This window comes from Pongo abelii, chromosome 7, assembly GCF_028885655.2.
Source record: "Pongo abelii isolate AG06213 chromosome 7, NHGRI_mPonAbe1-v2.0_pri, whole genome shotgun sequence".
Classification (NCBI taxonomy): domain Eukaryota; kingdom Metazoa; phylum Chordata; class Mammalia; order Primates; family Hominidae; genus Pongo; species Pongo abelii.
In genome coordinates this window covers 10,088,831-10,159,229 of record NC_071992.2, presented here as the reverse complement: position 1 = coordinate 10,159,229, position 70,399 = coordinate 10,088,831, and the positions used below count along the sequence as shown (strand labels likewise).

Genomic DNA, 70,399 nt, shown 5'->3' with positions numbered 1-70,399 from the left:
GCTGGGATGTACTTTCAAGTGTGTGCTTTTGGCAGATACCATCATCCCTTCAGCGATTGAAGGACAAGAAGTCGGAAGTGCGCTTTCTGACTGGAGAATAGTCAATGAAGTACAGTAATTAGCACAGCGTATTTGTTTTTCCTCAATAAGAAAGGAGAGATCCGTGGAATCAAACAGACCTTCCAGCGATAACCTTTCCATGCTCAGCCTATTGATTGTGTATCCGAGTGAAATTGCCTGCCAGTGGGGAACAAGACAAGTCTTTGCCTGAAATGCTCTTGTGAAAGTTAGATTCCCATATAATAAAGCATCAAGTGGTAGAAACATGCACTGAAGTTTGAAGAGATACTCAGTGCACAAAGTAGAATGTGAAAGACTTTCGTGAAATCACGCAATCACCGAGAGACTAATTGATGACATTCCCCAAATTGAGGTTTACCAGAAAAGAGAAATAGTCATGACATGCTACAGTCAGCGGTTTCAGACGTCCGACGGCAGTTTAAGAAAACATGAAACAAAAGTCTTGAGATATCAGAAGGTATCCCAACTAAAACCTTTGGTTTATGAAAGAAATGATGAAAATAAAAGCAACATATCTCACAGTATGGGTGGTAATATTTTCATACGTATGTGATAATGGATCAACATTTGATAGAGATGAAATAAGAAGTTCCCAATTTGACAAAAGCAAACAAGGAAAATTATACCGTAGAAAAGCCCGGGTGACGGGAGTGAGGCCCTGTCTCAAGAAGAAAGCATCGCAGAGATTGAAAAGCAGGGAGTGAATCAGAGGATTGTATAACGTTGTTAATACTGGCCCTTGTTTCAGTGGCAAAAGGCCCAAATAAGCCGTGTGTCTCACGGATTCTCGCATCAATTGTTCAGGATCTGAGATGTTGCCTCCATTTCCAGTTAGGCATTGTATGGTGGAATTGCAGTTAGCACATCTGGTGCAAAAATTTTAATGCTGACGAAGGTGGACATGTTCCCTGAGCTAAGAGGGTCAGAATTTGGGTGTGTCTTCAGGCTCTCTGGCTTACCAGGAATGGAGATCCTGGCTCTAGGGATTTTCCCAAAATGTCTCAGACAGTAAGCAACAGGGCAGAATTGAGTCCCGGCGCCAAGGCCTCGAGGTGTAAAGAAACAGCCCTGGCCTCAGGGCCCATGAAATTAGGATGATTTAAAGAAGGATGGTGGAATGAGAGGACTGTGACCTTCGGCCCCGTTTCTTTCCCTTGTCTTTTCATGGGCCAGGTGTGCTCAATCAGAAGGCTTCCTGCGCCTGATGTCGAGTGTCCTGGGGGAAGAAAGGAGCACTGTTTTGAAAGATGCTCCACAGGGAGAAAGGAGCCACCATTCTCAGGAGAATGATCCCCAGAAGCCTGAGCAATCCAGATGCCGTGGCTTCACACTAGACCCTGGAGGGTCTTATTCCTGGAGCCGGGACCTGGGCATCGGTGTCCTTTCATGCTCATAACTGATTTTGAGGGGAGCCCAATGGATAAACTGTCTGCGAGTCATTCGCATCACACTGTAGTTTTCACACACGTCACACAGAAACCCTGTTCGTGTGCACATTTGGGTGCTTGAGCAGGGTTGCACCCAAGATTCTGCGGTTCTACCGAGCCCTGGGTTGTGCACTGGACAACCTTCCTCAGGGGTTGGTCAATTCTGATCACTGCACCTAACGAGACAGGGACCATGAAACCTAATCAGCAAATACAGAAAAGGAAGTGGTCATTTCCCACAATCATTTCCACTGAAACACCACGTCGGATAAATAAGTCTGATTGCAGGACAGGGACTGGGCTTCAGAGATGCACCTTTCGCAGCTGGACGAATGACCCGGAATCTCCCCAGATGCCGTCTGTAAACACACCAAATGAGATTGATTTCAGGGCTTTCTGAATTTAGTTTCGTTGAAGACACACACTCCTGTGTGTGATTTCCTTGACTACCAATACGACTTACTTCCTAATGACTTACATGCCAGTGGGAAAATTTTCCGTTTCTACTCATTGGAATTGGACACCGTGAAACAGGCAAGTCGGTCTGTCTGTTTCCGGCGTTCTGTGGGTTCCACCAAGTGCACAAGTCCTAGGGCGCCTGAGGTCCATTCAAAAACCAGTGTAAAAACGGCGAGTCAGGGTAAGAAAGAAGAGCACCGTTCCTATCTTCCAAATGCATTCCAGTTTCCACGACTCAAGGTGGCGAGAAGGATCCACGGATGTCCCACATTAACAAAATTTCACCTTCTCATGCCGACCAACAACTGACGAGTGAAACACACCCCAGGAGAAAATAGTCAACCCAGTCCCCTGCAATAACCTCACACGCAAACCTACACGTCAACAGGTCATATTCAGAAATACACACTGAATGTCATCTACCGTGAACACAAACACACAGACAGTCCCTCCAGAGGTTGTCTGCGTTGTCCGTGTTGTACAGACAGAAACTTGGGCTCCTCATTACTTTACTTAGGATTGGCAGTGTTCGTGTTTGTGTGGGTGTGTGTGTGTTTGCGTGCGTGCTTGTGGGTGTGTGTGTGTGTGTGTGTGTGTTTGCGCACCCCTATGTGTGGGTCGGCACATCCACTGAGCTCACTGGCACAGAAGCAGAGCCCTCTTGCTGTGTTTGTTCTTCCCTTTGGATCTCCTGGTCCTCCCTTGCAGAGAAGCGAGTGTGCCAGTGTTCATGGACTCGTGATCTGTCGGGTTCGTTGAGGAGAGGTTTAGCAGGGAGCTTTGCTGTTCAGGATGGTGGTTTTTCATCCCACACTTGTATTTCGATTGATGAATCACAAGTACGTTGGGAGGCAGGGTACCTTCGACTTTTCTGACGTTGAAGTCAGGCTTGGTTTTGTTTTGCTCTTGGAGGAATTTCCAGTGGTCTAAGGTGCTTTCCTGAGTGGCCGTTTCCACCAAGTGCTCGTCCAACTCGGGTACCTGGAGGCAGGGGTCTCTCTTGAGCTCTCCTTGCGTTGCTCGCCTGTCTGTGTCTTCAGCGCCAAGGGCTCTTGCTTCCCTGCCTCTTGACACGCTCTCACTGTGTCTTTCCCGTTCACTCTTCTGGATGTAAAAGAGGACATAGGCCTGTTGACTCAGGACAGAAGTGATGCCAGAGGCAGTGACCTCGGCATCATCCATTTTATACCACTGGCCTTCTTGAGCTTTGACATAAGAGAAGTAATGTCCGTTGTGACAGCTCCACCCGGCGTGGACCAGCACAGCATAGAGGACATAGACAAGAGGTCCTGCGTTCTGCTGAGACATGTATGGCTGCATGTCAAGGCACTCAGGATATTGCACACTCTTGGCAAGTTTGTTGCCTGTGACATGGGAGAATCTCTTCAATACAAGGATGAGGACCTTGGCAGAAGTGTGCAAAGTTAACGTCTTGGAGGCCGGCGCCTTCTGGAGACAAAGACCACAATGATAGGCATTCTCTCCATTGAGTTCTTCGGGCTTCACCAACTGTTCCAAAGCTTGCTTCACACTCTGAGCTGCCTGGATATCCAGGGCGATGTCCAGGTAAGGGTCAAAGGTGTCTGAAATGCCCTGGCAGTGGAGACACTTGATTTGAGATCTCCAGTACCCTCCAAATATTTGGTGCATGAGGGTGGTGTCCTTAGAGTGATGATCTACCAGCTTGTGCCCGGGAAGGCATGCCTTTTTCATGGCATCCACAGTGAACATCAGAAATTCATGGGCGTCTTCCTGCTTGCCTCTATGGAAGCCAGCAGCCAATGCCCGTGAGGGCTGGATGACATGGCCAGGACGGTGGAGGGCCCGTGTGATGTGAGCTTGCATAGTACAGAGCATGCAGCCCTTGTGACCATGACAAGTTTGAGAGTGCTCCCGGGACAGCATGTAGTTGGCAAGGGGCGGTGTGTATGTCAGGCACTGCAGGGAAGCATTCACGTAGCAGGTATTTCCCATATTCTGGAGCCCAGCCCCCACCGCAGCAGGTCTCCTGCTACTCAGAGGAAGCTGCTCCCTGGGAGCAAGCTGTCTTGCCACAGGAGCCAAATCATCACAGAGGTCGACACGGGTCTCAGATGAGAGTGGTGACTTCTCAGGGAGAGAAGTCCGCTGGATTTCAGCAAAAGCTGCACCTGGCCCAGAACATGTGAGTTTTGAAAAGCGGTTCAACTGCCACTCCCCTCCCAAGCAGAGTGAGTCGTCCTCCATGTCGCCTGGAACAAGGATCACAAGGTTTTACTGCTGGGACCGCGGGTTGCAGAAAGACGCTATCTCTGCCGAGAGGGTGTTCAAATGAGGAGCTGTCTGGCCGCATCAGCCCTTATATACCTCACCCCCACCAACCGCGAACACCCCACCCACCCATCAGGTGCGCGATAAACCAATCAAATATCAGCACTCAATTAAGGAAGGAGTCACAGGGTGTGTCCCCTTGCATTGCTGGGAATTCAACAGACACAGCCCACATCATGCTTTCCAGAACACCTGAATCCAATTACTCCTCAGGCTGATAGGCACGTAGAATACGAGTGTAACCGGGTTGGGACAGTGGCCACACACTTGCCTTATTTTAGGTAAAACAATGTCAGGGAAGAAATCTTTACCTATGAAGCCGTGTGTGTGTGCGCGCTTGTGTGTTTGTGTCCGTGTTTGTGTGTGTGTGTGTGTCTGTCTGTGTGTGTGTTTGTGCTGGGATGTACTTTCAAGTGTGTGCTTTTGGCAGATACCATCATCCCTTCAGCGATTGAAGGACAAGAAGTCGGAAGTGCGCTTTCTGACTGGAGAATAGTCAATGAAGTACAGTAATTAGCACAGCGTATTTGTTTTTCCTCAATAAGAAAGGAGAGATCCGTGGAATCAAACAGACCTTCCAGCGATAACCTTTCCATGCTCAGCCTGTTGATTGTGTATCCGAGTGAAATTGCCTGCCAGTGGGGAACAAGACAAGTCTTTGCCTGAAATGCTCTTGTGAAAGTTAGATTCCCATATAATAAAGCATCAAGTGGTAGAAACATGCACTGAAGTTTGATGAGATACTCAGTGCACAAAGTAGAATGTGAAAGACTTTCGTGAAATCACGCAATCACCGAGAGACAAATTGATGACATTCCCCAAATTGAGGTTTACCAGAAAAGAGAAATAGTCATGACATGGTACAGTGAGTGGTTTCAGACGTCCGACGTCAGTTTAAGAAAACATGAAACAAAAGTCTTGAGATATCAGAAGGTATCCCAACTAAAACCTTTGGTTTATGAAAGAAATGATGAAAATAAAAGCACATATCTCACAGTATGGGTGGTAATGTTTTCATACGTATGTGATAATGGATCAACATTTGATAGAGATGAAATAAAAAGTTCTCAATTTGACAAAAGCAAACAAGGAAAATTATACCGTAGAAAAGCATGGGTGACGGGAGTGGGGCCCTGTCTCGAGAAGAAAGCATCACAGAGGTTTAAAAGCAGGGAGTGAATCAGAGGATTGTATAACGTTGTTAATACTGGCCCTTGTTTCAGTGGCAAAAGGCCCAAATAAGCCGTGTGTCTCACGGATTCTCGCATCAATTGTTCAGGATCTGAGATGTTGCCTCCATTTCCAGTTAGGCATTGTATGGTGGAATTGCAGTTAGCACATCTGGTGCAAAAATTTTAATGCTGACGATGGTGGACATGTTCTCTGAGCTAAGAGGGCCAGAATTTGGGTGTGTCTTCAGGCTCTCTGGCTTACCAGGAATGGAGATCCTGGCTCTAGGGATTTTCCCAAAATGTCTCAGACAGTAAGCAACAGGGCAGAATTGAGTCCCGGCGCCAAGGCCTCGAGGTGTAAAGAAACAGCCCTGGCCTCAGGGCCCATGAAATTAGGATGATTTGAAGGAGGATGGTGGAATGAGAGGACTGTGACCTTCGGCCCCGTTTCTTTCCCTTGTCTTTTCATGGGCCAGGTGTGCTCAATCAGAAGGCTTCCTGCGCCTGATGTCGAGTGTCCTGGGGGAAGAAAGGAGCAGTGTTTTGAAAGATGCTCCACAGGGAGGAAGGAACCACCATTCTCAGGAGAATGATCCCCAGAAGCCTGAGCAATCCAGATGCCGTGGCTTCACACTAGACCCTGGAGGGTCTTATTCCTGGAGCCGGGACCTGGGCATCGGTGTCCTTTCATGCTCGTAACTGATTTTGAGGGGAGCCCAATGGATAACCCGTCTGCGAGCCATGCGCATCACACTGTAGTTTTCACACACGTCACACAGAGACCCTGTTCGTATGCACATTTGGGTGCTTGAGCAGGGTTGCACCCAAGATTCTGCGGTTCTACCGAGCCCTGGGTTTTGCACTGGACAACCTTCCTCAGTGGTTGGTCAACTTTGATCACTGCACCTAACGAGAGAGGGACCATGAAATCTAATCAGGAAATACTGAAAATGTAGGGGCCATTTCCCACAATCATTTCCACTGAAACACCACGTCGGATAAATAAGTCTGATTGCAGGACAGGGACTGGGCTTCAGAGATGCACCTTTCGCAGCTGGACGACTGACCCGGAATCTCCCCAGATGCCATCTGTAAACACAACAAATGAGATTGATTTCAGGGCTTTCTGAATTTATTTTCGTTGAAGACACACACTCGTGTGTGTGATTTCCTTGACTATCAATACGACTTACTTCCAAATGACTTACATGCCAGTGGGAAAATTTTCCGTTTCAACTCATTGGAAGTGGACACCGTGAAACAGGCAAGTCGGTCTGTCTGTTTCCGGCGTTCTGTGGGTTCCACCAAGAGCACATGTCCTAGGGCGCCTGAGGTCCATTCAAAAACCAATGTAAAAACGGCGAGCCAGGGTAAGAAAGAATAGCACCGTTCCTATCTTCCAAATGCATTCCAGTTTCCACGACTCAAGGTGGCGAGAAGGATCCACGGATATCCCACATTAGCAAAATTTCACCTTCTCATGCCGACCAACAACTGACGAGTGAAACACACCCCAGGAGAAAATAGTCCACCCAGTCCCCTGCAATAACCTCACACGCAAACCTACACTTCAACAGGTCATATTCAGAAATACACACTGAATGTCATCTACCGTGAACACAAACACACAGACAGTCCCTCCAGAGGTTGTCTGTGTTGTCCGTGTTGTACAGACAGAAACTTGGGCTCCTCATTACTTTACTTAGGATTGGCGGTGTTCGTGTTTGTGTTGTGTAGGAAGGCAAGCTGGAGATGCCAAGCTCACAAGCAAACTGAGGCACCTCCACTGGCCCCTTTGTGAGGCACGCTTGACCTGGGTTTTATGGAAAGAATGTGCCCTCACCAAAGGCTGCTAAACAAGGCCCCAGGCTCCACACCTGATCCTAATTGCCCCCCTGTGCCCTGCCTTAGACTCACCTAAATCTGTGCTGCCCAGAGTCGTGGTCTCAGGCCAAATGTGGCTACTGAGTACTTGAGATGTGGCCATCTCAATTGAGGTATGGTGTTAGTGTAAAATATACACTAGATTTCCAAGCCTTCTAAAGGAAAAAAAAAAAGAACATAAAATATCCGTTAAGAATTTTTAAGTATTCTTTAATGTTGAAATAATAATATTTTGAATATATTGGTTAAAGTTTACTAGGAGAATTCATTTCACCCCTTTTACTTTTTCTATTGTGGTGACTAAATTATTTAATATTACACATGTAGATTACATTATATTTCTATTGGACAACTCTGTTCTAAACTTTGCACATTGTGCTTTTGTGGCTTATTTCTTTGATAATTTTATTAAAATTAAATTGAAGAGCCAGGTGCAGTGACTCACACCTGTAATCTCAGCAGTTTGGGAGGCCGAGGCGGGTGGATCAGCTGAGGTCAGGGGTTCGATACCAGCCCGGCCAACATGGTGAAACCCTGTCTCTACTTAAAAGTACAAAAATTAGCCAGGCTTAGGGTTGCGTGACGATAATCCCAGCTTCGTGGGAGGCTGAGGTAGGAGAATCGCTTGAATCCTGGAGGCAGAAGTAGCAGTGAGCCGAGATCACACCACTGCACTCCAGCCTGGGGGAAAAGAGTGAAAATCCATCTCTAAATAAATAAATAATAAATAAATAAAAAATAAAATTGAGTGTCGGGCACAATGGCTCATGCCTGTAATCCCAGCATTTTGGGAGGTCGACGCAGGAGGATTACCTGAGGTCAGGAGTTCGAGACCAGCCTGGCCAACATGGTGAAATCCCATCTCTACTAAAAATACAAAAATTAGCTGGGGTTTGCGGTGGATGCCTGAAACCCCAGCTACTCTGGAGTCTGAGGCAGGAGAATCACTTAAACCCGGGAGGCAAGGTTGCAGTGAGCTGAGATTGCACCAAGGCCCTCCAGCCTGGGTGACAGAGTGAGACCATGTCTCAAAAATAAATAAATAAATAAAAATAAATTGAGGAAAGATTGAGCATGCAAAATAGAATCAGTTTGGACCCTGAATACCCTGCAGTGAGAATTCCCCTGTGGTTCTCAGGCTTCTGTAATTCCATCAAATACACTCTTCCTTCAGGTTCACTAAAGTGCAGATATTGTGAGATAATGCTTATTTCTCACAGCTTGCTTGAATAATAATGATCATCATAGTAATTTACAACTTAATAGTCAACACTGTCTTTTTAACCGAGTCTATGAGTCTAAATCGTAAACGTGACATTCTTTGAAGTAAAGCTCTCAATTAATATACCAGACTGCATAAACTCTAATAACTTACCTTTCCATGGAAAGAGAATATGTGGGTATTCTCTTTGAAGAAAAATGGTGGAGAGTAGACTCTCATCAAAGTCTCTCTGGCAGTAATGAGTTACATTCCAGAAGGTTTCAGAAGGTTCTGTGGAAGGCTGCAGTATGGGATTGGTTCTGAGGTGTCTGTCTAATTGCTTTCTAAGGATGAAGACTCCTGGTTCGTGCTTTAGCTACACCCACAGGAGCCACAGACTAAGACATTCCTCCACACAATAAGAGACCCAGGCAGTGCAGAGTCATGTGGGTCTTATCTGTCCAGTTGTCCACAGTCTTGTTTTATCTTAGAACTAGCCTGGTGCAATCCATGTTGTGTATTGGCACTCCACTTAAGTTTCCTGTTTGTAAAAACCCCTTTCATTCGGTGATTCCTCAGGGCTTCAGGGGAACTTTATGGAAGAAGGAAATAAAGGTTGTTTTGCTGAGGATGGGTGACGTTGGGAGCGGGACCCAAATGAGTGGTTTGAGCAGAAAGTAGCCTCCACGCTGGAGTAATGCAATAGCCCTGCAATGATTTCATTGCAGGGCTGTGACCGTCTAAGACAGGCCGGCTTCTTTCTTTAAAGGGGCACCTCTGGACCTGCAGCACCGGCTCTTCATGAAGCTGGGCGGCACGCACTCTCCGTTCAGGGCCCGGTAGGCCTCCCATCCTCAGCTGCCTTCTCTCCTGCTCGCCACTGCCCTGGCCTCTCCCCTTCTCACTGCAGACCTGGGAACCCACTCATCCAGGGGTTGGCAAACTAAGGCTACAGGCCAGTCTCCTGCTTTGTAAATCAAGTTTCATTGGGACACAACACACTCATTAACTTCTGAGTTGTCTATAGCCGCCTTTGAGCTACAATAGCAGAATAGCGGTTTGCAACAGAGAACCTGTGGCCCGCAAAGCCTGAAGTATTTACTTTCTGGCCCTTTAAGAAATGTTTGAGGACCCCTGCACTGTCTTACTCTCCTGCCAAAGGGTTCCCAGGCCTGTGGCAGGATCTGTGGACCTGTGTGTCCCCTGGGGTGTCTCATGGGGCTAAGGAAGGGACTTTGCGCAGGTCCACATACCCTGAGGTGTGCCCCTGGGCAAGATGGGGTGGTGTGGGAGGGCGTCCTAGCACCCTCATCTTGAGTCCAGGGGATGATAAGACAGTAAGTCCCGTGGAGAAAAGGAATGAGTCAGTCTTGTTTGCTGTTGTAACCTTAGCACTCAGCAACAATATTAGAGAAAGCAAGCCCAGGCCTCGGATGGCAGGGGTGGCCTGGTTCTGCTGATGCGGCCGGGCACCCAAAACTTTGGGAGCCTGCAGGCCTCGCCATGACAGGAGATGCCCGTTCTGAGTCCTGGGCCTGCTCTGTGGCCTCTCACAGGGTTTTTTTCTGCTCATTCAGCCCAGAACCTGAGGAATCAGCCACGGAGCAGTCGGCCTTCACGGAGCGGGATGCTGGGAGCGGGCTGGTGACGCGTCTCCGCTAGCGGCCAGCCCTGCTGGTCAGCAGCACAAGCTGGACAGGTCTGCACGATCCCTGGGACACTTGGGGTTGCTGTGACGGGCACCTGGCCAACCTGTGTTCTCCTCACACCTGCCAGTCCTGCATGCCCCCACCCCGCCACGGTCTCAATGAGAAGGGGAGGGCGTGTGAGCTGGAAGAGTGGTGTCTAGAAACAGGCCCCTGACATTCAATTCTCTTCTCATAGAGGAGGAAGACTTCTCTATCCTGCTGACAGCTTTAGAAATTAGGTGTGTGGCTGCGGTGAGGAGCTCTGTTCTTATCGGGGCCACTGAGCTGTGAGCTGCTTGCCTGGCCTGCAGCATGTTCCTGTCCTGGGCTACTGGGTTGGGCAGCCTGGGGACAGTAGGGGTGGTGTAGGTGGGCCGCACTGAATCCCCAGTTGGATCATTGAGTGACCAGGCCATGAGGCTGAAATGCCTCCTCCAGGAGAGTATCTCACAGAGGCTGGTGGCCTCCCTGCCAGAGCAGTGCACTTTCTCCACCTGACCAGGTGACTCTGGCTATTGTTTATTTAAAAAATTTTTCTGAATCTGCATGGTGGCTCATACCTGTAATCCTAGAAATCTGGGAGGCCGAGGCAGACAGATCACCCGAGGTCAGGAGTTTGAGACCAACCTGGCCAACATGGCGAAACCTGTCTCTACCAAAAATACAAAAATTAGCTAGGTATGGTGGTGGGCGCCTGTAATCCCAGCTACTTGGGAGGCTGATGCACGAGAATTACTTGAACTCGGGAGGCAGAAGTTGCAGTGAGCTGAGATCATGCCATTGCATTCCAGCCTGGGTGGAAGAGCGAGAGTCTGTCAGAAAAACAAACAAACAAACAAACAAACAAACAAACAAAACTCTATGGGAAATTCCATGTAGAATTGTTTCTTTTTTTAATCACAGAGTTTGAACAACTGACTCTTGACGGACACAACTTTCCTTCTGTCGTCTGTGTGATAACAGGTACCGCCTGGGACCCTGGGTGTCTGTTTGGTTGGGGGATGGCAGAGGGTGAGGGGCACGCAGCCTTTACCCTGTGCTTCCCATGATCTTGTCTCCTTAATCCTCACTGCAGCTCTCTGCCATAGGGTCTTATACTGCTTGGCATGTGGGAAACTGAGGCTCAGGGGGTTTCACAGCAGGGCAGGGAGCCCAGATTTGAATCTGTAGATACCAAGCTTTCTACTTTTTCAGTAGTTTCCAGGCATCTTTTTTTGTTGTTTCGTCATTGGTGTCTTTATTTTTTTTCTTTTTTGAGACAAAGTCTCTGTCGCCCAGGCTGGGGTGCAGTGGTGCGATCTCAGCTCACTGCAACCTCTGCCTCTCACATCCAAGCAATTCTCATGCCTCAGCCTCCCGAGTAGCTGGGACTACAGGTGCCCACCACACCCAGCTTATTTTTGTATTTTTAGTGGATACAGGGTTTCACCATGTTGGCCAGGCTGGTCTTGAACTCCTGACCTCAAGTGATCCACCGGCTTTGGCCTCCCAATATGCTGGAATTATAGATAAGAACCACTGTGCCCGGCCATGTCATCGGTGCCTTAACCAAACCTCTTTTAATTTTTCAAACGGAAGAGCCCCTGTCCCACAGTTACTGCTGCTAAGCCCTTTCAAGGTGATTCAGTGAGGAGGGAGAAAAGCGGAAGCGGTTTGGGAAGAGGCGGGGTCTGGGTCAGCTGCTGGTCCTGCTCTCCTCCCTCCTCTGGCCTCTAGGCTCCCAGGAGTGGTTTGGAACCCGTGCCACGTGCTCTGGAGGCAGTGGCAGGGCAGGGGCATCTTGGAACCAGCCTCATGTGCTCTGGGGGCTGTGGCAGAGCAGGGCCGGCTTGGAACCTGGGCCATGTGCTCCGCGCCAGGGCAGTGGGAGTCCTCGTGTCCCCTGTGCACAACACAGACAGAAGGCTGGGTCCACCTAGTGGGCGGTCGGGTGCCAGGCCAGTGCTTACCCCGCCATGTTTGCAGCCTGAGGCCAGCTGGCTGCAGGTGCAGGGCTATGCGTCAGGGGTCAGGGTGCACACACCTCTGCAGGTCTTGGGGCTCCTGGGGTGCTTCTGGAAGGGCCTAGATGGGGCCTGACTGGAGCTGCCGAGGGGTGGAGCTTCTGGGAAAAGGATCCCTCCTAAGGGGGTGTGTCTTGGGCCTGGGGCCATGTGGCAGGGACAGAGATGGGTCCATGGCAGTGTCTGCTCTTCTCTGTGAAGGCAAAGGGCCTCTGAGGGAGTATTACAGCCGCCTCATCCACCAGAAGCATTTCCAGCACATCCAGGTCTGCACCCCCTGGCTAGAGGGCCGAGGACTACCCCCGCTTCTAGGTGAGAGGCCAGCAGGAGGCTCAGGGAGGAGGCAGGGCGTTAGGCAGGGCGTTAAGCAGGGGGAGCAGGGGTGGGCAGGATGTACTTTTTATGAGAAGGTGGCTCTGGAGGCCACTTGGGGACAGGAGCTGGGCTCTGGCTGAACTCCCGAGAGGAGGCTACTTCCTGGTGTGCCAGCCCCTCCCTGCCAGGTGGCCCCAGAGGCCCTTTACCAAGGGGTTTGAGGAGGCCACGTCCTTTCAGCCTGCCACACCCTCCGTTCAGTCCTCTTCCTTCCTACAGGAGGGCTGGGCCTGGGGTTGGGGCCACTGTTACCCAGGTGTGGGAGGGCAGTGGCTTTGGGAGGTACAGGGACGATATGTCAAACGGCGTCGCCTCTCCCAGTGAGATGGTTCTCCTTTGCCTCCGTCTCTTTCCGCGTTGATTTCTCCAAGTGGGGAGTCGTGGCTTGGTCCTGATGCATCTCTAGAGCTGCATCTTCCAGCTTCGAGTGAGCAGAGCAGTTGGAGGCTGAGGGCCTTTTCCTGGCAGGATTCTCCAACTAGTCTTTGTTTTAGACAGCCTTGCTCCGTTGCCTAGGCTGGAGTGCGTGATCTCAGTCATGCAACCTGCCCCTCCTGGGTTCAAGCGATTCTCCCACCTCAGCCTCCCGAGTAGATTACAGGATTACAGGAGCGCGCCACAACACCTGGCTTATTTTTGTATTTTTAGTAGAGACAGGGTTTCACCATGTTGGCCAGGCTGGTCTTGAACTCCTGACCTCAAGTGATCCTCTCGTCTTGGCCTCCATAAGTGCTGGGATTCCAGGCATGACCCATCATGCCTGGCCCCAGCTAGTCTTTAGAAATGTTAAGCTATTTGACTTTATTTTCACACTGACAGCTGGTTTGTGGTGGGTGTGCTGTGGTTTATTATTATTATTATTATTATTACTGTTATTATTATTATTGTTATTATTATTATTATTATTATTTTGAGACGGAGTTTCGCTCTTGTAGCCCAGGCTAGAGTGCAATGGCACGATCTTGGCTCACTGCAACCGCTGCCTTCCTGGGTTCAAGCGATTCTCCTGCCTCAGCTTCCTGAGTAGCTGGGATTACAGGCACCTGCCACGACGCTTCACTAATTTTGTATTTTTTTTTTAGTAGAGATGGGGTTTCACCATGTTGGCCAGGCTGGTCATAAACTCCTGACCTCAGGTGATCCGCCCGCCTTGGCGTCCCAAAATGCTGGGATTACAGGCGGGAGGTGAACCTGGGTGGTGGAGGTTGCAGTGAGCTGAGATTATGCCACTGCACTCCAGCCTGGGTGACAGAGTGAGACTCTGTCTCAAAAGAAAGCGAAACAAAACAAAACAAAACAACAGCAAAAAAAAACCAAATTGTGGTTACATAGAGAAAGTGTCAACTTACATTTTCAGATGTCCCAGCCAGGCCCTGTGGCTTCTTGGCCAGCTTAAGCCACTTGTGCTTGGGGCTGTCGGGGGCCTTATCCAATTTTCACTCCCCTCGGGGGATGTTGGCCTCACTGTGCTGGGAGGATTTGTGTTCCCAGGGCAGAGACCAGTGCTCTGACCCACCCCTCTTGCCTAGTGGGGTCGGTGGACCTGGGTGTCTGTTTGGACACGTCCTCCAGTGGCCTGGACCTGCCCATGAAGCTGGTGGACATGTTCGGGTGCTGTTTGCCTGCGTGTGCCGTGAACTTCAAGTGGTAGGAGCAGAACCCGAATCTTTCTGGGGATAGCTTCCCAGATCCACCGCTGAGGGGAAAGCAGTGCGGAGCGAGCTGCCCACAGTGAGGCCCTGCCCCTCGGTCAGTCCAGCACACACTGGAGGCCAGGAGGAGGAGCCATGCGGTTACTGTGGCTGGGCTGAGCCTCACTGAAGTAGTTGGTTCCATTTAGAGCTCATGTTATATTTAGGTTGGTACAAAAGTAATCACGGTTTCTGCCATTAAAAAATGGCAATTACTTTTGCACCAACCTAATATAAAAAAAAAGCACCTTAAATACTAGAACTCCACTCGGGGCTTTTGCTCCTGGAGTAGAATTGGCGGAAATTGCCTGCAGGCTTACATGCCTTTCTTTGTTTCTTTCTCTCCCACCATTGTCCCTTTTGGCCAAGCTCTCATGGTGGGTTTGAATCAGTTAAATGAGTGTCATGCTGTGGCTCACTCCACCCAGCATAGACGGGTGTTTGAAAGGGCGACATTAGAGGAGATTCTAGAAGCAGTAGCCCCAGCACAAGTTAAGCCCTTGGCACCTGCTCAGGAGCCGGCCCTTGGATGGGATTCACTGATGCGAGCCGCTTGTGTGAGCTGAACTCAGAGAATGTCAGGATCAAACCTGGTGCCCTAGAAAAGTCATCTTTGATGTGCTGAGCCCGTCCCCAGGGGCTTGCCTTCACTTGTTCCATGGCCATGGAACTAACAAAAACATGCAAAAATAATTCTTCAGTCCTTGAAGAGCATCCAGCACAGAATGTACAAACCCTCCTTAAGGCTCCCTCCTCAAATCAGTTTGGCCATTTTGATGTGCACCCCCCCAGGCCTTTAAACCCTTCAGATGCCAAATCTAAGAACCAGCACCCAGAAACCACACCCCCTGTTCCAACCCCCAGCCTGGCTTGAGCGTGGGGTGGATGGGAGCCCAGCTGGGCACTCCAGGGTTCCTGTGTCTTCTCCAGGCAGCTCTCAGGCTCCTTTGGTTGTTTTTGCAGTTTACATGAGCTGGTGAAACATGAAGAAAATGGCCTGGTCTTTGAGGACTCAGAGGAACTGGCAGCTCAGCTGCAGGTATCCATGTCTGCCACCACGCCAGGGTGGGCAGCGTTCTGGAGACTGGCACTGAGCCATGCTCCCTGATCCCTGCTTCCCACAGCCAGGGTGGGACCATGCGGGGTCTGGTGGAAAAGCTAGGGAGGGAGCAGAAGTCACAGAGGCTGGCCTACTCTGCTGTCCCATTTTGGTACAGTAGGCTTGGGAAAGTTAGGACACACCCCCACTTGCCCTCTGGATTTATGGAGCTGACACTGCACAAATGATGCTGGAGCCAGGTGAGCCAGGCTGCAGTTTAGGAAGTGATCAGGATCAGGTAGGTAGGCGGGCAAAGGGAGCTTCTGGGACCAGCCTTGAAAGATGGGTGGAATTCTGCAAAGGTTACTTGTTTCTTATTGCAAAACGTAATACATTCTTGTCAACAGAATGATTGGGAGGATTTTCAGTAAAGGTCCAGGTCGGAAGTCATTTAGACTAGGTCCCCCAGTCTCTATCAGAACCATGGTACTGTGTTGTGGTGTGAAAGTAGCCACAGATCATCTGTAGATTAAGGGGTGTGGCTTTGTTCCAATAAAACTATTTAGAAACACAGGCTGTGGGCTGGATTTGGCCTGCAGGCTGTAGTTTGTGATCCTTGATTCAGATAGTTTAGCAAGGCTGAAAGGAAGACCGACACCTCCTTGTTACCCACAGATGGGTGGGACTGTGTTGGCCAGAGGCCGAGAGGAGGGTGCTCATAGGGGAACGTACAGCATGTAGAGGTCGGAAGGTGCTCCAGGGCACCAAGTGTGGCAAAGTGGGACATACGGGGAAGTTTCCAGAAAGCATAATGTCAAGTTGGAGGCGGAGCGCTGCTGGGGTGTGAAGGGTTTCAAGTCCAAGTGAGGGAGTTAGGGACTTGGGAGGGGTTGTTGTTGGGTCGGGGACCTGGGGTCAGCCAGGTGGTGACCTGGCATGGGGTGGGGACAGGCAATGAGGTAAGCTCTGCTCTTTAGTATTTTGCAGATGCTTTTCTCAAACTTTCCTGATCCTGCAGGCAAGCTAAACCAGTTCCGGAAGAACCTGCGTGAGTCGCAGTAGCTCTGATGGGATGAGAGCTGGGTGCAGACTGTGCTCCCTTTGGTTATGGACACATAACTCCTGGGCCAGAGGCTAAAACCCCAGGACCCCTGCTGTCCTTCCCGCAGCTTCTTCTTGGAGTCTCAGGGCAAACCCTTTCGAGCAGCGCCTCCCAGTGGCCAGAAACTGAAATGACGGCAGTGGTGCCGCCTGGTGAATGAATTGGTTCTGTGACCCGGGAAGCTGTGGTTGGCCCTGATTTCTTCTTTGGAGGCTCAGAAACACTTCCTGTCTTCTTCTGTTCTTCACGCCTCATGCCCCTGCTAGCGTATTACTGTTCTGTGACTTGCCTGTGACCTCTGCAGTACTCCTCATCCTGTATTTGGTCTCCAGGTGTCACCTTTCTGCCATGTTCCTAACACTTTGATTCCTGTCTTCAAAAAAGCACCTGCTGCACCATAAGCCCAGGGATGTGGCAGCTGCAGCGGGCTTGGCTTTGTGAGGAACCGAGTGTGTCCAAGGATGTGGCAGCTGCAGCGGGCTTGGCTTTGTGAGGAACGGAGTGCGTCCAGGGATGTGGCAGCTGTGGCGGGCTTGGCTTTGTGAGGAACCGAGTATGTCCAGGGATGTGGCAGCTGTGGCGGGCTTGGCTTTGTGAGGAACCGAGTGTGTCCAGGGATGTGGCAGCTGTGGCGTGCTTGGCTTTCTGAGGAACTGAGTGTGTCCAGGGATGTGGCAGCTGCAGCGGGCTTGGCTTTCTGAGGAACCGAGTGTGTCCACGTTGGAGGAACGTCATACTTGATACACACGTTTTTAGTTGCACAAAGAAAATGCTGTTTTTGGAGCCAGAATTTTCATGTCTGATTTATGGTGATTTTCTTAAGAACCAGAACTGCTGGCAGAAACGGGGCACCCACATGCTTAGATAGCCGATGTCTTATTAGAGGGCAGTTTGTGGTTCCTGACTTGGAATTTAGCATTCTTCAAACATTCTAGTCCAATGAAACTTTTATCCGCTTTCCCATATAAAAATTCTTCCCATGAGAGTGACTTGATTCTCACAATCACATTGGAGTCGTGTGTGAGTCCTACGGTGTGAGGTTCAGCATTGCCATCTCCAAGTGCTCTCCGTAGGGAAACAGTTTCTGGTCATGATGAGCTTCTGCTTCCCATCTGATCCCGGCCTGGCCTGGCCTGGGAACAGAGCACGTGTTTGAGGATGGCGGTGTTTGGGGACAGGACATGAACGTATTGTGTGGGGCTGCTAAGACAGGCCTGGCAGGGTGGGGGGGTGTCCAAGTCAGTTTACTTGGTTCACAGGTTCCCAGGCCCACCCACGTACCTAGAATTGGCCTCCAGGATGGGACCAGAAATCTGGTTTTTCATAGAAATGGCTAGCAGCAGGCACCATGCCGCTGTCCACTCTCTGCCCACGTCTGCCCCAGCACTTGGCACAGCGAGACAGAAGCAGAGATCTGAACCCACATCTACCTGGCTGCTCAGTCAACCCCCTCTTCACAAAGCTTAGAAAGCGGCCGGGCACAGTGGCTCACGCCTGTAATCCCAACACTTTGGGAGGCCAACGCGGGCGGATCACTTGAGGTCAGGAGTTCGAGACCAGCCTGGCCAACATGGTGAAACCCCATCTCTATAAAAATACAAAAATTAGCCAGGCATGATGGCGGGTGCCTGTAATCCCAGCTACTTGGGAGGCTGAGGCGGGAGAATTGCTTGAACCCAGGAGGTGGAGGTCGCAGTGAGCCGAGATTGTGCCACTGTACTCCAGCCTGTGTGACAGAGTGAGACTCCATCTCAAAAAAAAAAAAAAAAAAAAGCCACACACACACACACACACACACACACACTCACAAAGCTTAGAAGGGGCTGGTGTTCTCATAAGCACAGATGTCTGAAGAGCCATTAGCCAGAATGATTCTTTTTTTTTTTTTTTTTTTTTTTTTTTGAGACAGGATCTTGTTCTGTCACACAGGCTGGAGTGCAGTGGCACGGTCATTCCTCACCACAGCCTCGACTCCTGGGCTCTAGCAATCCTCCCTCTTCCTGAGTAGCTGGGATGACAGGTGCGTGCCACCATGCCAGTAATTTTTTTATTTTGTAGAGATGGGGTCCTGAACACATGGCCTCAAGTGATGCTCCTGCCTCAGCTTCTTTTATTATTAATTTTTAGACGGAGTTTTACTCTGTTCCCCAGGCTGGAGTGCAGTGGTGCAATCTCAGCTCACTGCAACGCCTCCCAGGTTCAAGTGATTCTCCTGCCTCAGCCTCCCGAGTAGCTGGGATTATAGGTGTGCAGCACCATGCCTGGCTAATTTTTGTGTTTTTAGTACAGATGGGGTTTCACCGTGTTGGCCAGGCTGGTCTTGAACTCTTGACTTCAAGTGATATGCTCACCTCAGCCTCCCAAATCCTCAGCCTCTTACAGTGTTGGGATTACAGGCGTGAGACACTGTGACCTGGGATGATTTTCAATCACAGGTTTTTGTTAGGAGTGGAAAATGCGTATTTATATAAATGAAGTAGTGCAGACATGAACGTGTAGAAGTCTCTATAATCCTGCCATTGAAGGATGGCACCTGTTACCGTGTATATCAGGGATGTCCAGTCTTTTGGCCTCCCTGGGCCACACTGGAAGAAGAAGAATCGCCTTGGGCCACACATAAAATACACTAATGCTAGCAATAGCTGATGACCTAAAAGAAAAAAAATCACACAAACTCCTCGTACTGTTTTAAGAAAGTTTACAGATTTGTATTGGGCCGCAGGTTGGACAAGCCTGCTATGTACATATTCTAGGTTTTCCCCTATAGGTTTACTTATGTGAAAATGATTATTGTGATAATTTTTTTTGAGATGAAGTCTTGCTATGTTGCTCAAGGTGGCCACAAACTCCTGGGCTTAAGCCATCCTCCTGCCTCAGCCTCCTGAGCAGTCGGGAAAATAGGTACTCATAACCATATGTGGGTGATTATTATTAGTTTTTAAACAAAAATGGGGCTGGGCGCAGTAGCTCATGCCTGTAATCCTAACACTTTGGGAGGCTGAGGCAGCAGATCACTTGAGGACATGAGTTCAAGACCAGCCTGGCCAACATGGCGAAACCTCGACTCTACAAAAGATACAAAAATTAGCCAGGCGCGGTAGCACGCGCCTGTAGTCCCAGCTACTCAGGAGGCTGAGATGGGAGGATAGCTTGAACCTGGGAGGTGGGAGGCTGCAGTGGGCCGAGATGGCACCACTGCACTCCAGCCTGGGCAATACAAAGCCAGACTCTGTCTCAAAAAAAAAAAAAAAAAAAAAAGGTGGGTGGGGGCTTATACTATTTTTGCTGTTTGGCACTTTTTTCACTTAAAAGATATTGCAGGTATTTTTTCACGTAAGTATCTGAAGAAAGACTTCCTTTTTTTTTTTTTTTTTTTTTTTTTTGCCTTTTTGAGACAGGGTCTTGCTCTGTTGCCTAGGCTGGAGTGCAGTGGCGAGATCAGAGTTCCCTGCAGCCTCCACCTCCTGGGCTCAAGCCATCCTCCCACCTCAGCCTCCCGAGTAGCTGGGACTACAGGTGTGTGCAAACACGCCCGGCTAGTTTCTGTATGTTTTGTGGAGATGGGGTCCCACTATGTTGCCCAGGTTGGTCTTGAACTCCTGGCATCAAGAAGTCCTCCTGCCTTAGCCTCCTAAAGTGCTGGGATTACAGGTCTGAGCCCCGTGCCCAGCCAGCCTCCTGTGCGAGGTTGTATGGGACTCTGTCGTGGAACCCAGTATGCTTTCATTTGCTGGCTTGTTTGTTGGTTCTGTAGTTAACGGGCTGCCTCATGTGGACAGACATTGGGTCGTCCGTGTCTCTGTGTGCAGGCAGAGGCTGCTGCGAGTGCATCTGTGCACATGGCTGCCAGGAGGGGCTGTGCTCAGGGGGAGCTGGGGCAGAGGCTGGTGGCATTGGGGGGCTTGGGTGTGTCTTGTGGAGGCACGAGAGCCAGGTGGCCGGGCTGCAGTCTGCGGGAGCTCAGGGGTCGCTTGACCTCTGTGTGTCCTAGTGTCTTTGTCGGTGAGATGGGACAATGACAGCACACCCTCACAGGTGCTGGGGGCTGACAAATTTCAGGTCTGAGGACAGTGGTTGGCCCACTACGGGGCCAGTTCCCCTTCTCTACTGTCACCCTGCTCATCTTCCATCGACTGGGTGTTCAGGACAGTGGCCTGGTGGATCCGCCTGTACAGCCTGTGCTCCAGCGTCCTGCAGCCCACAGCTGTGTCCAGCTCTTACCCTGACTGCCTCTCCTGCCACCTCCATTTTATAGATGAGGAAACTGAGGCCCAAGGGCTTAGGGAACCCTGCTCTGAAGAACACAGTAGGGCTGCTGGGCTCAGACCCTCCCTCCCTGTGCTGAGCTGCCCTCCTCCTGCCGCAAGCCCCCCATGCCCCAAGCCCACCCTACTCACTGGCCTCTGCCCGAGTTCCCCGCATGGTATGGGAGTGTGGGGCATCCTAGCCTTTCCCCGGTGCCCAGTTCTTTCACTTCCACAGGAGGCCTGCAGGGACAGCTCCGGGACCATGCAGGCCCAGGTGGGCATGCGGGCTCACCTAGCTCCATGGTGAACAGCTGGCCCGTCTCTGGGTTGTGGACAGTGAAGACCACTTAGATGGCAGGAGCCTGCTGGTGCTCCCAGCAGGCAGCCAGCCTCTGCAGGACCCCGACCAGCGACACGATGGCTTCTGGGCAATACAGCACGTCTACGGTGAAAGCTTCAGGTTACTGAAAGGGAGCAGCAGACAGTTCCAGGTCATGCAGACCTCAGCAGCAGGGCGAGGCCAGAGAGGCAGCGCTCATATGAGACTATTAGATGCCATTTGACCATTTGCGCCATTAGATGGAAAGGCAATTACTTGGGTGAAAAAGGAGAACCCTTAGTAGAGAAAGCTGCAAAAGACCGAAGCAAAAGAAAAAAATCTCCAGACTCACTGGTGTTCCTTAAAAAACCAGCTCTGGTTCTCGGCCTATCTAGAGGGCTCCGAATGACACAAAGCCTGACCCTGCCATGAACTTCGTGTTTCAGGCATCTGTTGATTAGTCTGCTGGCTTGCAGGTGTGGGCCTGTGTCCCCTGTCCACTGCTGGACCTGTGGTTTTCAGGGCTGGGACCCAGGACCACAGGCAGAGCTCTGTTCGACCAGAGAGGGGACTGAGTGTGCTGGCAGGAGTGAGGGGTTTTTGGTGGCGCAGCCAAACACCACCTTCTCTCAAGGGCCCTGTCCTTGTCCCAGAAGTAGTTGTTTTCCTCTTGTGGTCTCTGAAGGACACAGGGCATGGCTCTGGGACAGAGCCATGTGGTGATAACTGTAACAGGAGTATGCCTGTCTCCAATAAGAGGGCTGTGGCTTGAAGGTCACCTTAAGAGGCACCCCTGTCCGTCGATGTCACCCTGGAGGCCCAGAGTAACTCTTCTGGAAGCCCCATCATGTCCATGTCCAACAGCGTCCATTGTTCCCTTTTCCCAGAGCCAAGAGCTGAGTAGAGCTGCAAGGACACCGCCTGCATAGGGTGCCCAGGGCTGGGCATTACCTGCTGCAATGACAACATATACCTGGAAGGCAGAGAGCTAATGGACCATCACGATGTCCCAGTCCAGCTGGGCCATTGTCACCCTAGGGCTGTCTTAAGTTGGCAGTGATGTCTGCCTCTAATGAGAGGCCATTGAGAAGGACTTTCCCTAGGAGCTGCTTGAAAACCCAGCTGTGACAGTCGCTGAAGATATATGCCCGGGGGCGGCATATCTTGCAGATGGCCAGGTCTGTGAGGCTGGCACCACTGCCAAGCTCTAAGACAGTCCTGGCACGAAGAAAGGGGACCGTGTCTGCGACTGCACCAGGGTAAGCCTGCCTCGGTGCCCTGCCCTGCATCCCGAGGTCACCTGTGAGTGAAGGCTGCCGGGTTCTCGATGGCCCATTCTGCAAGGTAGAGGGCAGCATCCCATGTGACCAGGCCCGTGGTGCCATGGGAGATGATGGCCGTGCTCTCGGAGAGTATGACCGAGCCCCCCGAGGCCTGCACCAAGAGAGGGTGAGACAGTCAGTCCAGCAATCAGAAGACAAGTGGCTTAGGAGACAAGTAGCCATCCACCACATGGCTGAATAAACGATGACAGGACCAATTTCCACTCAGCAATGAGAAGCAGCTAACTGTTGACATGCCAACAGCTTGCACGTGCCTCAAGGGTGTCATGCAGCGTGAAAGACACTCATCTCAGGCCACACAGGATTCCATTCATCCAACATTCCTGAGACGATGGAATTCTGGCGATGGAGCACAGGTCAGCGGTGGTCAGGGGCCGGGTGTGGCTATGAAGGGGTGGCTGCCTTATGATGTTTCAATACGCTATGTTTTTCCTTTGTGATTTTCTGTATCTATGTTTTATCTCATTTTTTTTTTGAGCTCTGTCACCCAGGCTGGAATTAGTGGCCCGATCTTGGCTCACTGCAACCTCCACCTACTGGGTTCAAGCAATTCTCCTGCCTCAGCTGCCCAAGTAGCTGCGACTACAGGCATGTGCCATCATGTCTGGTTAATTTTTGTACTTTTTTTTGAGACAGAGTTTTGTTCTTGTTGCCCAGGCCGGAGTGCAATGGTGCAATCTTGGCTCACTGCAACCTCCACCTCCTGGGTTCAAGAGATTCTCCTGCCTCAGCTTCCCGAGTAGCTTGGATTACAGGCGCCCACTGCCACACCCCGCTGATTTTTGTATTTTTAGTAAAGATGGAGTTTCATCATGTTGGCCAGGCTGGTCTTGAACTCCTGACCTCAGGTGATCCACCCGCCTCAGCCTCCCAAAGTGCTGGGATTACAGGCATGAGCCACCACGCCCAGCCTAATTTTTGTATTTTTAGTAGAGACACATTTCACCATATTGGCCAGGATGGTCTCGAACTCCTGAACTCGGATCCACCCGCCTCAGCCTCCCAAAATGCTGGGATTACAGGCGTGAGCCACCGCACCTGGCCCTGTCAAGTATTCTTTGAGGACTGGGCACCAGGTCCTTGTGCAGCAGGTAGTGTGTGTCACCTATTGGACAAATGCCCAACAACCCCACGAGACATGCTATTGTTGTTGAAGTGCTTGATTTACAGACAGGGAAACTGAGGCTAAAGGAGGTTAATGGACCTCATGTCTAAGACTGCAGAATGGGTGAGTCAGGATTTAAACCCACACCCACGTTTTCACTTTGTCTGTGCAGGAAGGGTATCTGGGCTGTGAGGGGGAGGATGGTGCCCTTCTCATACCAGCAAATAGCTCCGGTGGCCCTGGGTGGACTCCTTGGCCATCAGGGTCTCCGCCAGTGCCTCGTACAGCTCATCCAAAGTCTCCGTGTGGACAGCCTCGTGCTGGGGGCAGACAGAGTGAGAGCTTGTTTGCTTTTGTTCTAATCTGTAAAAATGGCCAGATGATTTTCACCAAGTTTGGAGGGGAGATTTGGGATGGAATGTGTAATACCGGCCAGCTGGCATATAAAATATTCACTTCATTGGGCATGATGGTGTGTGCTGAATAGTCCCAGCTACTCTAGGGGCTGACATGGGAGGACTGCTTGAGCCCAGGAGTTCGAGGACAGCCTGGGCAACAGAGATCTTGTCTCTAAAAAAAAAACAATTCCACTTGGTAGGGAAACCTGGACGGGAGGGCCTTCAACAAGAGGTGTTGAGAGGGTAGGGTTAGGTGTAGTCTAGGGCAGGAGACAAGGATTCTGTGAGAGCTGCCATGTGACCATGATAGACAGCTCTGTGTTTGAATCCAACACAGAGAGGAGGAAAACAAAAGGTGCTTTGAAGTGAGCCCAGGCAGAACTGTGAGGGCAGACTATGCTGCAGGCTGTGGCTGTCAGCAGGCTGCTTCTCCACGGCTGGCCTCATCCTAAGATTCACAGGGCAGCAGCAGGGTACACTGGGTGACTGCTGGCCTCTCCTGGTGGCACAGGGCAGAACTGCTGGTGACCACAGATGCGCCCTTTTCGGGAACACTAGGGAGAAAGCAGGTATTGGAGAAGCAGGGGATTGTTTATTTGCTAAAAGTGTGGCCCTTTCACTCAGCAGGTCTGCTACTGCCTACTAAGGAACGGCCTTTTGACATCCTCATGTCAATCTCTGCATGTTTGGGCCCTTCTTTAAAATCCATCCTAGGCCAGGTGAGGTGGCTCATGCCTGTAATCCCAGCACTTTGGGAGGCCGAGGCAGGCGGATCACCTGAGGTCAGGAGTTCGAGACCAGCCTGGCCAACATGGTGAAACTCTGTCTCTACTAAAAATACAAAAACTAGCCAGGCATGGTGGCGTATGCCTGTAGTCCCAGCTTCTTAGGAGGCTAGGCACGAGAATTGCTTGAACCCAGGAGGCAGAGGTTTCAGTGAGCCGAGATTGTGCCACGGTAATCTGGCCTGGGCAACACAGTGAGACTCTGTCTCAAAAAAATAAATAAATAAGTAAAAAATAAAATCCATCCTATATCAGTCAGGAAAGAGATCATTCCAACAGGATCAATGCAGAGAATTCACCAGAGGAACTAGTTCCAAAGGTATGGCAAGAGCTAAAACTTCTAACAGGGGCCCGTGTGGCAACCCAGAGACGGACAAGAGCAGGAAACTCCAAACCCTTCGGGGGACAGGACAGAGGGTGTGGGTGAGTGTTCCAGTGCTGTGGGCTGGGCCAGCTTGGTAGGAATGAGAATCCACATGCTAGGAGCTGGGGCCCCAGAGAAGCAGCTGCTGTGGAAACCCCAGAAGGCAGACTGAGGGAGAGACACTGCCCCCCCTTCTTCCCGCCCTGCACTGTCTCCCATGGGTCACATGCAGCTGCAGCCAGTTGCCTGGAGAGGGCCCTGCAATGCTGGGGTTTGCAAAGCAGGCCCAGGGCCTGGGAAGGATGGGGGCTCAAGCACGCAGGTGGCTATGCTGTCCGGCTACTGGGCGGACAGTGCCCATAACTGACATTTTTGATGAGTTCTGAGAGAAAGCACCGGGCATACTTGACTGACGGCGGGTGCTTCACACACACAGGATGCTTTACAGTCTACGGCAAAGGACAGAACGTTGGTTGCTCGAGAGCCCATCTTAGGTCTCCTATGAGCTTCAAGCCAACATAGCAGAGGGCAAACTCCAAGCTACCTGATCCCTCAGCAAAGATATAGATGGACACAGCGTTCTGGCCCCATGCATCTGAAGTTTGTCTTAAGATATAAGCCGTTTCCTAGAAATGCTTCCACTGAAGCGGCACAGGCTATGGCGGCATCTCTAATGCCCATTCTGAGCAGGAACACAGGGCATGTGGGCCCAAACCACCTCCCTCCCAGAGGAGCCAGTGTGAACCAGGGTTTGCAGTAAGGACAGCCGCCAAGTGTCTGGCTCTATGAAAGAGGCGGGAAGGCCCACTCGGCAACTGCTCTCTTGGAGCGTGTGTCTCTGGGGACAGGATGGAGGGGAGGGGACGCTCAGGGTGACACTCCAGCTAAAGCCAAGGGAAGCCAAGTGCAGGATGAGCAAGCTCCAGGCAGTGGGAACAGTCGGTGCAAGCTCTGAGGTGGCCACAGCCTGACACTGGTAAAGGAGGGCAGAGGGTATGGTGCAGCAGGAGTGGGGATGGTGGGAAAACAGGAGCCTGGAGGGAGAGGGAGGAGATGGTCCACAGTGCCTGCTGGCTGGGAGAGATGCAGATTCTGCCCAAGGGCAGCAAAGTACCCCATGCAATACACAGGCTCTTCAGGCTGGTGCTGGTTTTTCATTTTTTCTGACACAGAGTCTCGCTCTGTTGCCCAGGCTGGAGTGCAGTGGCCCGATCTTGGCTCACTGCAGCCTCCGCCTCCCAGGTTCAAGCGATTCTCCTGCCTCAGCCTCCCGAGTAACTGGGACTATAGGCATGCACCACCACGCCCAGCTAATTTTTGTATTTTTAGTAGAGATGGGTTTTTGCCATGTTGGCTAGGCCGGCCTTGAACTCCTGACCTTAGGTGATCCGTCCACCTCAGCTTCCCAAAGTCCTGAGATTACAGATGTGAGCCAGTGCACCCAGCCTTGTGCTGGATTTTAAAGCAGCCCTCCCTACATTTCATGCTTCACCACCTACGAGAGTGAGGCTCAGGGTGAAACTCAGAGCAGGGTGCGAGATAACTTCAGGTATCTCCATGCTCGAAGCCCTGACCTACTGTATTGCCCGAAAGTCTTCCCTGCTGTGGCTGCATCTTTTCCACGTGGATAGTCTAGGTTCACCTCTAGCACAGGAATTCTTAACTGGGGCTCCTAGGATGGGCTGGGTGGGTGGGGGTGGAGGATGTCTGCCTCCCCTGAGTTTGTATGGAAAACGTATTCTTCTGGTGCACTTCTTTCTGGGAGGGAGTCTGTTGCTTTGTCTTTTCTGAAGGGCTCATGGCCCTTGGAAAGTGAAGACCCAGGATGCAGGGTGATCTGCACTTCGCCCTCAAGGCCAAGGTCAGGCTGTGGCTGGACCAGGTGGTGATCCTGCCTCTCACCTGCCTGCAGATACAATTGAGTCCAAACCCCACCCTGGGCAAAGCAAGGGCCCATTTAGGTCTAGAATAGACAGGAGTGGGCAGGACAGGCCTCAGGAATGCAAGAAAGAAAGTCTCCGAGCATCTACCAAATGCCAGAATCTGTTTTGCACCCGTCATCTCTGTTTTTGCTGTGGATGGTTTAAAATACATTGCCTAGATTCCCCCCTCTCATGCAGATTTTTACATATTCTGATGTCTTTGTCTAAGTCTTAGATAGAAAACGAAAGCGCTGGAGCTGTCGCAGATGCTGACACCCACCTGCAGTGCTGACTCAATGGTTTTGTTCTTTGAACAGGGGTGTTTTTAAAGGGTACCGCACACCTGTTGTTCTTCTCTCACGTCTTCCGGAGAGATTCAGGAGGCAGGATCATGAGTCCCAGGGACTCTGGGATTCTTACCTTCTGCAAAATATCCCGCAGCAGCTCAGAATCTGATGAGTGTCTTAACTTTGCTTCTAAGCTCTGTGTGGAGGGGAGACAGAAATCTCAAGGGCGCATCTACAGGAACATGAAACACGCAGTAGAATGTGTGGGCAAAGCCCTATGTGATCCCTCCCTGGGGACGTGGAGCCAGTTGGAAGTGGAAGCCACAGCAGCTGAAAGCCTGACCTTCAGATGTTGCAGGGCATACCTGGATGAGTGACAGGAAGAAGGCTAGAAGACTGACTCTTGACCGCATTAGTCCTGGCTACTTAGCTGCCACCCAGGTCATGGGCCAGCTCCCTGGTTGCGCTCGTCAGCCAGGAATTACCAGGGCAGCCATGGCACCAAGGTTTGATGGGCTTGCCCTCTGAGTTTAAGTGGAAATGCAGAATGTGCCCGTACCAGCCTGGGTTACATTGCCCTTTTACAGGGGCCTCAAGCCCAGCAGCGAGCTTTGGCTCCCGAGTTAGGCAGACTGTCTCGGCTGGTATGTGACACAGGGCAAGGCACTTCATTGCTTCAGAGCTCCTTCCATGCCGTAAAAGGCTCTACAAGACCTGGTCCTAATCCTTCTCTCTGGCCTGTTCTCCCTCACCCCTTGCCCACCCTGCTCACTCCACTGCAGCCACACTGGCTGCCTTGCTGTTGTTCCTCAACCACAGCTGGCTTGTTTCCACCACAGGCCTTTGCATATCCTGTTCCCCAAGCCCTTCCCATGGCTAGCTGCTTCACCACTCAGGCCCCAGTTCAAATGCCACCTCTTTGGGGAAGGCTTCTGTAGGGACCAGCCCCACAGGGTCGGTGGGTCTCTCCCTGTGTGCAGCGACGAGAGAGTGTAGAAATAAAGACACAAGACAAAGAGGTAAGACAAAAGGCAGCTGGGCCTGGGGGACAACTACCACAAATGCGCGGAGACCGGTAGTGGCCCCGAATGCCTGGCTGCGCTGTTATTTATTGGATACAAGGCAGAAGGGGCAGGGTAAAGAATGTGAGTCACCTCCAACGATAGGTAAGGTCACGTGGGTCACGTGTCCACTGGACAGGGGGCACTTCCCTGCCTGGCAGCCGAGGCAGAGAGGGAGAGGAGACAGAGAGAAAGACAGCTTATGCCATTATTTCTGCATATCAGGGACTATTAGTACTTTCACTAATTTACTACTGCTATCTAGAAGGCAGAGCCAGGTGTACACGATGGAACATGAAGGCGGACTAGGAGTGTGACCACTGAAACACAGCATCACGGGGAAAGAGTTAGTCCTCCAGATAACTGCGGGCGAGCCTGACTGATGTTAGGGCCTCCACAAGAGGTGGAGGAGCAGAGTCTTCTCTAAACACCCCCAGGGAAAGGAAGACCCCCCCCCCACCTTTCCCGGTCTGCTAAGTAGAGGGTGTTTTCCCTTGACACTTACGCTACTGCTGGACCACAGTCCACCTGGCAATGGGCATCTTCCCAGATTCTGGCATTACCACTAGACCAAGGAGCCCTCTGGTGGCCCTGTCCGGGCATAACAGAAGGCTCGCACTCTTGTCTTCTGGTCACACCTCACTATGTCCCCTCAGCTCCTGTTTCTGTATGGCCTGGTTTTTCCTAGGCTATGATTATAGAGCGAGGATTATTATAATATTGGAATAAAAAGTAATTGCTACAAACTAATGATTAATGATATTTATATATAATCATATCTAAGATCTATATCTGGTATAACTATTCTTGTTTTATGTTTTATTATACTGGAACAGCTCATGTCCTCTGTCTCTTGCCTCGGCGCCTGGGTGGCTTGCCACCCACAGGCTTCCCTGATTCCCCGACTTTGGTGACTCATCTCCCCAGTTGCTCCATTCACCATTTCCCTGGTTTCTTGGCTTTAAAGCCACTCTCATCTGGTCTTTTCTTGTTTATTCATTTATTTGTTTATTCTCTGGCTCTCCCATGCAAGCAGAGCCTCATCTGTCATGGGTACTGCTGATCCATGGTGCCTGGCTCACGTAAGGCATTTATTAAACATTTTGAGACCGAATAAAAACAGTAGCTAACACCGACATGCATTTACCATGAGCCAGGCACTGATCCACAGGCTTTTGTACTCAACTCTGACAACAACCCTAAGAGGTAGGTATCATTATATCCCCCATTTTATTAATAAGAAAACAATAGCACATAGAGATGCAGTCACTTGCCCAAGGTCACACAGGGCCAGGGGTTGGGCCAGGATTCGAAGCAGGCAGGCTATCTCCTGGGTCTGAACTCTCAACTACTTCACCCTAATCAAACAATCCCTCTGGTCAAATGTGAGTGATAATAGTACCCACCTCGTGGGTGTTGAGGGTGAGCCCAAGTTAGCATTCAGCGTGGACATGTGAACAATTATAGTCAATATTGAATGGAGACCTATGATGCTTTTATGACGGTTTCTATTTTGGGTTAAAAATGCACAAATTTCTCCTGACCAGGAATGATCTCTGAGTGCTAAATATTTTATGTCAATGGAATAACGCAAATGATTAAGCAACACCCCATAAAATGGGGCAGACTCAGGGAGGAATACATATCCAAACTGACTCATCCCAGTGAGCTCACCGCACATGAATTACAAATGGGGCGGGGTGCGTTAAGCCCCTGTGCTGGCATAAGGGAGGCTGCTGCCTGCCATGCGCCTGTGCTGAGAATGGCAGGTCCCCAGGGAGATGAGAGGCCACCCCCTTCTCTGTCTCTTCCATCACAGGCGTGAGAGCCTCAGCGCATGAGCTGATTCTGTGCAGTGCTCAGCATACAGATGAGACCACTGAGGCCCGAGGGACAGCCTGTGACCTGGTCACTGCGCTCAGGAGGACATGGTTACCCGCGGTCCTGAGGGCGCTGACTTTTTAGAATGGGTGAGGGCAGCTGCAGCCCAGTGACCAGAACGATTACTGCCCTTAAAAAGTCGTGAAAATGATCGTGAACTGTACCCCACACCCAGCGCGCATCTGCCCCCCAAGACGGCGGAGACGCCCCCAGCTTCCGCCGCCAGCCTGCGGGGCAGGATGGGTGCGAGAGACTCTGGCCAGGCCCCAGGGATGAGGACGGGGTCGCGCGGCCCTGACCGGCGGGAGCCCAGGCACTCACGTGGCGGGAGCGCGAGGGGCTTCAGCACAGAGACCCATCCCGTCTGCCCCTGGACTCCAGCGAGCCCCGCGGGCCTCTCCGCTCGCCCCGCGGCCCACCTGCCAGGGGAAGGAGCGCAGTATGCGCGCAGCCAGGAAGCGGCGCTCGAAACTCTGCAGCAAGAGTTCGGTCCCCGCGTTCTCCTCGGGCGCCATGACGTGGGCAGGGCCGCAGCGTTGCCGGGAAACCGGGCAGAAGCCAGGCCTAGACTGAAGAGGGGGCGGGCCCAGGGCAGTGCTTGGGGGCAGAGAGGGGGCGGGGACCGGGGATAGGATCAGGAGGAGCGTCGTGGGGGCAGACTCTAGGGTGGGGCCAGGATGAGCGTTATGAGGGCGGGGCCTGGGGTGGGGCCAGAATGAGCGACATGAGGGCGAGGCCTGGGGTAGGGCCAGGATAAGCGTCACTGGGGCAGGTCCTGGGGAGAGTCCAGGTTGGCGGGTCCTGGGGCGGGGCCAGGATAGGGCGATCCTGGAAGCGGGGCTTCGGAAGCGTCCAGGTTGGTGGCGTCCTGGAGGCGGGGCCTTGGGTGGGGGCAGGATAAGAGTCCTGGAGGCGGGCATTAGGGCGGGGATAAACGTTGATTGGGTTCAGGAGGCGGGACTCCGAGCAGAGCCCAGTAGACGGATCTTTGGGCGGGGCTAAGGCCAACCCAGAGAAGGGCTCAGGAGGCGGGGCCGGGGTGGGGCGTTGACTATGTCATAGCACATGACCAGGCGGTGCTCGAACCCTGGGAGGCGGAGCTTAGGGCGGGCCGACGTGGGGAGGGGCCCAGGATCCGGAAGGCGGGGCCGAGTCCGGGCTGCGGGCTACGCTCAGGAGGCGGGCCCTGGGGTATGGCCAGGCGCTGCTCGGGCCCTGGGAGGCGGAGCTTAAGGAGGGGCCAGTGTCGGGAGGGACTCAGGGACTGGGAGGTGGGTCGGGGCTGGGCTCAGGGGCCGAGACGGAGCTGGGCTTGGGGCGGGGCCGGGACGGAGCGAGGGGTCCAGGGTGTGGGAAACGGGGAGGTGTTTGAGGCGAGGATCGGAGTGTGGCTCACGTTCGGGAGGCGTTACCTGCGGAGGGTTTGAGGCAGGCCCAGGAGGGAGGCCACGGTCGGCCGAGGCGGGGCCAGGGGCGGGCCCTAGGAGCCGGAGCTTTGGGCGGGGCCGAGTCCGGGTTTGGGGCCCGGGAGGCGGGGCCGGTTACGGCAAGGGTCCCTGGGATCCTCGGGTCAGGCCTTGGGCCAAAGTAGGCACTCTCGCAGTTCTTCCGCCTTCAGGAAGGTCTTTTTGGCAGGGGCCTTACGGGTGGGCGCTTAGGTCTTGGAGGCCTTATCCTAGCCGCCTCTCCATCAGCGCCACCCGTCTGGGGCCCGACAGGAGGGAGCTTTCCCTCTGTCCCCCTGTCCCTCCAGGGGCTCAGGGGCTCAGGGGCTCGTGGAAGAAGTGGACATTGAAGTACTTATCACACAAATGAGTATAAAAGTACAATAGCGATATCTGCCACGAAGGCGAGCAGACAGAGCTAGCGGGGCTTCCAGGAGGAGTTTTGATCTTGCAGGGACAGGAAGGAGGAGTTAGCTCCTGCGGGGTGGGATTAGGGGTGGTGGTGATATAGACTTGGGGACAGAGTGGAAAACAATAAAAATATAATTATTTTAGTTCAAAGTTATTTTGTCTTGAGTTGAAAGGCAGGGCAGTTAGCAACACAGTTCAGATTTCAGTACTTCCCCTGAAATCTGAACTGTGTTCAACGTCTAAAACGTTTACCTTAGCAAATGCCTCATAAAACTCCGTTTGGAAGAGTCCCAAGAGCTAATTTTTTAAGTGTACTTGCAGAAGGTAGATGAGGAGACAGATTAAATCTTATTACCTCTTTCAGATGAGAGGCACTTGAGCCCTGCTCAGCTATGAGAATAAGAGAGGGGAATTAATTCTAATTGAATACACTTGTTCTCTCATAGCTGTTGTTCCCCACCGGAACCAAATGAGCGCAAGATCTGACAAAGAAAAAAAAGTTCATCTTTTATTCTCCCAAACACTTTCATTTAAATCAACAGGGTGGGATGTGGTTATTGCTGTGTTTTTAGACAGAATCAACGGTTTCTGGGTTTGAGATGTTGCATACCCCCTCTCAGTCCCTCTATCCTGAGATGGAGTCACCTGAGAATCCACAGCAAGTCCTAACTAGGGATGGGTCTGAGTGGCTAAGGAAGGTTGGCTTCAGAACTGGGCCAGGGGCACTGCTTTGCTTTTGCTGTTTTGATCAGCAATCTGCCTGCGGGAGACAAGGAAAACCAATGGGAACAGGTTAGTTACACTCATAAATTCTGGGCTTATTTTATTAACTCACATAATAGCTATTAATTGCCTTTCCTCCAAGGAGCAAAAGGGCATATACGGTCAATGCCATCGTAAGTAACAATGTATTATGTTATACTAAAATATTAATAATTCTAGGTTGGTTCAGTCTTTCCTGATTCCATAGATTGGAAGCAGATTGAGGATGGACGCTAGCGGACCACAGAGCTGAGCCATGCACACAGAAGAAATCTTTTTTTTTTTTTTTTTTTTTTTGAGACGGAGTTTCGCTCTCTTGTTGCCCAGGCTGGAGTGCAATGGTGAGATCTCGGTTCACTGCAACCTCCACCTCCCGGGTTCAAGCGATTCTCCTGCCTCAGCCTCCCGAGTAACTGGGATTACAGGCGTGAGCCACCATGCTGGGCCATTTTTGTATTTTTAGTAGAGACAGGGTTTTAACATGTTGGCCAGGCTGGTCTCAAATTCCTGACCTCAGCTGATCTGCCCACCTCTGTCTCCCAAAGTGCTGGGATTACAGGTGTGAGCCCCTGCACGCAGCTAGAATCTACCTTTCTTTGAATTCACTGCAGTGCAAAGACTGGGACATGTGTAACTCCAGGTGTATATGGGTTATCTAGAGATGCTAGGGGCTGATTAAGGAAGGAAAGATATGAGAAGCTGGCAGAGCATGCTTTCCCAGACTGTATGGGCCCCGGGAAAGGAGAAGTGGACAGAAAGGGAACGCTGGGTGCCCTGGAAGAGAGGATTCATCCAAGTCATCAGGGAAGTTACTAATGCAGGGGAAAAAATGCAGAGACAGGGCCAAACACGCTTCTTCCAAGTCCTTTCTGTCTGCTCAGTCACCTCTATGCTTATTTTTCTTCTTTCCTCTAAGTAGTGTCATGCATTTTCTTCCCATTCCTAGTCACTCCTAGTCAACTAACTCCTGTCTTCACCATCTTTTCATCAGAACTTGAAACCTCCTCTCCTTCATGTATTAGTGATCATGTTTCTCCATAATACTGCTAGAAACAAGAATTGAAACCTGGAAAACCTGCATTTGAGAACCAGATCTGCCTCTGCTAGCTATTTGAGAAGTTATTTTGTTCCATTCTTTTTGTTGTTGTCAAAACATGGTATCACTCTGTCGCTCAGGCTGGAGTGCAGCGGTTCAATCTTGGCTCACTGCAGCCTCAACCTCCTGGGCTCAAGCAATTCTTCCACATCAGCCTCCTGAGTAGCTGAGACTACAGGTGTGTGCCACCACAGCTGGCTAATTTTTAATGTTTATTTTTTTGTTTACTTATTTTTTTTGTAGAGATGGGGTCTTGCTATGTTGTGCAGGCTGGTCTCAAACTCATTGGCTCAAGCGATCCTCCTGCCTTGGTCTCTCAGATGAAATGGGAAAAGTTCTGTTGTCCCCCTCGAAGGGCATGCAATGTGGGTGTGATTCGCTTCTTCAGTGCCCCACCGCTCAAACCTCTAGGAGAGCATACAGACAGGCAGGGAGTCCCATGGCAGTGTCCAGGGGTGAATGTTTATAGTTGAAGCCCCAGTGGGCCTGTGTTACAGGTTGCTCTTTTAGTTTAGCCGTCTGTAGGTAGCTTGTGTTAGTCGGCTCAATTAGACCCCTGCCTTATTGCAAGGACAGAGGGCTCTCTTTGTCCCGGAGTTCTTGCCTTGGTGTACCGGAAGTGGTGTGATCTCAGCTCACTGCAAGCTCCGCCTCCCAGGTTCACGCCATTCTCCTGCCTCAGCCTCCCGAGTAGCTGGGACTACAGGCGCCTACCACCATGCCCGGCTAATTTTTTTGTATTTTTAGTAGAGATGGGGTTTCACTGTGTTAGCCAGGATGGTCTGGATCTCCTGACCTCGTGATCTGCCCGCCTCGGCCTCCCAAAGTGCTGGGATTACAGGCGTGAGAGTGCAAGGTTTTATTGAGTGAAAGTATCTTTCAGCTGATGGGGGAGCCAGAAGGGAGATGGTTTACCCCTGGAGTCGGGCGAGTGGCCTGACTCTTCTCCAACTGTCCCAGCCAAACTCTGTGTTTTTCTGCCAGTCAGTGGCCTGTGGTGTGCCGGTGCCCATTGGTGCATTCCTCTTGATGTCCAGCACCCTTGTGTTCCTCCGCTGATGTGCTCCTCTCTAAGTCCAGCTGCCTGTGTGTCTGCCTGCTAGGGTCTCAGGGTTTTTATAGGCACAGAATGGGGGTGTGGCAGCCAGGGTGGTCTTGGGAAATGCAACACTTGAGCAGAAAAAAAAAATGCCTGTCCTCACCTAGGTCTGTAGGCACAAGCCCTGGGATGGAGCCTTAGCCAGGGACCACACCCTCCTCTACCCAGTACTTCCCTTCCTCACTTCCATATCATTTAAAGGGACCACATTCTTCCCTTCTGAGCACTTCCCTTCTGTATCACAAAGTGTTGGGATTATAGGCATGAGCCACTGGTCCCAGTCAATTCCGTTCTTTTAATGCAAACTAGAAAATAGGTGTTCAGAAAGGCCTGCCCTATCCACCTCAGGGAGTTGCTATGAAGATCAAATTAGATCATGTGCAACAAAAGTTTAGAAAAGATTCCAAATGCACTGTGCAATGGGAATGTATTTTTAATCTCCACTGAGTGGACTTAAAGTACTTTTTTTTCTCTCTTTCTTTTTTTTGTTTGAGACAGAGTTTCACTCTTGTTGCCTAGGCTGGAGTGCAATGATGCCATCTTGGCTTACAGCAACCTCTGCCTCCCAGGTTCAAGTGACTCTCTGCCTCAGCCACCCGAGTAGCTGGGATTACAGGCGCTCGCCACCATGCCTGGCTAATTTCTTTCTTTCTTTTATTTTTGTCTTTTTAGTAGAGATGGGGTTTCACAGTGTTGGTCAGGCTGGTCTCGAACTCCTGACCTTAGGTGATCCACCCACCTTGGCCTCCCAGAGTGCTGGGATTAAGTCTTGAGCCACCGCACCCAACCTGTGTTTCTTTTTTAAGCAAGAAAACAAATGCCTCTCCGCAGCGCTCACTAAACAAATCCCTCTGTTTTTCCATAGAATTCTTATCCTTCTTGCCCTAGTGCAAACGATCTATTTTCTTTTGGCCCTTCCGTCCGTCTGTGAAAGGGTCAGGCTTTCCTGCTAACCCTTAATCAAATATTTTTGATGACCATTGTCAAGACAGTACTTATTATATTTTTTGAGATGGAGTTTCGCTCTTGTTGCCCAAGCTGGAGTGCAATGGCACAATCTCGGCTCATTGCAACCTCTGCCTCCAGGGTTCAAGTGATTCTCTTGCCTCAGCCTCCCAAGTAGCTGGGATTACAGGTGCACAACACCACGACCAGCTAATTTTTGTATTTTTAGTAGAGATGGGGTTTCTCCATGTTGGTCAGGCTGGTCTCGAACTCCTGACCTCAGGTGATCTACCCACCTCAGCCTCCCAAAGTTCTTGGATTACAGGGATCAGCCACCCTGACTGGCCAAGACAGTGCTTATTAATGCCTGAGATGCATTCAGGAGCACATGACCTGGCTGTGACTGTTCTAACAAAGTTCCCCAAATGGGTGGCTCAGGACAACAGAAAGTCATTCTCTCCAGTTCCAGAAGCTTAATGTCTGAATCAGGCAGGGCCATGCTCCCTCTGAAGGCTCTAGGAATGAATTCTTCCTTGCCTCTTCTGGCTTCTGGTGGTTGCTGGCAATCCTTGGCTTGTGGCCACATCATTCCATTCTCTTCCTTCATTCTCATGTGGCCTTCTCCCCTGTGTGTCTCTGTCTCTTCTTCTCTTCCCATGGGGATGCCATTATTACTCGATTTAAGGTCCACGCTATTCCAATATGACCTCTTTGTAATTAGATCTGCAGTGACCCTATTTTCTTTTCTTTTTTTTGAGATGGAGTCTTGCTCTGTTGCCCAGGCTGGAGTTCAGTGACACAATCTTAGCTCACTGGAAATCTGCCTCCTGGGTTCAAGTAATTATTCAGCCTCAGCCTCTGAAGTAGCTGGGATTACAGGTGCACACCACCTTGCCTAGCTAATTTTTGTGTTTTTAGTAGAGACAGGGTTTTGTCATGCTAGCCAGGCTGGTCTCGAACACCTGACCTCAAGTGATCATCCTGCCTCAGCCTCCCAAGGTGCTAAGATTACAAGCATGAGCCACCATGCCCTGCCCCTATTTTCTAATAAGGTCTCATTCTGGGATTCCTGGTGAATGTGAATTTTTGGAGGACAGTATTCAGTCTAGCAAAAGGCAGAACATCCTCATTTTCTTCCCTACTTCAGAAATAAGGAAGTTAACTTCGACCCCTCTGAGAGAGAGAGGCTTCCTGAGCTTCCAACAATCAATTATCCAAATATTAGTCACAGAAGAGCACTAAGGGCTGTGCACAGCACGTGGCCAGCCCATTCTCAGAGTCTGTCAACTTTGAAGTGAACGCTAATCCTGAACGAGTTTTAAAATGTATTTGGCATATCCTCGACATTGTAAAATGTTCTCACATTGTGATGGCTGGGGCTTCCCTCTCAGGTGTAATCTGTGAAGTCAGATGTGACACAGCCTGGGTGAGGTGGGCCAAGCTGGGAACTGGGTTAGGAGGGAAGCTGGGGAATGATCTCCAAGGTCTCAGATCCAAAACTGGCTTTAGCCTGATTCACCCAGAGGGATCTCATAAAAAATGCACATTCCGGGGCCCACCCCAGACCTAATGAATCAGAATTACCTGGGAAGGAGCCTGGGAGCTCTGTTTTCAGAAGCAGCCCAGCAGAATCCTACAGTCAGACAGGGCTAGGAAACCGAGCTCAGTCTAGGGCGGTAGTTCCCAAACTCGTCTGTGCTTCAAAAAATACAGATGCTGATGTCCAGGCATGGTGGCTCATGCCTTTAATCCCAGCAGTTTGGGAGGCTGAGGCGGGAGTATCACTTGAGCCCAGGAGTTTGAGACCAGCCTGGAGAACATAGGGAGATACTGTCTCTATAAAAAATTTAAAAATTAGCCAGGCGTGGTGGTGCCCACCTGTGATCCCAGCTACCGTGGAGGTTGAAGTTGGAGGGTTTCTTGAGCCCGAGAGTTGGAGGCTGTAATGAGCTATGATTGTGCCACTGCACTCCAGCCTGGGTAACAGAGCGAGGCCCTGTCTCAAAAACAAAACAAAACAAAAAACGGATGCTATGTCCCATTCCAGAAGTTGAGGTTTAATTGTTCTTGGGTGTGGCCTGGGTTTTGGAAGATTTAAAGAAAATCCCAGGTGACCCTAAAGTGTAGATGAGTTTGGAAACCACACATCTAAGGCACACTTGAACGGGGGAGCAATGAGGTGGCATGGGCTAGCCGGCCAGAACCCAGGGGTGGGGCAGTAGGAACCAGCATTGCAGAGGCCATTAAGGCTGGGAAGCGTAGTGTCTGGGGCCCATAAAAATGCTTCTACATGAATGCTTTAGACCTAAGACAATTGGCTTCTAAATGTGAAAACTGCAAGGCTGAAATGAATGCATGTTTAATGCTTTACAACATTGTCAAGTGATCAGCTGCAACTCCGTTCTGAGGGCATGATGCCTGAGATATGCCTGTAATGGGGGTTGATTTTAATGAATTTAATATGGTGTGGAGTGGGGCCTTCAAAAGTAAAGATGTCAGTTCTAAGTTGGTTGCAGGGGTCTGGGCAAAGGTCTTAAAACCCCATGGTGAGCAGATGGCCAATCCTGAGCACCCCAATTTTAAAACAGGGCTTTTTTTCCAAGAGACTTTTTGAAAATAGCTGCTATTTTGAGGGGAAGAACCCTGGCAGGAAAGAGCCAGAGTTAAGTCCAGCTGAGAGGGGGTTGGCAGGCAGGGGTATGCCTGGTCCTCACTGAAGCTTGATACTCAGCGTGAGCTTCCTAAACCAATGCAGATTTGCTGGCCCACTGAGCCTCCCAGATGAGAACCTGCATTTCAACAATGTCCTCGGTGCAGCAAAGTTTGAGATATACTGGGCTAGAACACCCAGGGGACACAAAGGTTCTCTGAAAACTAAGGAAAATAGGCAGGGTGTGGTGGCTAATGCCTGTAATCCTTGTATTTTGGGATGCCAAGGCAGTCGGATCACCTGAGGTCAGGAGTTCGAGACCAGCCTGTATCAACATGGTGAAACACCATCTCTACAAAAAATACAAGAATTAGCTGGGTGCGGCCGGGCACAGTGGCTCGTACCTGTAATCTCAGTACTTTGGGAGGCTGAGGCGGGCAGATTACGGGGTCAGGAGATCGAGACCATCCTGGCTAACACAGTGAAACGCTGTCTCTACTAAAAATACAAAAAAATTAGCCGGACGTGGTGGCAGGTGCCTGTAGTCCCAACTACTCGGGAGGCTGAGGGAGGAGAATGGCATGAACCTGGGAGGTGGAGTTTGCAGTGAGCCGAGATTGCACCACTGCACTCCAGCCTGGGCAACAGAGCCAGACTCTGTCTCAAAAAAAAAAAAATAAAAGTTATCTGGGTGAAGTGGCAGGTACCTGTAGTCCCAGCTACTTGGGGGACTGAGACAGGAGAATAGATTGACCCTGGGAGGTGGAAGTTGCAGTATCCCAAGATTGCACCACTGCACTCCAGTCTGGTGGCAGAGTGAGACTCCACCTAAAAAAAAAAAAATAAATAAATAAATAAAAAATAAAAATAAGTACTGGGCTAGAAGACCCAGGAGACCTGAAGATTCTCTCAAAACTAAGGAAAATAATCTAGGTCACTAATATATTCTCTTTCTCCTTCTCCCCATTGTTCCCCTCCACCAGCAATCTTTATAGACTCAAATCGAGTTGATGCTCTATAATCAATTCTAGTCACTTTTATTTATATTTATTTATTTTAGAGATGGGGGTCTCACTATGTTGCTCAGGCTGGTCTCAAATTCCTTGGCTCAAGTGATCCACCCACCTCGGTCTCCCAAAGTGCTGGGATTACAGGCATCAGCCACTGCACCTGGCCATCACTTTTATTTTTGATGTTCAAATTATAAGCTAATGCCTGTGAGGCCATAGATTCTTTTTATGCACTCAACACATTTTCGTGTTTACCTTACATTTTTATTATGGAAAAATTCTGTTTTTTCCACTTGTTTCTATTTGATAATGAAGGCTTCTGTGCCTATCACCAGCCTCAGCCACCATCATCTCATTACCAAGCTGGGTTATTTTGAAGCAAATATCTTCTAATATGTAGCCAGTGTTCAAATTTCCATAACCATCCTAAATGAATGTTTAGAATAGTTGTTTCATTGGAAACAAGGTGAAAACAAGTACATTTTACATTTTTAGGTCAGTCTTGAAAGTAAGTGTAAAACCATATGTGGGGTAGGAGGTGGGACAAGCCTCTCAAGGTGGGGCCTGGATACCAGACCCGATTGAGGACTAGCTAAGACAGATTCCACAGTGAATAATACCATGAGGTGGGAATATTAAGGTCCATTGTGAAGGATGGCTACCACAATTATTTGATCAACTAGTTATCAACTCTGACTGCAGCTGAAAGAGATTTGTTTTTGCTTTTTTTTTCTTCAGAGACAGGGTCTTGCTATGTTGTCCAGGTTGGACCCAAACTCCTAGGCTCAAGTGATTCTTCTGCCTCAGCCTCCTGAGTAGCTGAGACTACAGGTATGTGCCACTGTGCCCAGCAAGATTTTAAAAAATACGTATGCCCGAACACCACGCTAAACCAACTAAATCAGAATCAGATATAGTGAAGGCATTAATCATTTTGCTCCTGGGTCTTTATGTTAGTTTTGCTCCTGGGAAAATCCTGGGAATGTGGTAGAGAGAGAGAAAGAGATGGGAAAATAAGATTTTAAGAAGTGTTGCCATGCATTTTGAAAATAATTTTTCTTTGGTGTTTGTCTTGAGGGACGGCAGTAAACATTTCAGCTGTCTTTAAGTATGCTTGGATGCTGGAATGATGGTTCTTTGAATGCAGCATCAAACTGACACTGGGCCACATGGCAGCCAGTGTGAGCTTTTATGCCACATTTATAAAACATGAACGTCATGAGCCCACTCTCAGGAACCTTACAATTTGGAGGGTTAAGTCAGATCCACAAATCTCTTCTATCTCATGGTAAAGGGAACCTGGCGTGTAGCGGGAGATGGTGTGATAACCATAACATATTGCATGATCAATATTTGTATTCTTCTTAGCAATATTAAACTTTTTGACCCCCTCCATTGTGTCATCAATTTGCTTAATACAGTTTCGGCCTCAGCGTCGGTTTTTAGGACTAGCATAAGCTGTTTGAAACCCAGGCACGTACCCCACCCATCATCTTTGGCCTAGTTAACACCGCCCCTCCCTGCGTGGTGGCTTGGAGAACCTGCTTGTTCCTCATCCCACTGATGCGAAACCCAGGACACCCCACAGCTGCTGACCATGATTAAACCTAACGGAGATTTAATGTCTTTCTTCTGATTCTCAGGGACTGACATTCATTCACTTAAATACTTGCAGAGTCGGCCAGGTGTGGCGGCTCACACCTGTAATCCCAGCACTTTGGGAAGCCGAAGTAGGTGGAACACAAGGTCAAGAGTTCGAGACCAGCCTGACCAACATGGTGACACCCCCGTCTCTACTAAAAATACAAAAATTAACTGGTGTAGCTGTGCGTGCCTGTAATCTCAGCTACTCAGGAGGCTGAGGCAGGGGATTTGCTTGAACCTGGGAGGTGGAGGTTGCAGTGAGCCAAGATTATGCCATTGCACTCCAGCCTGGGCAGCAGAGCGAGACTCTGTCTCAAAAAACAAGAAACCCAAAAACTTGCAGAGTGAATTTAGGAAACCATGAAGTCCACAGTTGGATCCAATGCCTTCCTTTTTCTCCTTCTCAAATATTTTGAGCCAGATACTATCCTAGATTGTCTTGTGATATTTACAATCTAGGAGAAGGCAGGAGAGAGAACTAAGAACAGAGAACATGTTCTGAGATGTCTGCTGTGTTTGCAGGTACCTTCCCTCAATTTCCCTACTCACTGGCCATGCTGGAAAGCAGGTCTTGGTGCCATATTTGTACCATGGTACTTCCTCTCCCTATACTCAATTGGTTGGCCAGAAGCCCAATTGTCATTCTCTCTCTCTCCCTCCCTCCCTCCCTCCCTCTCCAAGATATCCAGTAACTGACTGATCAGCTGGTGGTGGGCTCTGCTGGCTGCCATGACGGGCCACCAGCAAAAAGGGAAAATTGGTTGTGAGTGAGAGAAGCAGAGATAAGAAAGTCCACAGGGCTGATAAGAAAGACCATGGGCTGCCGGACGCGGTGGTTCTCGCATGTAATCCCAGCACTTTGGGAGGCCAGGATGGTCGGATCACGAGGTCAGGAGATTGAGACCATCCTGGCTCACACGGTGAAACCCCATCTTTAGTAAAAATACAAAAATTAGCTGGGTGTGGTGGTGGGTGCCTGTAGCCCCAGCTAATTGGGAGGCTGAGGTGGGAGAATGGCGTGAACCCCGGGAGGTGGAGCTTGCAGTGAGCTGAGATCTCACCATTGCACTCCAGCCTGGGTGACAGAGCGAGACTGCATCTCAAAAAAAAAAAAAAAAAAAAAGAGACCATGGGCTTCTGAGAGCGGGAAAGAGGAATTTTGGTTTCTGCAGTTTCCATTCTCTCACGGCCTCTCGTTTGTTTCTCATGCCCGTGAGTTTGCCTGTTAGAGATAAGGTGTGCTCCTTTCCCTCCAGCTCATGCAAATGGGTTTCTGTTTCTTACAATCATTGTTCCCAGATACGGATGGTGACTGATGCTCTACTAAATGCTGGAAAAAAGCAGAGTGGAAGAACAGAAAAGTGGGCTTCTCTGAGGAGGTGACGTTAGAGCCCAGTTGGAAGGCAGGAGTAAATGTGCACCATGATTTTTAAGATTAAAACGAAGTATCTCACTGCTTGGGGACATGTAAATACAGGTGATTTAACAGTAAACTGTCCCAGTTATACTCACTGTCAGTTACCTCACCACAGGGATTATGTAGCCCTGAGTTTACTTAGTGCTTATTTATTTTAGGTTGTTCTTTATTCAAACCTCTTAAATGATACGTGTTTGGAACAAGTGACAGCATCGTTCATTGATGTTGTGGACAAACCACTATTTTATTACTCAAGACTGGGTAATTTATAAAGAAAAAGAGGTTTAATGGGCTCACAGTTCCATGTGGCTGAAGAAGTCTTGAAATCACAGTGGAAGGCAAAAGGCACGTCTTACGTGGTGACAGACAAGAGTGATGAGAGCTATTTTGGTCATTGTTCGCTAGCCATAGAATTTACTTCTATATTTTGAACTAAGATGAGAGCCAGGCACACAAGATGGTAACAAGTCTGTCTTTTGTTTTTGATGACGATGATGATGATGATGATGATGATGAAATGGCTGACATGGTTGATGGCTTGTTTTTCTCATCGTCTCAGACCTAGATTTTTGGCTGGAATATTGGCTTGGGATAGATGAAAATCATTCCTTGTATCCCCTGATCTTAAAGTCAAGACTGAACCAGCCTCCAGACTCAAGCCTTCATGGAACTTCAGATACCATGAGGAATGGGTGTCCCTGCAGTATTGTCATGGCTGTCAAAAGTGTTATTGGAGCTGGGCAAGTGGGCACTCTCCTGCCATTCCATCCTGCTTAGATCTCCCATTCAATACCAATCTTATTTCCCTTTTTTTATTGACAGAGTCTCGCTGTGTCTTCTAGGCTGGAGTGCAGTGGGGAGGCATCTCAGCTCACTACAGTCTCCAACTCCTGGGTTTAAGTGATTCTTGTGCCTCAGCCTCCCAAGTAGCTGGGATTACAGGTGCACACCATCAATCCTGGCTAATTTTTTTTTGTTTGTTTGTATTTTTAGTAGAGACAGGGTTTCGCCATGTTGGCCAGGCTGGTCTTGAACTCCTGACCTCAAGTGATCCACCTACTTCGGCCTCCCAAAGTGCTGGGATTACAGGTGTGAGTCACCGTACCTGGCCCCATTTCCTCTTATACCATACGTCGTTGCCTGCAGATGTGTTTTCTCCATTAGTTTGCAAAAGCTTCCTGAGAGTAGGTCTGTGCCTCATTTATTCTGGAGTCTCCCTGGCACAAAGCACAGGGCTTTATCTTCAGTAGGCATTCAACAAATGTTTAATTTCGTTCAACAGCTCCTCTTACCACTGTCCCTACCTTATTTGCAGGTGGCTAAGTACAATCGGATCAAGTAGGTATCATAAGATTTAGTCCAGAGTCAATTTGGGAAGAAATTACTTTAGTGATATGAAAAGAAACCATGCTATTTAGTCAGAATACTTCTGAGAGTATCCCCTGTCCAAGCATTTGCTGAATTTCTATCTACTAATTTTCAGGTGGAACAGTATGGTTGCAGAGAGTCCATTTGGACATAGATACACTTTCATGCATTCATGTCTTTAACAATAATTTGTGGCCCTACTGTGTTTGTTCACTAACTCCTTTGAACCTACCGTATAAGCTATATCTTTATTTTCCTTGTAATTTGGGAGGTCCAATGTTTCATTAAGCTCGCATGCCTGAAACTAATGAAGAAAATAGCTCGTTAACCAGCTAGTATAAAAGTAGCCACCAAATCAAGTCAATCAAGTCAATCACCTGCCTTAAATCAGCCCAGTAGTCCCATCTTGAGCGGAGAAGCCCATTCTGAATCACAGTCAAGACATTGATGGAAAAACAGCTCCCTCTGGGGATCAAAACCACGCTCGCTCCAAATCCTCCTCCCCAGAGTTCTACTCATTGCTCACCCACTGAACCCAGAACAAACCAGAAGTGCTTGAAATGAGGACGGGTAGCTCCGTGTACCAATCGGAATTTAAAACTGTATCAATTCCTGCTATAGAAATGAGGCTTCTTCCCAGGACCAGCATTCCACGAAGGCAGCCCTTTTCTAGATGGAGAAAACAGAACCTGAAGGCACCCGTTTCCCTAAACTGCTGTCGCTCATGTGTAAGTACAAATGAAAAATGCTGACGCTGCTTCTGTTGGCATTGCTTTTTAATTACGGCCATCAATAAATCATTTTACCCTTGAACAGGACTTGAGAATGACCCGAAGGCAGAGGCACGATTCCTTAGGAATTAGGCCAACAGAGAATGGCTATCTCTCTTCCCACCTCTTCTCTTACTCTGCTGTCAGAAACAAAAACGTTCTCTGTGAGTAACTGGGAGTAGATGGCCACACTTGAGTTCTATCTGGGGTTACAGTTAACACAATTTTAGCCCAGCCTGCCTTGATGGCCACTGCCACACAAGCTGCATCTGTTCTTTCTTCTGCGCCTTTTGATACTTCGTTGTTTTTCCTCTTTCTAGTGTAGTGAGCTGAATGGTAGCTTTGCACAAGAAATATCCAGATCCTGTGCCTAGAATCTGTGGAGGTGGCATTATTTGGAAAAAGGGTCTTTGCACATGTAATTAAGTTAAGGATCTTGAGATTATCCTGGAGTATTTTAGGTAGGCTGTACATCTAAAGACAAGTGTCCTTATAAGAGGACACTTTTGTCCGGGTACAGTGGCTCATGCCTGTAATCCCAGCACTTTGGGAGGCCGAGGTGAGTGGATCACCTCAGGTCAGGAGTTCGAGACCAGCCTGACCAACATGGAGAAACCCCATCTCTACTAAAAATACAAAATTAGCCGGGCATGGTGGCACATGTCTGCAATCCCAGCTACTGGGGAGGCTGAGGCAAGAGAGTTGCTTGAACCCAGGAGGATGTGGCAGTGAGCTGAGATCATGCCATTGCACTCCAGCCTGGGCAATAAGAGTGAAACTCCGTCTCAAAAAAAAAAAAAAAGGACACTCTTTTTCATGCGCGTCTGTGTGAAGAGACCACAAAACAGGCTTTGTGTGAACAATAAAGCTGTTAATTTCAACTGGGTGCAGGTTGGCTGAGTCCAAAAAGAGAGTTAGCAAAGGGAGATGGGGTGAGGCCATTTTATAGGATTTGGGTAGGTAAAGGAAGAAGGGGGTCCTCTGGCAGGCAGGAGTGGGGGTCACAAGGAGCTCAGTAGGGGAGCTTTTGAGCCAGGATGAGCAAGGAGAAGGAATTTCACAAGATAATGTCATCTGTTAAGGCAGGAACAGGCCATTTTCATTTATTTTGTGGTGGAGTGTCATCAGTTAAGGCAGGAACCGGCCATCTGGATGTATACGTGCAGGTCACAGGGGATATGATGGCTTAGCTTGGGCTCAGAGGCCTGGTGTTCCTGTCTTCTTACATTAACAAGAAAAATAAAATGAAATAGTGGTAAAGTGTTGGGATGGTGAAAATATTTTGGGGGTGATATGGAGAGATAATGGGTGATTTTTCTCAGGGCTGCTTCGAGCGGGATTAGGGGTGGCATGGGAACCTAGAGTAGGAGAGATTAAGCTGAAGGAAGATTTTGTGGTAAGGGGTGATATTGTGGGGTTGTTAGAAGAAACATTTGTCATTTAGAATTATTGGTGATGGCTTGGATACAGTTTTGTATGAATTGAAAAACTAAACAGAATAAGAGAAGGAGAAAAACAGGTATTAAAGGACTAAGAATTGGGAGGACCTAGAACATCTAATTAGAGAGTGCCTAAGGAGGTTCAGCATAGCCTTGCCAGCAAAGATTATTTATTTAAGAGTTAAGAGTGGTGGTTTAGGGATAGCACCTGGAGATATCAGCTGTGATGGCTTGGAGAAACAGTGTAAACTGCCAGTGTAAACAAGAGCAGGGCATACATGAGTAGTTGAGAACGGTGAATAGGAGTATGACTAGACAGAACATAGTAGGGATGAGTTTTTTGGGGCACAGTCCAAGTTGGTCTTGTGTCTGGAATGAGACTGGGGCCTAATAAAAAAGAAGCATCTATACAGGAGCTCAAATGGGCTGTACCTTGTAGCATTCTGAGGACAGGCCTGAATTCTGAAAAGGGAAAGTGGTAAAAGTATTGTCCAGTCCTTTTTAAGTTGGTGGCTGAGCTTGGTGAGGTGTATTTTTAAAAGACCATTAGTCTGTTCTACCTTTCCTGAAGACTGAGGACTGTAAGGGATATAAAAGTTTCACTGAATACTAAAAGCCTGAAAAAGTGCTTGACTGACTTGATTAATAAAGGCCGGTCTGCTATCAGACTTTATAGAGGTGGGAAGCCCAAACTGAGGAATTATGTCTGACAGAAGGGAAGAAATGACCGTGGTGGCCTTCTTAGACCCTGTGGGAAAGGCCTCTACCTATCCAGTGAAAGTGTCTACCTAGACAAAGAGGTATTTTACTTTCCTGACTCAGGGCACGTTGAGTAAAGCTAATTTGCCAGTCCTGGGTGGGGGCAAATCCCTGAGCTTGATGTGTAGGGAAGGGAGGGGGCCTGAATAATCCCTGAGAAGTAGCAGAATAGCAAATTTGCCAGTCCTGGGTGGGGGCAAATCCCTGAGCTTGATATGTAGGGAAGGGAGGGGGCCTGAAGAATCCCTGAGGAGTAGTAGAATAGCAGATGGAACACTGAGAAGTTATTTCCTCGAGGATAGATTTCCATAATGGAAAGGAAATGGGAGGTTCTAAGAGGCGGGTTGGTGGCTTGTACTATGGCATAGCCTGTTTTTGCTGGTGCGTGGCGATTAGGCCTGGTGGAACTGCCATCAATAAACTAAGTGTGATCAGGGTGAGAAACAGGGAAGAAGGAAATGTGGGGAAATGGGGTGAACGTCAGGTGGATCAGAGAGATGCAGTCATGAGGGTCAGGTGCGGTATCAGGAATAATGTGGGAAGCCGGATTGAAGTCCGGGCCAGGAACAATGGGAATTGTGGGAGACTCAACAAAGTGTGAGTACAGCTGAAGGGGCCAGGGAGTAGAAAGTACATGTGGCAGGTGTGAGGAAGAAAATAGATTTTGGAATTATGAGAGCTGTAGAGAGTGAGTTGAACATAGTTTGTGATTTTAAGGGCCTTTAAAAGTATTAGAGTGGCAGCAGCTGCTGCATGGAGACATAAAGGCCAACCTAAAACAGTAAGGTCAAGTTGTTTGGACAAAAAGGCTACAGAACGTGATCCTGGTCCTTGTGTAAGAATTTCAACTGCACAGAGCTGCACTTCGGCTGTGTGTAATGAAAAGGGTTGGGATGAGTCACGGAGAGCTAGTGTAGCAGGACGAGTTGCAGACAAAACTCAGACACCGGATTAAAGAAGGAAGAGTTTTTTTTTATTCAGCCAGGAGGGTCAGCAGACTCGTGTCGAGCCGAGCTCCCTGAAAAAGAAATTCCTAGCTCTTTTAAGGGCTTACAACTCTAAGGGGTCTACGTGAAAAGTCATAAAGATCAAGTAAGCGTGAGGAACGTGACTGAGGGCTACATACATCACCTAACGGAACAAAAAGTTTTTAAAGTGCTTTCTCATACAATGTCTGGAATTTATAGATAACACCAGTAGTTTTTGTCAGGGGTTAATATTATTGTTATTTTAACAACCAGGGCCAGGTTGTGGAGCCAAGGTCGTCTAGCTATTTATTTTACTTCTGTTGTTTCCAACTTTTTGCTTTCTCCCTTTTTTCCTGTCTTATAAACTAGGGAAAAGGGGAGGTTGGGGAGAAACTGGGAAGGACAACAGAAGTGGTGGTCTCATACCATATTACCCCCTTTGAGAATTTTCACTTTTTAGTGGGAGTTCTCACTCTCATCTTTACTTTTTGAGTCTCTTTGTGAGATGGAGCGATAGTGATGTATATAATACACATGTGCTGGAGTTTTCTGATGAACCAAAGTAGCAAAAATCCTTTTATCATTTGAAAAAGCAAGGGTAATACACAGGGGAGCAGCAAGCAAGTTCATATTACTAGCAATACACCTACAATGAGGGTTTTAAATCCTCCTGTAGCTGGAAACCAGTTTTCAAATAAAGACTCAGGATTAAACTCGTGCCAAACCTGTAAAAGCACACGTGCCACTTTTGTCATGTCCCTGACTATGTTTTTAACCACCTGTCCTTGATTTATTTGTAGGCAGCAATTGGTTAAGTTAAATTTTCCACAAACTCCTCCTTCAGCTACTAGCAAGTAGTCTAAGGCCAGTCTATTCTGATAGATAGCATTCCTCATTTGGGTTTCTTGTCAAGCTAAAACAGTCAAAGCTCTGCCAGTTTCATTAGTAATTATTTCTAAGATGGCCTGCCACCGTATGATCCGATTGAGCATGTAGATGGGGGTTCGGTATCCCCATGAGCCGTCTTGTGCCCATGTAGCAGGCACATAATACTGTATGATCCTTTCAGAAGGCCACTCATTATCTTTCCAGTTTCCTATAACTATGCCTTTCTTTTCTCGGGAGGCATGGACCGGGAAACCTAGGAGCTCACCCGTTTTTATGGGTAATAAGAAAAAGGACGTCTTAATAGCGCCAATAACGCAACTGCCTGCCCATTTATTGGGTAACCGAATGTAGGTTCTGTGCCTACATATCTAACATAGTCCAGCGGGAACCGTCCAGTCCTGATGAGATTCTGGATGAGCCTAAGCAGTTTTTAATTTAGAAAATTTACTAAGTGGATTCTTTTCAGTGTGGTTTAGGCCCCACTAAGTAATTGTCTTTGTTGTGCTGTTACACAACTTCTGTCCTATACAATTAAGCTTTCCTACAGGGATGATAAAGTGTTTCCCTTCTCTAGCTATACAGTATTGTCTAATAATTGAGGTTTTTGGGACCTAGAAGTTGCTAGCTCGGGCCTTCTGAACTGGAATTATATCAGGAGCTGGATCAGTAGGCACCAACTCTTGGGCTTCCCAAGGCCATCTGTCTCCGATAGTGGTTCCTCCGCATCCATAACAAGAAGTAACATTAAGGGAATGAGCTACATTTTCTGCTAATTGGAGAAACAATTTTTTTCTCTTTTTCAGAAGTTCTGCTGCTAGCAGATTCAGCTCCTCATAAAAGGTTTGAAATACTGGTTTGGGAGAGCACTTGTGGACCTCCCCTCTAATTAAAATGGCAACTTGAGGGTTTAACCCTGTCCTATTGATCCCCAGGGTTACATGTTCTCCCTTTTTCCAGTGGGGATCTAGGGGATTGATAATTATTAGTTCTAGTGGATTACAGTGACCGGCAGCACAGGAGGGGTTGGCTTCCCCCTTCTGAAGATAAACCGGGTCCTTTTTGTTTTTTTTTTTTAAGTATCCTAAATAACACATGGCCAGTACGCACAATTTTTTACAAACCCCTGACTCATGACAAACATATTTACTTTCTACTCTTTAGCTCCTTTCTCAATTAAGAGAACTACATCCTATTTCTAGCTTTTTACTATTAATGGTGGCACAAGCATCAAATCTTAACGTTATTTGCTTGGGGATTTCTTTTTCTTCTGTTCTAGTTATTATTTTACTTGTATCACCTAAGAAAAGGCCAGTTCTTATTTCAAAAACGGTGGTTGCAGGGGGCTCAGATGGGTTATAACACACATCAGGTCTGTCATTTCTCGGGCTACATACCTTGTACTGAGTGGCATTATACAAACTAGTTTCTTTTAATGTTTCCATACATTCATAATAACTATAGAACAGAAAGATTGTTTTAATTTGCTGTTTTACTTTGGTGACCTGATGAATACACTGGGAACAGTCCCCAGTTTGAGTAAGGTCAGTTGAAGCCCTTACTGTATAAGTCCAAAATTTAAGAAAAATGAATCTCATGATGAGCTTCCTCATGCTTTGGCCGTGCGTGAACCAGTCAGCTTCCAGGTGTGACTGGAGCAGGGCTTGTCGTCTTCTTCAGGGTCACTCTGCAAGGGTTGTCTGGGCTTGGTCTTGCCTCCCAGGTTTCAGGCGCTGCAGGTTTTACATGGCTGTGGTGGATCCAGGCTGGGATTCCTTCTACCTTCACAGCGGTGGGAGTGGTCAGGACGACAGTCTGGGGTCCTTTCCACCGTGGACACAAAGAGGCTACGTTCCAGTCCTTAATCCACACTCGATCACCTGGGGAGAAAGGGTGAACTGGGGAGAATAAGCTAACAGGGCATCTCTCATTTACCCAGGCTGAGATTGTTTGTGTAATTTTTCCTAAAGCCTGTAGCTGTCGCTGTAACTCAATTTCACCTAACTCTCAGGGAGTGCCTGGAAGTCCCCGCAATATAGGAGGTGCCTATGATATATTTCATAATTGGGATATCCTGTTCTTTTAGAAGGGGTACATCTAATTTTAAATAATACCATGGGGAGAGCCTGTATCCATTTTAATCCTGTTTCCTGACATACTTTCCCTAAACTATTTTTGATAGTTCGATTCATTCGCTCCACCTTTCTGGAACTCTGAGGCCAGTAGGCAGCATGCAGTTTCCATGTGATCCCTAATATCTTTGCTGCATTCTGTACTAAGTCAGCCAGAAATGCCGGCCGTTATCTGAGCCGATCGGCAAGGGCAGTCCAAATCTAGGAATAAGGTCTCGAAGAAGCACACGAGTTACTTCACGAGCTTTCTCAGTTCGTGTTGGATAAGCCTCCACCTACCCAGAGTAGGTACGCCCAAGAACTAGTAAATACTTCTTACCTCTACACTTTGGCATCTCTGTGAAGTCCACCTGGAGATCTTCAAAGGGGGCTGCTCCATAAGCTTGTATGCTGGGTGGAACGGCTGGACCTTACCTCGCATTATGCTGTCGGCAGGTAACACACAACTGCGTCACCGTTTTGGCAAGAGGTGACGAATGCGAGATGTAGAAATACCAGCCTAACAACTTTTCCAGTGATTTCTGACATAGATGGGTGGTTTCATGCACAGCCAGTACAACTGCTGCTCTTAGCAACAGTGGCACAGCTACTCTACCATCCGGTAACCGAATTCATCCTTCCTCCATCCCTTGTCCTCCCTCTGCCTGGAGAAAGTCCTTTTCTTCTTTAGAATAAGTAAGTACAAGATCAGGTGCTTGAGGGAGGAGAGGGGCTATGACTGATGCCTGGAAGGGGGCAGATGCTGCTTTTCGAGCCTCCAAGTCAGCGCGGGAATTCCCCAAACCCACCAAGGTGGAAGCTCGCTGGTGTCCTCTGCAATGCATAACTGCCACCTTGTGGGGTTTCCATACTGCTTCAAATCATTGCAAGATTTCTGGTTGATATTTTATGTCTTTTCCCCAGGAGTTCAATAGGCCTTTTCTTTATATAATGCTCCATGCGCTTGAAGGGTTAAAAGGGCATATTGAGAGTCAGTGTAAATGTTGACATTCTTAGCTTCACTGAGTTCTAAGGCCCGAATTAAAGCAATGAGTTCAGCTTTCTGAGCTGAAGTGCCCTGGGGAAATGATCTAGCTTCAACAACAGTGTCCAGAGTTACCACTGCATATCTTGCACATCTCTCTCCTTGTGGGTTGATGAAGCTGCTCCCATCCACATATAGTTCCTAGTCTACTGATGCCTAAGGCTGGTCCTGGAGGTTAGGTCTGCTAGAGTAAACTGAGTCCAACACTGCTACAGAGTCATGCTCGACAGGGCTCTCTGATATTGGGAGCAAGGTAGTGGGGTACAGGGTGTTACAGACTTGAATGGTTATACGGGGATTTTCACAGAGCAAACTTTGGTACTTAGGGAGTCCAGCATTCATTAGCCAATGATGTCCTTTAGTATTCATTAAAGTCACAACAGCATGGGGTGCCTTTATGTTCAGGTTTTTTCCAAGAGTCAGTTTATCTGCTTCTTGTACTAACAGGGCAGTTGCTGCCAAGGCCCTCAAACATGGGGGCCATCCTTTAGAAACCCCATCTAGTTGTTTAGAGAGGTAGGCCACCGGCCTCGGCCAGGGCCCCACAGTTTGGGTTAAATCTCCAACTGCCATCTTTTCTCTCTCTGACACATACAATGGAAAAGCCTTTGTTAGATCAGGTAGCCCCAGGGCTGGGGCTGACATAACTCTTTCCTTTAACTCATGAAAGGCTTGCTGTTGCTGGGATCCCCATTCAAAATGTTCCTGGACACCCCTTCCCCCCCTCCCCGCTTTGTGACCTCATGCAAAGGCTTGGCTAATACTGCAAAGTTTGGGATCTACAGTCTGCAAAACCCCACAGCCCTTAAGAATTCTCTCACCTGCCTTCTGGTCTTAGGCTCCGGTAGATTGTAAATGACCTGCTTTCTTTCTGATCCTAGGCTGCGCTCCCCCTGTCAGATAGTAAATCCTAAGTAACGTACCTGCTGACGGCAGATCTGAGCTTTTTTCTTGGACACCTTATACCCACAGTCCTCCAGGTGCCGGAGTAGAGCATCTGTTCCCTTGGCGCACCCAACTGCCGTGGGGTATCCCAGCAAAAGGTCATCAACGTACTGGAGCAACACTCAGTCTAGGTCTCTGGTGGGAAACTTCTGGAGGTCTTGAGCCAATGCCTCCGCAAAGATGGTGGGGGAGTTCTTGAACCCTTGGGGAAGCCGGGTCCAAGTGTACTGAGTAGCGACACCTGATTCCGCATCTTCCCACTGAAAGGCAAACAGCTTCTGGCCCTCAGGGGCTAATCTGATAGAAAAGAAAGCATCTTTCAGGTCCAAGCAGGTGAAGCAGCTCTCCTCAGCTGGCAGCAACCCCAGCAATGTGTACGGGTTAGGTACTGCTGGATGTAAAGTCACTGTAGCCTGATTAACCAAGCGCAAATCCTGTACCGGCCTGTAGTCCTTGGTCCTAGGCTTGAGAACAGGCAGGAGGAGAGTGTTCCATGGAGACTGACAAGGAACTCTAATTCCAAAAGTTCTTAGGTGTTTAAGATGGACCTGGATACCTTCAAGAGCTTCTCTGGGGACCGGGTCCTCTTTTTGCCTAACCGGGTGGGCCCTAGGCTTAACTTCTATAAGTACGCGGGCTTGGTTGACTGCCAACCCTGGAGGGTTGTCTTCCGCCCACACTCTTGGACACCGCTTAGCCAGAGCTGGTCTTATCTCTTGGCCCAACTCAGTTAAGAAAAGTGTCCATTCCTCCTCTCAGAGGACCGAAAAGGTCATAATGATTCCCGTTCCAGGTAACTTAAGCAGCAAAGAGCCATGCTTTGTAAAAGAGATAGTGGCTCTCAGTTTGCTAAGCAAGTCCCTTCCCAACAAGGTCAAGGGACAGTCAGGCGTGTACAAAAACTCATGAATCACTTTATGTCCTCCGACAGTACAAGTCCAGGGCCAGCAGAAAGCTTGTTTTGCTGAAACTCCCGTGGGTCCGATGATGTCAATAATCTTTTTGGATAAAGGGGGTGACCGGGGCGCTTACTACCGAATGTTTAGCACCGGTATCTAAAACAAAATCAATGTCTTTACCCCTAACTGTCATCCTGACCATAGGCTCTTTGGGGGTCCTTGAGCCCGGTCCCCCTCAGTTCAATAACCCTTCTGCCAGATTGAGCAGGGCCCCTTTCTCCTTGTCTGGAACCTCTTGCTCCGAGTCACCTTGTTTTCTTTTTAGCTGAGGGCATTTGTTCTTCCAATGTCCTATTTCTTTACAATAAGCACACTGATTACGCTGCAAGCTCTGACAGCCAGGCTGAGTTTCTTTCCTGGGGCCCCCCTTCCCTTGCCTCTTTGGTGGGACCCCTCTGATTGCTGCCGCTAACAGGTCGGTGTTTCACTGGGCCTGACGTTCATTCTCTCTGCGGTTTTCCTTATGGCTTACTGCATCCCTGGCTTACAAACACCTGGTTAGCTATTTCTAATAACTGTGAGGTGTTCATCCCTGAAACTCAGCCTGTTTGTGCAGTTTTCTTCTAATGTCTTCTGCGCTTTGTTCTCTGGCAGGCAGTAGTGGGGGTCACAAGGTGCTCAGTAGGAGAGTTTTTGAGCCAAGATGAACAAGGAGAAGGAATTTCACAAGATAATGTCATCAGTTAAGGCAGGAACCAGCCATCTGGATGTGTACATGCAGGTCATAGGGGATATGATGGCTTAGCTTGGGCTCAGAGGCCTGACACTCTTCCTCCAGAGGAGGTGATCACAGAGGCAGGGATCATGTAGCCACAAGTTGAGGAATTCTAGTAGCCTCTACAAGCTGGAAGAGGCAAGGAATGGATTCTCCCCTAGAACCTCTGAAAGAGCATGTTCCTGCTGATATTTGATTGATTTTGGACTTCTGGCCTCCAGACAATTTTTTTTTTTTTTTTTTTTTTTTACACAGAGGCTTGCTCTGTTGCCCAGTCTGGAGTGCAGTGGCACGATCTCAGTTCACTGCAACCTCCACCTCCCAGGCTCAAGCCATTCTCTTGCCTCAGCATCCCAAGAAGAAGGAATACAGGTGCCTGCCACCATGCACGGCTAATTTTTGTATTTTTAGTAGAGACGAGGTTTTGCCATATTGGCCAGGCTGGTCTCGAATTCCTGGCCTCAAGTGATCCACCCACCTCAGCCTCCCAAAGTGCTGAGATTATTTAGGTGTGAGCCACAGCACCCGGCAAAGACATTGTTAGGTGTGAGCCACGGCACCTGGCCCAGACATTGTTTGAAGCCACCCATTTCGTGGTTCTTTGCTGCAGTGGTTGTGGAATATGAATTCACTCATGCTGTTGGTTAGACTTTGCTGACCTTGTGTCTGTTATTCCCTGGCAGTTCTACAAGGCCTGGAGCTGATACGAAAAACCTCCCTTCTTTCCCAAATGGTCCCCAGATTCCCCGTTCACTGAAGGCCCTGCAGTCAGGAACAGTCACGACTTTGCATCCATTTGTTGTGGGTGTTTGTCCGACCCTTCCTCTTGTGTGATTCATGGACCCGCAGCATTGTGTCACCTGGGAGCTTTTGGAATTGAAGACTCTCAGGCCTCACCCGGAAGGACCTGCTGGGCCAGAATCTGCATTTTAACAAGATGCCCGGGTGATTTGCATACACGTTGAGATCTGAGAAGCTCTAGTAGGAGAGGCTTTAAGGTGGTAATTAGATCTTTTCTCCACCTGCAAGAATCTTAGTTTCTTCATGTTAAATCTATGAACTGTGGCAATGGCATGGAGGTTATCAAACAAAACAAAATACTTAATCAAGAATGCACCCTGGTGTGTTATGGATGTGGGTGAAATGAAATGTCTGGAATTTGCTTTAAAATATCCTAAAATAGCAAGAAGGAAAAGAAAAGTGGGAACTGGGATGAGATTGGCGAAATGTTGACAAGTGGGATGATGGGTGCATGGGGGTTCATGGTTCAATTCTCTTCCTACTTTTTGTGCATATGGGAAATTTCCATAATGAAAAGTTAGAGGTCGGGCACGGTGGCTCATGCCTGTAATCTCAGCATTTTGGGAGGCTGAGGTGGGTAGATTGCTTGAACCTAGGAGTTCAAGACCATCCTAGACAACATGGTGAAACCCCATCTCTACTAAAAATGCAAAAATTAGGCATGGTGACAACATGCCTGTAGTCATGTTGAGGCACGAGGTTGAGACATGAGAATCACTTGAACCCAGGAGGTGGAGGTTGCAGTGAGCCGAGATCGCACCATTTCACTCCAGCCTGGGTGACAGAGCGAGACTTGGTCTCAAAAAAAATTTTAATTTTCTTTTCTTTTTTGAGATGGAGTCTTGCTCTTTTGCCCAGGCTGGAGTGTAGTGGCGTGATCTTGGCTCACTACAAGCTCCACCTCCCGAGTTCACTCCATTCTTCTGCCTCAGCCTTCAGAGTAGCTGGGAATATAGACACCCAGCACCATGTCCGGCTAATTGTATTTTTAGTAGAGATGGGGTTTCACCGTGTTAGCCAGGATGGTCTCAATCTCCTGATCTCGTGATCTGCTCACCTTGGCCTCCCAAAGTGCTGGGATTACAGGCATGAGCCATCGTGCCTGGCCTTAATTTTGTTTAATTTTTTTCTTTTTTGAGACAGGATCTGTAGCCCAGGCTGGAGTGCAGTGGTGCGATCCTGGCTCACTGCAGCCTCTACCTCCTGGGTTCAAGTGATCCTCCCACCTCAGCCTCCTGAGTAGCTGAGACCACAGGTATGTATCACCACACCTGGCTAATTTTTTCCCTTTTTCTAGAGGCAAGTTCTTGCATTTTGCCCAGTCTGGTCTTGAGCTCCTGAGTTCAAGCAATCTTCCCATCGCAGCCTGGGAGTAATCCCAAACTGTTAGGATTACAGGTGTGAGTCACTCTACCCAGCCTCAACTGTTTTTCGTGACTCCACTTTTTCTCCCCTCTTGGAAATGAGTAGTCTTTGAGGGAATGTCTTTTTTGTCTCAATCTCTGGTTTCTTTGTTCAGCGTACCTGTGTTTGGGGCTTTGTTGATCTCCAGACCTTTTTCAGCAGCGTTGTCCCTGTAGAGCAAGATGGGAGCTGAGGGTTTCTCAGCATCTTTTAACTCAGTTTAAAGATGACTATCAACAACATCTAGTCAGCATCTGTTGCTCTCGGCAGCTGGGACTTCATTTCCTTTCTCTTTCTCCATCTCTTTAGCCTCTTTAAGACTCTGTCTTTGTCATGGGTACAGTATCATCTGTGTGGCCCTTAGGCACTCTTACTTACATGTGATCTGCGTATTATGTCTTTACTTCAGGGCTTCTCAACCAGGGGGTGATTTTGCCCCCCAGAGAACATGTGGCCGTGTCTGGAGACAATTTTGGTTGTTGCTGCTGGAGGAGGTGGTGCTGCTGGCAGCTAATGGGTAGAGGCCAGGGATGCTGCTAAACATCCTACAATGCCCCGGACAGCTCCCACTAAGACAAAATAATGATCCAGCCCCAAATGTCAATAGTGCTGAAAGTGAGAGACCCTGATTCCATCTTAGAGATCATCCAAGCACACTTGCCCAGATTGTTTTTGCTACTGTCCCATGAAGAAAAGGAAGACTCATGACTGATGGCAACATCGATGGGAATTTTGTTTACATCTTCTTTGTGGACTTTGGGATACGATGACTTACCATTTGTGCAAGTTGTGCATTGCATACCTCCAGGGTGCGTCAGCCACATATTTATGAAAATGCCACCCCAGGAATTGCATAGTACATAGTCTACATGGCAATAAGCAGTTGCTCTGGTTTTGGGGTTGCCCTTGGGTGCTCTGGAACTGGGAGGAACTTTATTTCTGGCCATTAGAGGCCCTGAGCATGACATTGAGTATCCTTTCAAGAAAGGAGAAATGTTGAACAGAGAGGACCTCATTTTTATAACTCTTGACCATCATCTAGTTAGAGAGTATCCACTTTTCACCCCTGGGCCATATCCATTTGACGGATGAAAAATCATCAAATTATAATATGATGGCTTATACTTTTGATAGCTTCTGCCTGGAAGATGGCGGTAAAAGCTTCTCATTTCCAATTGATTCATTGTGGTAGAAAATATACGCGGCTGCCTTAAGACTTTCTATTACACATCATTTGCTTGACGGGATTTCTTTGGTTTCTGTAGCATAACTTATTCTAACTGGTCCTCAATCACTTTGCAATAAAACCGGAGATTGTGAAGATGTTCATTGTCATTACCAGTGACGGAGCAGTAAGTACAGAGTTCTGGAGAGGGAAGGAATCGAGAGAGTTAAACTAGCAGAATGAGCCGCTCACCCTCAGAATTGCTTTTAATCTTGGTGAGAACTGAGGGGAATTTTGACAGGGTTCAGGGGGACTGCGGGGAGAGGGGCTGGGAGGTGGCTGTTTGCACGTGTGGTCAGCTAATCCAGTGAGGGGGTCCATGTACTGTTGGCAGCTCCACAGATGGAGTTGGGATTGCCCTGGACAGAGTACTGGGTCATCAGTACTCAAGATATCGAGGGCCGGGCTGGTGCAGGAGATACATTGCACTGTGTCAGCCTTTCTTCTATCGCTCCTCTCCAATGACAGTCCCCGATTTTCCACCGAGGAGTCACTAGTCCCCCATGGCATGTGTGTGACTGGCCATTCCCCACCCTGATCTGGAGCTGGGGCATGTGGTCCCAGCCTGGAAGTCAGTATCCTTCCACCACCCTGGACACAGTGATTGGGTCTGAGAAACAGATTAGCCAAAGGAGAGACAATCTTGGAAATTTCATGTTCATGCTTAAGAAAGTAAAATGAAAAGCGGGGGAGGGGGAGGGGTCATTCTGATGATATAGTTTGAGGACCTGGATGTAGCCACACCTGTAGCTGTCAACTCTGTGCCATAGTACTGCTTTTTTTTTTTTTTTCCTTCAAATTTAAATACTTTCTAAAGGCAAGGTCTTGCTATGTTGCTTAGGCTAGTTTTGAAAAGTCCCTTTTGAGGGGATGCTTTCACTGCTTCACTTCCTTTCTGTCACAGCTCAGGGAATCAGAAGACAAGGGAGGTGACTTTTTTTGTTTGTTTTTTGAGACAGGGCTTGCTCTATTGCCCAGGCTGGATTGCAGGTGCAATCACAGTTCGCCACAGCCTTGATCTTCTGGACTCAAGCGACCCTCCTGCTTCAGCCTCCTGAGTAGCTGGGACTGTAGGCGGGTACCACCATGCCCAGCTAATTAAATTTTTTTTTTTTTTTTTTTTTAAGAAATGAGATCTCACTATGTCACCCAGGCTGGCCTCAAACTTCTGGGCTCAAGTGATTGTCCTGCCTTAGCTTCCCAAACTTACAGGTGTGAGCTCCCACACCAGTCAACGCTGTGGTCTTATGCACCTGGTGTCCCCCTATGTCCTGAGCAATGATCCTCCTGCTTCAACTTCCCAAAGTGCTGGGATAACAGATGTGAAACAGCATGTGTGGCCCACATAGTATTTTTATGGGAGAAATTGAGTCCTCCTCAAAACATGTTGAAATCCTAAATTCTAGTAGCTCAGAATGTGACCTTATTTAGAAATAGAGTTATTGTGGGCTGGGCATGGTGGCTCACACCTGTAATCCCAGCACTTCTGGAGGCTGAGGAGGGTGGATCACCTGACGTCAGGAGTTTGAGACCAGCCTGACCAACATGGAGAAACCCCGTCTCTACTAAAAATTCAAAATTAGCTGGGTGTGATGGTACATACCTGTAATCCCAGCTACTCGGGAGGCTGAGGCTGGAGAATCACTTGAACCCCGGAGGCGGAGGTTGCATTGAGCTGAGGTCGCGCTATTGCACTCCAGCCTGGGCAACAAGAGTGAAACTCCGTCTCAAAAAAAACAAAAAAAGAAAGAAAGAAATAGGGTTGTTGCAGATGCTATTGATTAGGATGAAGTCATCCTGGAGTAGGGAGGGCCCTAAGTCAATGACTGGTGTCCTTATAAAAGAGGAGAGGACACGCTGAGTCACAGACACAGGGAAGAAGGCCATGGATTGGACGGAAGATTGGACTGATGCGTCTGCAAATCAAGAAACACTGAAGACTGCCAGGAGCCTACAGGAAGGTAGGAAGAGGCAAGGCAGGACTCCCCAACAAGTGCAGGAGGGAACGTGGCACTGCTGGCACCTCCATTTCAGACTGCTGGCCACCAGAGCCACAAGACAATCAATTTCTCTTGTTTCAAGTCACCCAGCTTTTGGTACTTGGTTGTGGCAGCCCTAGGGAATGAATATAAGTACTTTTTATTTTATTTTTTTTTTTGAGACAGAGTCTCGCTCTGTTGCCCAGGCTGGAGTGCTGTGGTGGGATCTCGGCTCACTGCAAGTTCTGCCTCCTGGGTTCACGCCATTCTCCTGCCTCAGCCTCCCGAGTAGCTGGGAATACAGGTACCTACCACCACGCCCAGCTAATCTTTTGTATTTTTAATAGAGACAAGGTTTCACCGTGTGAGCCAGGGTGGTCTCCATCTCCTGACCTTGTGATCCACCTGCCTCAGCCTCCCAAGGTGCTGGGATTACAGGCGTGAGCCACCATGCCCAGCCGAATATAAATACTTTTAAATTAACTCTCCTCTTCTCTCCATCTTCTTCTAAATCATCATTTTTGCCTAAGCAACAGCTAGGGTCTAATACGGATGTGATGACTCACTTCAAAGTAGGGGAAGCCCCCATGTGCACCCAAAGCTCCTGCTGCCTTGGCCTTGGGTTCAGAGACTGGACCATCATTCTGGATGCTTGCTGGAGATCTGATCCAGGTCACCATTCCCTGTTGCCTTTAAACAAAGGCTGGTGCTCGCCCAGGCATGTGAGCTCCACCGAGGATCTATTTGGAAGGCAGAATTCTGAGATGACCCCTTAGGTTCTTGCCCTGGATAAATGCCAGGTGTAATCTCCTTTCCCCTGGAGTGTAGGCAGGACCCGTGGCTTGCTTCTAATCTATACCTATGGAAAAGTTGAAGGGATTTTGCAGATGTATCTAAGCCCCAATCCATTCACTTTGAGTTAATCAAAAGGGAGATCATTCAGGATGGGCCTGACATCTTCAGGTGACATCTTCAGTGAGGATCTGGAGGAGAGAGACTCCTTCCTCCTGGTTTTTGGTTTTTGTTTGTTTGTTTTTGACATGGAGTCTCACTCTATTGCCCAGGCTGGATTGCAGTGGCACAAACTCGGCTTACTACAACCTCTGCCTCCCGGGTTCAAGTGATTCTCCTGCCTCAGCCTCCCAAGTAGCTGGGATTACAGGCGTGTGCCATCATGCCCGGCTAAGTTTTGTATTTTTAGTAGAGACGGGGTTTCACCATATTGGCCAGGCTGGTTTCGAACTCCTGACCTCAGGTGATCCACCTGCCTCAGCCTCCGAAAGTGCTGGGATTACAGGCATGAGCCACCATGCCTGGGTGGTTTTGAAGAAGCCAGCCACATGAGTTCCACAGTTGCATGGAACTAAATTCTGCCGACAACCATGTGAGGTTGGGAGAAGACCCCAAGCCTCATATGAGACACTAATTCCAGCCGACACCTTGATCACAACCTTGTAAGAACCTGAGCAGAGGACCCAGCTAAAGCTGCACCCCCAGTCTCCTGACCCACAGGAAAGAAGAGGTAATAGATGGGTGTTTTAAGCTGCTAAATTTGTGTTGATTTGTTATGCAGCTTAGAAAATGAATACATCATTCCATTTTTTAAAAATCGTAAGCTAATCATACCGTTTGATTTTTTTTTTTTTTTTTTTTTGAGACAGTCTCACTCTATCGCCCAGGCTGGAGTGCAATGGCGCAATCTTGGCTCACTGTAACCTCTGCCTCCCAGGTTCAAGTGATTGCCTTGCCTCAGCCCCCCAAGTAGCTGGTACTACAGGCATGCACAACAACACCCAGCTAATTTTTGTATTTTTAGTAGAGATGGAGTTTCACCATTTTGGCCAGGCTGGTCTCGAACTCCTGACCTCAAGTGACCTGCCTGCCTCAGCCTCCCAACGTGCTGCGGTTACTGACATGAACCACCGCACCCGGCCTGACACACCATTCAATTTTAAGGAACTTCCAGGTGCTGTGGTCACGACCCTCTTGTGTGGCATGCAGCTGGGGAGAGATGGGTTGGAAGATGACTGGATGGGGGCATGGAGCTAGGTGGGAAGAGGAAAAGTGTCTTGAAGGAAGTAAGTCCCTTCAGATAAGGGAGGGAGAAGCTTGATCAATATGCAGACTTTCACAGTCCTTCAGTCCTGGGGATATTGGAGGAGAGACAGGTCTTGCCTTGTATTTGAGAGTTACCATCCCAGGCAGAGGCCCTACTTCCACCTTCTTGCAGGTGGGGCTGGGGAGCAAATACTTAGAGGAGAAATGAACACCCTTTGTAAGCATGTGAAAAGTTTCTGGAGTGCAGAGATGACAAAGCAGGATATTTGGAGTCAACAGCCAAAGTTTTTATTTTATTTTGTATTTTTTATTATACTTTAAGTTTTAGGGTACATGTGCACAAAGTGCAGGTTTGTTACATATGTATACATGTGCCATGTTAGTGTGCTGTACCCATTAACTCGTCATGTAACATTAGGTATATCTCTTAATGCTATCCCTCCCCCATCGTCGGACCCCACAAGAGGCCCCGGTTTGTGATATTCCCCTTCCTATGTCCATGTGTTCTCATTGTTTAATTCCCACCTATGAGTGAGAACATGAGGTGTTTGGTTTTTTGTTCTTGCGATAGTTTGCTGAGAATGATGGTTTCCAGATTCATCCATGACCCTACAAAGGACATGAACTCATCATTTTTTTATGGCTGCATAGTATTCCATGGTGTGTATGTGCCAAATTTTCTTAATCCAGTCTTATTGTTGTTGGACATTCAGCTTGGTTCCAAGTCTTTGCTATTGTGAATAGTGCCGCTATAAACATACGTGTGCATGTGTCTTTTTAGCAGCATGATTTGTAATCCTTTGGGTATATACCCAGTAATGGGATGGCTGGGTCAAATGGTATTTCTAGTTCTAGATCCCTGAGGAATCGCCACACTGAATTCCACAATGGTTGAACTAGTTTACAGTCCCACCAACAGTGTAAAAGTGTTCTTATTTCTCCACCTCCTCTCCAGCACCTGTTGTTTCCTGACTTGTTAATGATTGCCATTCTAACTGGTGTGAGATGGTATCTCATTGTTGTTTTGACTTGCATTTCTCTGGCCAGTGATGATAAGCATTTTTTTCATGTGTCTTTTGGCTGCATAAATGTCTTCTTTTGAGAAGTGTCTGTTCATATCCTTCACCCACTTTTTGATGGGTTGTTTTTTTCTTGTAAATTTGTTGGAGTTAATTGTAGATTCTGGATATTAGCCCTTTGTCAGATGAGTAGATTGCAAAAATTTTCTCCCATTCTGTAGGTTGCCTGTTCACTCTGATGGTAGTTTCGTTTGCTGTGCAGAAGCTCTTTAGTTTAATTAGATCCCATTTGTTAATTTTGGCTTTTGTTGCCATTGCTTTTGGTGTTTTAGACATAAGTCCTTGCCCATGCCTATGTCCTGAATGGTATCACTGAGGTTTTCTTCTAGGGTTTTTATGGTTTTAGGTCTAACATTTAAGTCTTTAATCCATCTTGAATGAATTTTTGTATAAGGTGTAAGGAAGGGATCCAGTTTCAGCTTTCTCCATATGGATAGCCAGTTTTCCCAGCACCATTTATTAAATAGGGAATCCTTTCCTCATTTCTTGTTTTTATCATGTTTCTCAAAGATCAGATGGTTGTAGATGTGTGGCATTATTTCTGAGGGCTCTGTTCTGTTCCATTGGTCTATATGTCTATTTTTGTACCAGTACCATGCTGTTTTGGTTACTGTAGCCTTGTAGTATAGTTTGAAGTCAGGTAGTGTGATGCCCTTAGCTTTGTTCTTTTGGCTTAGGATTGACTTCACAATGTGGGCTCTTTTTTGGTTCCATATGAACTTTAAAGTAGTTTTTTCCAATTCTGTGGAGAAAGTCATTGGTAACTTGATGGGGATGGCATTGAATCTATAAATTACCTTGGGCAGTATGGCCATTTTCATGATATTGATTCTTCCTACCCATGAGCATGGAATGTTCTTCCATTTGTTTATGTCCTCTTTTATTTCATTGAGCAGTGGTTTATAGTTCTCCTTGAAGAGGTCCTTCACATCCCTTGTAAGTTGGATTCCTAGGTATTTTATTCTCTTTGAAGCAATTGTGAATGGGAGTTCATTCATGATTTGGCTCTCTGTTTGTCTGTTATTGGTGTATTAGAATGCTTGTGATTTTTGCACATTGATTTTGTATCCTGAGACTTTGCTGAAGTTGCCTATCAGCTTAAGGAGATTTTGGGCTGAGACAATGAGGTTTTCTAGATATACAATCATGTCTTCTGCAAACAGGGACAATTTGACTTCCTCTTTTCTTAAATGAATACCCTTTATTTCTTTCTCCTGCCTGATTGCCCTGGCCAGAACTTCCAATACTATGTTGAATAGGAGTGGTGAGAGAGGGCATCCCTGTCTTGTGGCAGTTTTCAAAGGGAACACTTCCAGTTTTTGCCCACTTAGTATGATATTGGCTGTGGGTTTGTCATAGATAGCTCTTATTATTTTGAGATACGTCACATCAATACTTAATTTATTGAGTTTTTAGCATGAAATGTTGTTGAATTTCGTCACAGGTCTTTTCTGCATCTAATGAGATAATCATGTGGTTTTTTTCATTGGTTCCGTTTATATGCTGGAGTATGTTTACTGATTTGAGTATGTTGAACCAATCTTGCATCCCAGGAAGGAAGCCCACTTGATCATGGTGGATAAGCTTTTTGATGTGTTGCTGGATTCAGTTTGCCAGTATTTTATAGAGGATTTTTGCATCGATGTTCATCAGGGATATTGGTCTGAAATTCTCTTTTTTTTGTTTTGTCTCTGCCCGGCTTTGGTATCAGGATGATGCTGGCCTCATAAAATGAGTTAGGGAGGATTCCCTCTTTTTCTATTGATTGGAATAGTTTCAGAAGGAATGGTACCAGCTCCTCCTTGTACTTCTGGTAGAATTCAGCTGTGAATCCATCTGGTCTTGGACTTTTTTTGGTTAGTAAGCTATTAATTATTGCCTCAATTTCAGAGCCTGTTGTTGGTCTATTCAGAGATTCAACTTCTTCCTTGTTTAGTCTTGGGAGGGTGTATGTGTCCAGGAATTTATCCATTTCTTCTAGATTTTCTAGTTTATTTGCATAGAGGTATTTATAGTGTTCTTGGATGGTAGTTTGTATTTTTGCGGGATTGGTGGTGATATCCCCTGTATCAATGTTTATTGTGTCTATTTGATTCTTCTCTCTTTTCTTCTTTATTAGTCTTGCTAATGGTCTATCAGTTTTGTTGATCTTTTCAAAAAACCAGCTCCTGGATTCATGGATTTTTTGAAGGGATTTTTATGTCTCTATTTCCTTCAGTTCTGCTCTGATTTTAGTTATTTCTTGCCTTCTGCTAGCTTTTGAACGTGTTTGCTCTTTGCTTCTCTAGTTCTTTTAATTGTGATGTTAGTGTGTCAATTTTAGATCTTTCCTGCTTTCTCTTCTGGGCATTTAGTGCTATAAATTTCCCTCTACACACTGCTTTGAATGTGCCTGAGAGATTCTGGTACATTGTGTCTTTGTTCTCGTTGGTTTCAAAGAACATCTTTATTTCTGCCTTCATTTCTTTATGTGCCCAGTAGTCATTCAGGAGCAGGTTGTTCAATTTTCAAGTAGTTGAACAGTTTTGAGTGAGTTTCTTAATCCTGAGTTCTAGTTTGATTGCACTGTGGTCTGAGAGACAGTTTGTTATAATTTCTGTTCTTTTACATTTGCTGAGGAGTGCTTCACTTCCAAATATGTGGTAAATTTTGGAATAAGATTGGTGTGGTGCTGAGAAGAATGTATATTCTGTTGATTTGGGGTGGAGAGTTCTGTAGATGTCTATTAGGTCAGCTTGGTGAAGAGCTGAGTTCAATTCCTGAATATCCTTGTTAACTTTCTGTCTTGTTGATCTGTCTTTTGTTGACAGTGGGGTGTTAAAGTCTCCCATTATTATTTTGTGGGAGTCTAAGTCTCTTTGTAGGTCTCTAAGGACTTGCTTTATGAATCTGGGTGCTCCTGTATTGGGTACATACATATTTAGGATAGTTAGCTCTTCTTGTTGAATTGATCCCTTTACCATTATGTAATGACCTCCTTTGTCTCTTTTGTTCTTTGTGGCTTTAAAGTCTGTTTTATCAGAGACTAGGATTGCAACATCTGACTTTTTTTTTGTTTTCCATTTGCTTGGTAGATCTTGCTCCATCCCTTTATTTTGAGTCAATGTGTGTCTCTGCACATGAGATGGGTCTCCTGAATACAACACACTGATGGATCTTGACTCTATCCAATTTGCCAGTCTGTCTTTTAATCGGAGAATTTAGCCCATTGACATTTAAGGTTAATATTGTTATGTGTGAATTTGATACTGTCATTATGATGTTAGCTGGTTATTTCACTCATTAGGTGATGCAGTTTTTTCCTAGCCTTGATGATCTTTACAGTTTGGAATGTTTTTGCCGTGGCTGGTACTGGTTGTTCCTTTCCATGTTTAGTGCTTCCTTCAGGAGATCTTGTAGGGCAGTCCTGGTGGTGACAAAATCTCTCATCATTTGCTTGTCTGTAAAGTATTTTATTTCTCCTTCACTTATGAAGCTTAGTTTGGCTGGATATGACATTCTGGGTTGAAAATTCTTTTCTTTAAGAATGTTGAATATTGGCCCCCACTCTCTTCTGGCTTGTAGAGTTTCTGCAGAGAGATCTGCTGTTAGTCTGATGGGCTTCCCTTTGTGGGTAACCCGACCTTTCTCTCTGGCTGCCTTAGCATTTTTTTCTTCATTTTAACTTTGGTGAATCTGACAATTATGTGTCTTGGAGTTGCTCTCCTTGAGGAGTATCTTTATGGTGTTCTCTGTATTTCTTGAATTTGAATGTTGGCCTGCCTTGCTAGATTGGGGAAGTTCTCCTGCATAATATCCTGCAGAGTGTTTTCCAACTTGGTTCCATTCTCCCTTTCACTTTCAGGTACACCAATCAGATGTAGATTTGGTGTTTTCACATAGTCCCATATTTCTTGGAGGCTTTGTTCATTTCTTTTTATTCTTTTTTCTCTAAACTTCTCTTCTCGCTTCATTTCATTCATTTCATCTTCCGTCACTGATACCCTTTCTTCCAGTTGATCAAATCGGCTACTGAGGCTTGTGCATTTGTCATGTAGTTCTCATGCCTTGGTGTTCAGCTCCATCAGGTCCTTTAAGGACTTCTCTGCATTGGTTATTCTAGTTAGCCATTCATTTAATTTTTTTTTAAAGTTTTTAACTTCTTTGCCATGGGTTTGAACTTCCTCCTTTAGGTCAGAGTAATTTGATCGTCTGAAGCCTTCTTCTCTCAACTTGTCAAAGTCATTCTCTGTCCAGCTTTGTTCCATTGCTGGTGAGGAGCTGCCTTCCTTTGGAGGAGGAGAGGCACTCTGATTTTTAGAGTTTCCAGTTTTTCTGCTCTGGTTTTTCCCCATCTTTGTGGTTTTATCTACCTTTGGTCTTTGATGATGGTGACATACAGATGGGGTTTTAGTGTGGATGTCCTTTCTGTTTATTAGTTTTCCTTCTAAGAGTCAGGACCCTCAGCTGCAGGTCTGTTGGAGTTTGCCTGGGTATCAGCAGTGGAGGCTGCAGAACAGCAGATATTGGTGAGCAGTAAATGTGGCTGCCTGATCGTTTCTCTGAAAGTTTTGTCTCTGAGGGGTACCCAGCCATGTGAGGTGTCAGTCTGCCCCTACTGGGGGGTGCCTCCCAGTTAGGCAACTCAGGTGTCAGGGACCCACTTGAGGAGGCAGTCTGTCCATTCTTAGATCTCCAGTTGCCTGCTGGGAGAACCACTACTTTTTCAAAGCTGTCAGACAGGGATATTTAAGTCTGCAGAGGATTCTGCTGCCTTTTGTTAGCCAATGCCCTGCCCTCAGAGGTGGAGTCTACAGAGGCAGGCAGGCCTCCTTGAGCGGTGGTGAGCTCCACCCAGTTGGAGCTTCTCAGCTGCTTTGTTTACCTACTGAAGCCTAGGCAATGGCTGGCGCCCCTCCCCCAGCCTTGCTGCCACCTTGCAGTTTGATCTCAGACTGCTGTGCTAGCAATAAGTGAGGCTCCATAGGTATAGGACCTTCCGAGCCAGGCACGGGATATAATCTCCTGGTGTGCCATTTGCTAAGACCGTTGGAAAAGTGCAGTATTAGGGTGGGAGTGACCCGATATTCCAGGTGCCGTCTGTCACCCGTTTCTTTGGCTATGAAAGGGAATTCTCTGACCCCTTACACTTCCTGGGTGAGGCAATGCCTTGCCCTGCTTGGGCTCATGCTTGGTGCACTGCACCAAGTGTCCTGCACCCACTTTCTGACACTCCCCAGTGAGATGGACCCAGTAGCTCAGTTGGAAATGCAGAAATCACCTGTCTTCTACATTGCTCACGCTGGGAGCTGTAGACCGGAGCTGTTCCTATTCGGCCATTTTAGCTTCATCCCCACTATTATGATTCTTACACAGAGACCTTTGCTTTCCAGCAGCCTCCTTTTCCTCCTTTTTAGGTTGGAATCCCTCTATTTTAGTGGTCACTGGGATTCTGAAATGACCAGGTCTTTGTCTCAGAGACTTCACACATGCTCTTCCCTCTGCCTGGAACACTTTTCCTTGCTCTGGTCCCCTGACATCTCTTTCAGCTCAACTGCCCCTTGCTCAGAGACTCCCTTTCTCCCTCTCTAATTTGAAGCCAGTTTACCCCTGTAGTCTGCGCCTGGAAAACTCGTTTTCCTCCTTGATGCCTCTCGAGTTGTCACGGGATGTATGTGCCTGTTTGGGTGTCTGGTGTCTGTATCCCCGACTGGACTGCATGCTCCTGTTGAGCTGGAGAGACTGGACTAGCACAGGCCAAGGCCCTTGTGCTGGAGGGAGCAGTGCAGAAGGCCTTTGTGATCTGGAAGGAAGTGAAGAGAGGGAGAGAGATGAGAGAGGCTGGCAGCAGATGGGCCAGGGGCCAGGCTGTGTGGGATCTTTTAGGCCACAGAAAGGCATTTGAATTCTCATGTAAGAGATCCAGGACAGCATTGGAGGGTATGAGTCACCTCATCTAACTGAGCTCTGTAAATGTCAATGTTTTATTATTTTTATACAATTATTTAAAAGTGATTTTAATTATTTACCTTTTTATTACTTTTTTTTTTTGAGACAAAATCTTGCTCTCTTGCCCAAACTGGAGTGCAATGGCATGATGTCAGCTCACTTCAACTTCCACTGCCTGGGTTCAAGTGATTCTCCTGTATCAGACTCCCGAGTAGCTGTGATTATAGGCATCTGCCACCACACCCAGCTTATTTTTGTATTTTTAGGATAGACGATGTTTCACCATGTTGGCCAGGCTGGTCTTGAACTCCTGACCTCAGATGATCCACCCCCCTCAGCATCCCAAAGTGCTGGGATTACAGGGGTGAGTCACCATGCCCAGCCTTATTTACTTTTTAAAAAAGATCAGGCCAGACATGGTAGCTCATGTCTCCAATCTCAGCACTTTGTGAGGCTGAGGTGGGATGATCACTTGAGGCCAGGAGTTCAAAACCAACCTAGGAAACATAGTGAGACTCCTCCTGCCCTAATTTCTAAGAAAATGAGAAAACTAGGCATGGTAGCTTGTCTGTATCCCCAGCTACTGGGGAGCCTGAGGTAGGGAGGACTGCTTGAGACCAGGAGTTTGAGGCTCCAATGAGCTGTGATTATGCCACTGAGCTACAGCCTGGGCAACAGAGTGAAACCCTGGAGTCACCTCAGCCTACCTAGAGCTGACTGAGCTTTTGCTTCTTATCACAGGGAATGACAGATCCTGGGGCTTTGATGGGCATCAGGTGAAATGGGCAGAGTGGCGCTTTTTTTGATGGGCATCGGGTGAAATGGGCAGAGTGGCACTGTGGTGCTTATCTGGGATGGCAGTGAAGTGGGATGGGGTGGTCATTGTGACAAGGGGCGACATGAGGTTCTTGGCCTTGACGCCCTCCCCGGCCAGACGGTCCAGGTTGGGGGTGTCCACATCCTTATCCTAGTCCCAGCAGAAGCTCTGGAAGGAGATCAGCAGTAGCTGTGAGTGCTCTTCTTCCCTGGGAGGCGGTGGCCGCCCAGCAGGACAGGCGGCAGCAGCAGCAGCAGCTGGAGGGTGCCGAGCCCTGTCATCCCACCAGCACCTGTCATGCACTTCTCTCAGAGTTCATGGGCTTCTCCCTCTTTAGCCCGTTGTTGAACAAAGTCCACATTAATAATTCAGCCCAGCTCTGTTGTGGGACAAACAACCTGGAGCGTAGCAAGGTGCTGCAAATTTGCAGGACAGGATGAAAGCGTTCTGGAGATGGATGGGGGACATGGCTGTACAATGTGGTGGATGCACTTAACACCACTGAATTTTTCCTTTGAAAA

General features: G+C 48.3%; 2 protein-coding genes and 1 long non-coding RNA gene across 6 annotated transcripts; 2 read left to right on the top strand and 1 right to left on the bottom strand.

Moving 5' to 3' along the window:
* The first annotated feature begins 12,398 nt into the window (after positions 1-12,398).
* On the top strand, positions 12,399-16,613 carry LOC134761890 (chitobiosyldiphosphodolichol beta-mannosyltransferase-like). The gene is given in 4 exon segments (XM_063726480.1): positions 12,399-12,607; positions 14,092-14,247; positions 15,255-15,330; positions 16,318-16,613. Coding segments are annotated over 4 exon segments (573 nt in total). The 3' UTR covers positions 16,450-16,613.
* A 4,212-nt stretch (positions 16,614-20,825) lies between these two features.
* Positions 20,826-31,096, bottom strand: LOC129060877 (protein-lysine N-methyltransferase EEF2KMT). The gene is made up of 5 exons (XM_054561163.2): positions 30,564-31,096; positions 27,336-27,398; positions 23,665-23,766; positions 22,299-22,432; positions 20,826-21,121 (listed from the first exon to the last, which is right to left on the bottom strand). Exons 1-5 carry the CDS (start codon positions 31,062-31,064, stop codon positions 20,968-20,970), a joined length of 954 nt encoding a protein of 317 aa, XP_054417138.2. The 5' UTR covers positions 31,065-31,096; the 3' UTR covers positions 20,826-20,967.
* Positions 31,097-31,599: 503 nt separating this feature from the next.
* Positions 31,600-58,323, top strand: LOC129060880 (uncharacterized). 4 transcript variants are annotated; one of them, XR_010140965.1, is made up of 6 exons: positions 31,600-34,036; positions 40,301-40,393; positions 44,613-44,719; positions 55,271-55,585; positions 56,532-56,643; positions 57,202-58,323. It is a non-coding gene; the product is annotated as an uncharacterized LOC129060880 (long non-coding RNA). The 4 variants fall into 4 exon arrangements; XR_010140964.1 differs by having other exon boundaries at positions 31,600-32,792; positions 56,532-58,323; XR_010140963.1 differs by having other exon boundaries at positions 56,532-58,323.
* Positions 58,324-70,399: the final 12,076 nt, after the last annotated feature.

Coding starts and splice junctions, on each gene's coding strand:
- LOC129060877 (XM_054561163.2), bottom strand. CDS start 31,064: ATGCCCGCCTCCAGGACTCTTATCCTGCCCCCACCCAAGGCCCCGCCT. Junction 23,767..27,335: donor TGCGGGATATTTTGCAGAAG/GTAAGAATCCCA, acceptor GTCTGCCCCCAG/CACGAGGCTGTCCACACGGA. Junction 21,122..22,298: donor CCGGCAGCCTTCACTCACAG/GTGACCTCGGGA, acceptor CTTTCACCGTAG/ACGTGCTGTATTGCCCAGAA.